The sequence below is a fragment of the Convolutriloba macropyga genome, chromosome 5, assembly GCF_964194025.1.
Source record: "Convolutriloba macropyga chromosome 5, txConMacr16.3, whole genome shotgun sequence".
NCBI classification, from domain to species: domain Eukaryota; kingdom Metazoa; phylum Xenacoelomorpha; order Acoela; family Convolutidae; genus Convolutriloba; species Convolutriloba macropyga.
This window is the reverse complement of record NC_134472.1, coordinates 21,271,610-21,332,923: the sequence shown is the minus strand read 5'-3', so window position 1 is coordinate 21,332,923 and position 61,314 is coordinate 21,271,610. Positions and strand designations below refer to the sequence as shown.

The following is a 61,314-nucleotide window of genomic DNA, read 5'->3' as shown; positions in this document are numbered from 1 at the left end:
CTATTGTTAAAATCCAATGTTCGAAAACAAAAGTCAACAATCAAAAACGGAGGTAAATGCTCGAACAGAAAGAAGTCAAAATTCAAGTCATGAACAAACTTGCTTTCTGCTAAAAAAACCTGTAGAATATCATTACTCCTCTTCGAGTCGTAAAAAGACACACACGTTTACAATAATTGCTATGAACTGCGTTCAAGAGCAATTAAAAAGATCAAACAAAAGTTAGGAAGTAGAAACTAAGTATTTACTTATAACCAATTGAAGTTCGTTCGTACCAATTTAATGATAAAAAGTTTCTCGAGGAAAACCGAATACTAAACCCAGTTTTTTAAGTTAGTAAAAAAATTTAATTTTGATTACATTTAAAAAACAGGTAACCCCTGGTGATTGGCTTCGGAAATGTCCCTCTCAATACCAATTGGGAACAAGAAGACAATTAAAGTTTTTGCAATTACCCGTATCACTATTCACAAAAACAAAAAAGTCTTTGAATTTTATCTTTAGTAATTACTGATGAAAATTGGGCAACAAACATTTTAGGCTAAGTGCAAACTCAAAATGGTTTTGTTTCCAGAAAACGCAAAATATATTAATATTTGTTTTATGGGCTTGGCCACGTAATGGCACAGAATATAGGTACAAGCCCATTTTTTGTTTGACTGATGTAAAAAAAACAGCTTCAAGTATAGTTGGCAAAATTTTCGGACTTAAAAAATGAAAATTACAGATTTTTCTTCTACGCTATAAAAGCTAGAAGAATTAAAAACATTTCATTTAAAAGTTTTAAAAATTATGAATGCAGTTTGTTAATCAAAATGTTTAAAGAAATGCGTTAAACACGCTATTATTCAAACATGGATGTTTAGATATAACAACACAAAACATTACAGTCTGAAAGTGGCTCATAATTCAAATAACTTCCGATGTCTTTCTGTTTATTTTTAAAGTGGAGATCTATAGCCAACAAATTGACTCAAAAACCTGAGTGAGACAATATTGAACAAAATTTCACGGTCGAGCACCTTCTTAAATTCTATGCCAAGTCTTTTCATTGAACCAGACACAATCTGTTGATGAATGTACATGGTAAGGCCTACTCTTTTCTTAGATGCCGTTTACGCCACCATATGTATTTTAGATGTCATATTAAAATTCATTATGATCGCGGTATTAAGTGTCATATATGGTTTCTTAGATCCCATGTCTGAATTCACATGTATGCTTAGTCAAAATTTAACTTTTTTTCTCAATTTATAATGAACATCATTAAAAACAAAATGGGAGTTACTATTGTAATTTCCAAAAAATGAACACTGAATTTCCCTAGTCGAAAATTAATGGAACGTTTAGAAAAACTTATAAAAAATTTATAAATATTTCCAAAAAAGATGCAATATTTTTAAAATTTTTTTACAAAAAAATTCCGAAACTTTTGCATTAATTTGTAGAAATTTGTAAACTTTTGCCTTAATTTGGAAACAGTTTTCAAACACTTCCATTAATTTACAACAAGTTTGGAAATTTATGCATTATTTTATAAACAAGATTTACAAATTACTGCAAATTGTTGCATTTTAAAAAAAACCGTTAAAAGAACATAATACACAATCAGGATCGGTCCTCCACCATGAATCAGTACTGAATCTTCCATGTACTATTGGAATATGATAATTCAGTACTGATTTACTATTGCACTATGGTCCATGAGTACAAAAAAGCAGTAATAAAATGTTCTCTTAATTTAATTTTCGATGTTGGATAAATTAAATCATTATTTGAATTGTTGTCAGTTTTTTGGACAATCGAATGAATTGGCAGTAATATTGCTCAGTTCAATTAATTTTTCCAAAATATCGGCACAAAATTTACGTCCAGTAAAAAATGCAATTGTCACCTCAGAACGAAATCATTACTGGATCAATGACTTTCATATCATTTAATATTTCGTCAAACTCGTGTCAAGTCAAATTCAAATACAAAATTTTGCGCGTTCGAGTTTTGAATCTGTATTCTCTTGCTGCTAAAAGTTCTGCTATGCCGTCCTCCTCACGGGGTTGTGTCTATTTTACTTTGAACTTTGAGCCGGTTATGCGTTTAACAAATAAGCTTTTCAAAGAGAAAAAATGAAGCAAACTATTCAGCATATAGGTCATGTATTTAAAATGGTCAAGTAGTGATTTGCAATTGGAGTTCCAGATGGTGTAGGTCTGTAAAATTAGATTAATTAATACTTCTATAAAAAGTTTCACGATACTGATAAAATCGTGACTCACCTGTTTTTGCCACGCGGCATTCAAACGCTCCGAACTTTCTGAACAACGTGACCTTCTTGGACAGGTGAGTATCTTCTAATGCCTCACTGTTGTAACCCATATCTCTATAAAGATCAGATTTGCAGAACTTTCTAATTGTTTGCAATCGCATCATCTGTCTCTCTTCAACAGAAATTAAATTCATTTCTTCTTCGAAAGGTTGCTTTTGGTTTTTTGGAAATAATTTGGCCAGCTTTAGATCCAAATTTAAGCTTTCTCCAATGAGCGTCATATTGATTTCTGTAAGAGTTTGAGTGGGCAAACGTTTTTGATTGTGTACTGCTGGTTTGTAGGGTTTAAGAATGCAATAAGACGTCAAGGTAAATGTGACCTCAGCGCCATATTGCGACATGAACAAAATAATGGTAACTACTGATAAGAAAACACTTATGTACGTGGATGCTTTCACATTTGAAGCAATGTTCATTTTTGTTAATTTTTGTTCAACGGAAATAAGGTGAAAAAAAAACGGGTAAAGGTGTCGCAATCAGTGAATTCAGAGCATTTTCATTAGTAACGTATATAACAGTTAAACTGATATGTGTTTTTTGTTAATTGTATGTTTTTGCTTGTCGGTTTACTCTCGTATCATTATTTAACTTAAGCATAAGACTTTACCAGTTTAAGACACGCCAATTGACACTCCAATTCGGTATGAAATAACTATTCATTTCATCCCGGGTCGAGGTTTGGTGGTGAATTTTCGTAAGAAATGCGGTGAAATGTGGTGAAAAAAAATAATTTTCACCGCGTATTTCTTACATCTTTTTGCGGTGAATGCGGTGAATCGCGGTGAATTATTTTTTTTCACCGCGTTCTCAGTATTCTTACAAAAAAGAATCGTCCCTACACGGGTTCGAACCTCTGACCTCCTGCATACCTTCCAATGCTTATTCCACTGCGCCAACTGTCACTTACTTGTTTGTTAATTCTTGTGAACTTAAATCAGATTGAGTAAACTTTGGAAACCATATGCGGTGAATTTTTGTAAGAAATGCGGTGAAATGTGGTGAATTATTTTTTTTCACCGCATTCACCGCATTCACCGCATTTCTTAGATTATTTTGCCATAATAGTCTATGCGGTGAATTTTTGTAAGAAATGCGGTGAATTTGGTGGTGAATTTTTGTAAGAAATGCGGTGAAAAGCGGTGAATTATTTTTTTTTCACCGCATTCACCGCAATCACCGCATTTCTTACGAAAATTCACCGCATTCACCGCATTTCTTACGAAAATTTACCCAAAAACCTCGACCCGGGATACTGGTGATCTTTATAACAGAACTGAAATTAAGTCATAATCCAGATGACAATATGACATATAACACAGCCTCATTTTTGACCGTTAATGAATTGCAGGAAAAAAATTGCTAAGTTCAAAAATTGGCGTCGTCAATATGTAGATGAAGAAATGAACTAAAACAATTTAATAAAATATCTGGCTGTTTTAGGAACACTTGTGGAAATTAGTTGGTATTGTTAATAGCAGCAGTACTAACGGTGATCAAAACTAGCCACCATTCAGCGTCAACTTCAATTGTAATGAAACGTGCAACAGATCCACTTATTATCAATTTGTAAGTATTTACAGACAAGAAAAGATTGTTAACAAATAATTATTCAGCTGGAGGGAGGGGAGAGGGGTGCGTGTTATCTAAACAGCTGAATATTATTATCACAGTTCTAAATTATCATCCATGCTAGATTTTTCATTAATCAGAAAGATATAGAAAATTAAGGGTAAAAACTAAAACAAAAAAAAACTATCAGGAAAATGAATTGCACAGCAAATGCTAGCCGGTCATACTGATAAAATTATCTATAAGAACATGAAAACAAAAAAACATGCATTTGGAAATGAGCTTTCTTCTTTTAGATCAAGTTCATCGGTAAATTAATAGTATCAATGCACGTCCACCGCTGCGCAGTGATATGCACGTCGTTTTTTGAACAAATTAGGACCGAAAAAAGAAAAAAACACGTAAGTTATGGTTATGTACAATTTCTTGTTGCCGTTAAATATTTTTCAAAACCGAAACTATCCATTAAACCAGCAGAGTTCGCAAAATCAATCATATAAAAATGACTCACTAATGTTTTTCCATGTAGGTAAATGGGGTCTATAAAACAAAGGGATTTAAAGAGTAGACTCGGGCATGTCTTACTTGCAACTTAGAGCGCTTAAGAATCCCTAGCCAAGTATAAGAAAAAAATAGGAAATTCTTGACAAGCTATGTTAAACCGTCTCAAGCGCAAATTACACTGTCTCGAGCGCTTTATGCTTCTCTTGCCATAGATTCCTCTTTTGCGATCAAATCTTAATAAGATCATATCTGTAATTTAATCAACCGTTAATCAAATAGTTAATTAGATCGTGGACAGTATTTCACAGCAATTCAGAAAAAAATTAACAATTTCTACATCAAAAAAAATTTTATAGCTCTAATATGGATTTGAAGTGAAAATATATTGAGGTCTTCTAAATTGCTATCATTAGTTATGCTAACTGAAAAAAAACCAATTTGAACAGTGAAAATATCAAACGAAAATACTTTTTTATTCGTGATTTCGTCAAAATGTCGCTTTTCCTGATGTTATGTTTTTGAATATCCCATAAAAAAGTAAATGTACTAATATATTATTTTGAAGAAAGAGAATAAAGCAGTAATAATGAGGATTAGTATCATTGTTCACGACCAAAGAGCAAAATTTTACTTTATTTGAGTTTAATCTTCTCTATTTAGGGCAAAAACATATAACCTCTTGACGTACTTTCTGTTTAAGGAAGTTTCATTTGCCGTTTAATTTTTTCAAAAACAAAGCTATCCATTAAATCAGCAGAATAGGCAAAACCAATCGCAAAAAAACATGTCACTAATAGTTTTCCATACAAGTAAATGTGGTCTATAAAACAAAGGGATTTATAGAGTAGACTCCAGCATGTCTTACTTGCAACTTAGAGCGCTTGAGAATCTCTAGCCAAGTATAAGAAAAAAATAGGAAATTCTTGACAAGATATGTTAAACTGTCTCAAGCGCAAATTACACTGTCTCAAGCGCTTTTTGCTTCTCTTGCCATAGATTCCAATTTTGCGATCAATTCTAAAAAAGATCATATGGGTAATTTAATTAACCAATAATCAACAGGTTAATTCGATTGCAGACAGTATTTCGAAGCAATTCAGAAAAAAAATAACAATTTTTACATCAAAAAAATCTTCACAGCTCTAATATGGTTTGCAGTGAAATTATAAAGAGGTCTTCTAAATTGCTATCAACAGTTATGCTAACTGAAAAAAAAACCATTTGAACACTGCAAATAACAAAGGAAAATACTTTTTTCTTTCGTGACTTTCTCAAAATGTCGTTATTCCTGATTATATGTTTTCGAATAGCCCTCAAAAAAGTAATTCTACTAATATAAAATTTTGAAGAAAGAGAATAAGACAGTAAAATTGAGGAATAGTAAAAATATACAAGACCAAAGTGCGAAATTTTACTTTATTTGAGTTTATTATTTTCTATTTAGAGCAAAAACATATCGGCAACCTCTTCGCGTATTTTCTGTTTAAGGAAGTTTAAAATGCCGTTTAAATATTTTCAAATCCAAAACTATCCATTAAATCAGAAAAAATTCGCAAAATTTATTGTATAAAAATGAGTCACTAATGTTTTTCCATGTAGCAAATTGGTGTCTATAAAACAAAGGGATTAATAGAGTAGACTTGGGCATGTCTTAATTGCAATTTAGAGCGCTTAAGAATCTCCCAAGAAGAAAAAAAAGAAATTGTTGACAAGCTAAGTTAAACTGTCTAAAGCGCAAATTACACTGTCTCAAGCGCTTTATGCTTCTCTTGCCATAGATTCCTCTTTTGCGATCAAAGCTTAATAAGATCATATGTGTAATTTAATCAACCATTAATCAAATAGTTAATTAGACTGTGGACAGTATTTCACAGCAATTCAGAAAAAATTTAACAATTTCTACATCAAAAAAAAATTTTTATAGCTCTAATATGGATTTGAAGTGAAAGTATATTGAGGTCTTCTAAATTGCTATCATTAGTTATGCTAACGGAAAAAAAACCAATTTGAACAGTGAAAATATCAAACGAAAATACTTTTTTATTCGTGATTTCGTCAAAATGTCGTTTTTCCTAATGTTATGTTTTTGAATATCCCATAAAAAAGTAAATCTACTAATATATTATTTTGAAGAAAGAGAATAAAGCAGTAATAATGAGGATTAGTAACATTGTTCACGACCAAAGAGCAAAATTTTACTTTATTTGAGTTTATTCTTCTCTATTTAGAGCAAAAACATATAACCTCTTGACGTACTTTCTGTTTAATGAAGTTTCATTTGCCGTTTAATTTTTTCAAAAACAAAACTATCCATTAAATCAGCAGAATAGGCAAAATCAATCGCAAAAAAAGTCACTAATAAATTTCCATACAGGTAAATGTGGTCTATAAAACAAAGGGATTTATTGAGTAGACTCCAGCATGTCTTACTTGAAACTTAGAGCGCTTAAGAATCTCTATCCAAGTATGATAAAAAATAGGAAGTTCATGACAAGCTATGTTTAACTGTCTCAATTGCAAATTACATTGGCTTGTTCCCGGTCAAACTCCTTACATTGATTAGCAACTTTCAACTTTGTAAATTACTTGTCTTCTCAGTGTTCCCTTCGAAAGCAAGTCCTTCTCCAAAGCGTCTACTACTCATTAGTCAGTCAAGAATAACGTAGGAATTTCGAAAAACTTTTATTAATTAATGGGCATGAAATTTGAGAAAGGAAAACGGAACAACTTGACTTCTCAGAACCGTCTTCAATTTGTTTTGCACCACAAGAAACTTACTCTGATCTGCATCACCTTTTTCAACGTATAATTTTGTAATGAACAGACGGCAGATGCTAAGCTGCGCGTAGAACATAATTTGTTGGAACTACATCTAAAAATTTTTGATCTGTGAGAAAAGATTTTCTTGATTATCATTTTTGTGAAACTCAAACTGACGCTTTTGTTAGAGTTAACTTGATTACAACTTTCTTTAATATAAAAGCTGCCAAAAACACAACCCTCAAAATGATATGTTTTGAATAGATATTAAACTGTTGCATTTTCAATCAATTTGTAAAATAGAGTAGCTCCTCAGAACGTTGAAGCTCAGCAAGAGCATTCAGTCGCAAAGGAAATTTTTCCCAAACGTAATTAAATCTTATATAAAAGAAGCGGTCGGTTTACAACCTTAATGCAGCAAAAGAATGCCCGATTTCTTTTCTTCATCTATTTTTTGTTCTTTGAAAAAATCCAGCTCACGAGATAATTAACAAGTAGTTACACTCACAATCAACATTTCAAGACCTCAAAAATTAGAAATGTTGATTGTGTCAAGTTTTCTACTTTTCAAAAGAAATCTGTTTCAAGTTGGTTTCAATTAATTTATCCTAAATTTGGACAATTTTCAATTTGAAGCAAGCTAAAGCAACAAACAAATCAACCAATAAAATTAATTTTTCTAAACTATATACACCTGATTGAATGGAAAGAAAAATTATGAAATTAAAGCTTCTACTTTGATGGCACTGAAATACTTATTTTTTGTATTTTAAATACCTCACGCTTGTGCGTTCTGTTGTTTGCTATTTTAATCAAAATTGAGTCAAACGGTGATAATAAGTTTAAAAGTCAATCAATCGTAAGTTTAGAAGACCACTGTACCGTTGGCAAAGATAGAAAAGATAAAATAGTCTTCAATTTTTTTCAAAAATGACTGCTTTTTGCTTCTCTTGCCATAGATTCTGCTTTTGCGATCAATTTTAATTAAGATCATATGGGTAATCTAATTAAACATTATTCAAATGTTTAATTGGATTTTGGACAGTATTTCGCAGCAATTCAGAAAAAAAATAAACAATTTATACATCAAAAAAACAATCTTCATAGCTCTTAAATGGATTTTAAGTGAAAGTATATCGAGGCTTTCTTAATTGCTATCAATAGTTATGCTAGCTGAAAAAAAAACATTTGAACCGTGCAGATATCCAAGGAAAATATTTTTTTTTGTGATTTCGTCAAAATGTCGTTATTCCTGATGTTGTCTTTTTGAATATCCCTTAAAGAAGCAATTTTACTAGTATATAATTTTGAAGAAAGAGAATAAGACAGTAATAGTGAGAAATAGTAACAATGTACAAGACCAAAGTGCCAAAATTTGCATTATTTGAGTTTATCATTTTCTATTTAGAGCAAAAAATATTGGCAACCTCTTCACGTATTTTCGTATTTTTTGTTTAATGAAATTTTAATTCAATCAGATGATAAGAAAGACACATAACTCTTGAAATCTTGAAGTCAATTCTTTTTTCCGTTGTTTTTCCTCAAATATTCTGTATCTGGTTAAATCGCTGAACTTTCAACCACATCAATTTTTCAGGCCGATTGTTCTAAGTCGCTTCACAGCTCAGCAAATTTGAACAAAATTTTAACAAAAAAAAGTAATTTTTTTGAAAAAAGTTTTGATCTCTCTCCTTCTTTACAAAAAATTGTCCCCTACATTTGCAGTTGATTCAAATGGCCTAATATTTTGCGGTTCTTAACAGCTTCGAAAAGTGTTTGTTCCAATGGTCAGAGAATCCACTCAAAAGAACTTCAGAAATATTTCTAAATTTGTACTTTTTGTTTCCTTTTTCTTGAGAAAAAAAAGTTTACTGTATTTTTTCACGTAAATAGATGGCCTTAACGTCCTATGTGAATAGACATTACTGACAAGCTTTTGCTTGAAGCGAAATGATACGATTTATAGAAGGGGCGTTCAAAACGTCTAGATTTTTGAAGCAAATAAGAACGAATAAAAACTCTTCGCCAAATGCTCTCAAAATTAAAAAACATTTAATTTAAATCGAAATTAAAGATCACAAAATAGTTGGTTGATTGATACAGGAAAACATCAATCAACTTAGACATTAAAAAAATACATTTTTGGTTAAGGAGTTAGCTTTGTTTGTCGGCAATTCGACGTTGTTTGTTTCGAAAGGTTAGACTTTCTCAATATCGTCTCCAAAAACTGCATCACTTCAGTTCAAGAAAAAGCAAATAAATGGGGTTTAGTTGTATAGAATGCCTAAGCCAACTGACACAACCTATCAGTCAAACTTTCTCTAAGTTCTTGAAGTTTTGTCTATTTCTGTAGCGTTTTCTTTCCATTATTGGAAGCCGTAAAAATAAGCATCATTTTTGAGCAAAAATCACATGAGTCAAACATAAAATCAGATGCCATATTTTTTATATGAAGAACATTTTTTGCCATCTGAGACCAGTCCAGTGTTCCAACATATTACATCACTAATTTATTGTTATCTAGCACTGCGAGAGCAAAAAAGATGATATTGGATAATTTGAAGTATCAGATTTCAATGTTTGGTTCCTGTGTCAAATTCTGGTCGTAGCGCAATATTCAGCTGAACTTGTTCGTAAATTATGCCAGTTAACTTAAAAGTCTTCGTGGATGAAGCTGATAAAATTTTTCTGATGGCAGGGACAGAGTTCGCTCGACTCTGCACTTTTGAGCTACCGGATCGGATTCTAATTTGGTTTCTTTTTCTGCTGAGCCTAGTATGTCTCTGAATGTGTTGACTGGAAGTAGGTATTGGTCATCATGATAAATAACGTCAATGTCTCCATGCTCATCACTACCATTGAACGAAAATTGTCTCAAAGGTTTTTCTGTTCTTTTTTGTCGCTGTTCTAGATTTTAAAGATGCTGGATATCAAGTTAATGGTTTCAATGTTTCATTGATGAAGAAAAAAGAACAGTATACAGAAATAAATTTTTCATAACCGTCTTGCCGTCAGTTACTACCTCCTCAGTTAAAGTGTATAAGTCAGTGGCCGAAGTGGTAACCAGACGCCAAGTCCTCTGATGAATCTGATGTTACACTCTAACTGAGGAACCAGTAAACGATGGCAACGTTGTCGAAAAAGGACGTCGAAGTAGTTTTGTGACAATGCAATATAGACATCAGCCGGGTGGGAAGGTTTATCATATTAAGAAGTGACATTACAAGCTTTAAACACATATCTGCTGTCAAATTGTATGTTAAGCTGCCAGATTTATCGCAAAATCTTATCGTAGCGTTATCAGCAGCCTTAAGTAAAGCAATATCAAATAGAAAAAAAAGACGCAAGCGTTAACGTATTACGCAACACACGCAATACACTTTAAAAAATGCCGTAATCAGGAGACAGAAAGTTAGGAGTAATTTGCTACACTAATATTCACGAAATTGAAACAATTAAAACAAACGATTGTTCGCCAATCTGAAATCTACGGACCCAAAAAACAATCAATCGTTGTTGGAGTGATTTTACATGTTGTTTCTGGTATCAATTTCTTTTTTCTAATCTTCACCATCAAAACATTAGAATAAGGATTTTTATAACCAACATATTGAAAATGAAAATAACAAAAAACAAAAAAGATCTTGAAACTATTCCTGTTCTTTTATAGTAACAAACATAAGAATTTTGACGTTAATGATGACGGTGGCAGTCTTATATTACCAATCAGTACTTTCAGAGACATTTTGGTCTTGGCAACAGTAACTAGAGATCAAAAAAAATCAAACTAATAGCTCAGCAAAGCACAAACGAGTGATCTCTGTATTTGACATCGGAGATAGGTCATTAGCATTATCCAGAAACAGAGTAAACCTATCAAACTTGAATAACACAAAAGCCAAGCTGGGTGAGCGAACACTCTAAACTAATAGAGAGAACACACATTGAAATCTGAAAAAAAAACACTTAAATGTGATCAGCACAGCAAGGAACCATTAGCAATGATTCAATGCTGGCTTGGGCGTCTGACTTAGCAATATCTGACATGTTCTGTAAGCTAAAACACTTGATTTATTTTGTCTTATGTACGGTTCTTAAACTCTAACCTTTTTGAGCGAGAAATCAATGCCTACAAAAAACAGCTTTAATCAAAAACCAGTATTTGTGTTGTTGTTTCCTAAAATAATGTAAATTCATTCAGCTGAATGAACTTTGATCTATCAATATAGATTAGCCGAAATGTTATTTTGTATTGATATATTTAAAAAAAAATAACAAAAATTCCACTTATGTGAACCATTCGGGAATTGAAACATTTAAAATGTTGTCAAAATCCTCCGCCGTATCTTGATGCTCCTCAAGTCTCCAAAATAAATTTATTAGAATTTATGCATTTATACATGGCATCCAGCGAAAAAAAACTGACGAACTAATAATAAATTAAAAAGTTCATCTGAGTTTTCAAAAGTTCAACTAGCATTGTAGGAAGAAAAGAAAATAAGAGTTGTTTCCTTTTTTTAAAAAAAAACACTATCGTCAGAAACATTTTTGGTTCTCATTTTCTTTGAACTTTTTTGTTCTGATTGAATCCAAATCTGTTGAACCAAAAAAAGTAAAACCAGGTACAGAGAAAATATAAAAAAAATTTGCAACAAAATAAAAAAACTTTCTTTTTTATTGTAATTAGTTGATTTTTATACGGAAATTTTGATTTTCTTTTGTTTTCAAGAAAAAATGAACGAAGGATTAGATTAAAACGATTAAATGACAATTATTTTGGCGATTATTATAATATTTTCAAAATTTAATATCCTCCTCAACACTCTCCCAAGTACTTTTTCCTGTTTTCCTTCCCAGGTTTCTTTTGAAAAACTCTCACTGTGCAGCCTGCAAGAATCCCCAGAATAGATGTAAAGAACTGATATCAGATTACTCGTTTCTATCATTTGAAGAAATAATTTATCAAAAGGATTTTATTCAAGCAACTATTTTTAAGGCGATTTCAAAGCAAACATTTTTTTTTGTTTTAACGCTATACTGTAATGTTTTTAAAGTTTTGGCCAGATGTTCTTGTATAAAGTTCGAATTGCAGAGAGGAAGAAGAATAAAGTTTGGCTTGAACATGAGGGCTTTGGTTTGACCTTGTTCAAACAGAAGAGTGAATATTCCTCATTAACTATCGGTTTTTTTCTTTTGATAAAATTTGGATAAAGTTTGATCTTCAATTGTGACTGCCCCGCAATTGTAGATCGAATTCAAATGTAGAAGTTTGTTTGAATACCTATGTACTACCAATCGACCACATTGAATTTCCAGCGGTCTGATCAAAATTTGTAGATTTTATTTTTATTACTACAAGATGCATTTTTGTAAAAAAAAAAACGCAAACCAATTTCAAAGAGCTGCAAAAGGGTGTTTATGTTTTTTTCCTGCAATACGTAAAGAGTTAATGAAACTCTGACTGCAAAAAACTCGGCCATGCCTAAATATGCCCTTTTTTGAAAAAAAATAGAACCATAAAACTTTTGAGCAAAATAGGGGAAAGAGAATTTCAGATTTTTTAATCTTTTGGATTTTGCCACACTATAAAATGTTTAGAATTTCCTTCCTCTTTTCTTTGCCAAAACTAGCTCCTGACTCATCTAAAAACGGCCAAAGAGCAATCAATGCTTAAGTCTAGAATCTCTTAACATTTAAACTCTATTATACTTTAAGATGTAAGTATATAAAGGTTAAATAGAAAAAAACTTGACCAAGAACCCTAAAATTAATCCAGAAAAAAATGATATCAAAGTACTCTTTACTAACATTTGAAGAAACAACATATCAACCAGGTTTCAATCAAGCTGATAGTTGTAAGACGCTTTCAAAGCATGAACATTTTTATTATGCTTTAACACTAAACTGCAATGTTTTAAAAGTTGTGACTTGATGTTCTAGTATAAAATAACATTTGACTCCATCATTACAAAAATGAAATTTTGCACAAAAAGAAAAGCTTTAGTTTGTAACTGTTCAACCAGAAGTCTGAATATGATTTATTAACTACCGATTGCTTTCTATTATTCAATTGGACTTAAGTTTGACCTTCAATTGTAATTGTCCCGCAATTGTAGATCGAATTAAACCTAAAAGTTTATTCGAGTAACTATATACTAGCAATCAATCACATGAAGTTTCCTACACTGTGATCAACGACTGTAACTCTTATATTCATTATTAAAAGCTGAGTTTAAGTTAATCAATCTTACAAACGGTTTTTCCCAGTTCTGTCTTGTTTTGAGGGAACCAAACTGGACAGCTCTAGACTAATCTTGACTTGCCATATAACTTACAATTATTATAAAACAAAGTTCTCAGTCGCCAAGTCGCTCAACCTAACTTCATTCGCATTTTTAATGCAGATGCAATTTTCCAACCTCACATCGTCAGTTACATTGTTTAGCATTCAACCTAAAAAATTATTAATAATTTTTTTAAAAAAGACCTCCAAGAGCTGCAAAAAGAGTGTTTCTGTGTGTTCCTACGAAAAGCATGTGCTAAGCATTTAGTGAAATTTTGACTTAAGAAAATGTCAGCCTTGCATGTATATTCGCCATTTTGAAAATAATTAAAGCAATGAAATTTTTGAGCAAAATTAGGGATTGCAGTGAGATCTTTTGATTTTTGCTATTACAAAATTTCTATATCTTCTTTCCCTTGTTTTTTCTTGGTCAACAAAAAGTTCCTATCTCAGATAAAAGAGAGCGAGCGATGCTGACTGCTAGCATCTTTTAACATCTAATATTTGTTATTCTAAGATGGAAATATCTAATGATTATTTAGACAATAAACAATAAAAAGAAGACACTAAAATGAAACCAGTAAAAAATAATATCAACTTTTGTCAAAAAATGATAACTCTTTCCGGAAATTTGAAGAAATAATTTATCAATTGGGCTTTATTCAAATAAGTAGTTGAAAGGCGCTTTCAAAAGCATAAACATTTTATTATGCTTTAACAATATACTGCAAATTTTCAGCTTTTATGCATCTCCTGCTTGAAACGAGAAAACGGCGTTTAGTCAACGCGATAGAATTGAGGATTCAACTAAAGAAAGTCAACAACCAAAACAAAACAAACGCTACATTTGTCAAAAGTAGACACAAAATTTTTCAAAAATTCACGTTTCCAACACTCTACCGCGAGCCCATCAAAACATCTTAGGCTATGAGAGAATACTTTCCCAGAATTGCGATCTGGGAGACAAAAAGGACCATTTTTTCTTTGCGAACAACTGAAAGCAACAATCGAAATAAAACCAACGATCGTTCAAAGCAAATCCGATTGACGTCCACTCACTTATCAAACAAAAGACATTCGCTGTATCACAGAAGCATTGATGCTTTCCGTAAATAAATTTGCCACGTTTTTGCAACCTCGATCGAGGTCAAATTAAAAAAGAATTCGGAACCGCAAAGAAGGTCAACAATTCGTCCTTACTGCGGAGTAGGCTGGCAAGATGGAAATTATGAAAGAATGCGCTGTTTAAAAAGACGTCACCACTTTGGAATGCCAACCTCTTTTCAAATGTCTGTAGAAAACAGAGAAATCAACAATCTAAAACCTCGAAGCACAAATGTAGAAACTGATTAAAAAAACAACAACAAATACAAAATCACGTGCATCAGGTCTTTTTCGCGCATGACCAGCACTACAACTCCAGTAAATGAGATATCAAAGATAATTGCTTGATTGTTGTCAGAGCAGAAAAAAACTTGTAAGAGCAATGAACATACCAATTCAATTTTCTATTACCGATGTTAAACTCCTGGTGTACTCCGCAGCGTCTGTAGTATCATCAATGAAAGATTGGCAAATCAAAACTCAACATTGACAAATCTGCATCCTGGCGTCACTCTTCTTTCAACAAGGATTAAAAACTTTTTATCTAATGAAGTAATCAAAACGATTTGGGGCGAAAGCTACGAACTCAGTTGTCAAACTGGGCCTCCTGATTTTCATGATCTAATCCTTAGAAAAAGTAAAAAAGAAAGTGTTCAAAAAAAGGTCTCTACCATCGACAAAGTACATCAATCTTAAATACGTCGGGTTCCAAAGAGCAACAATGCGCAATAGAAAAACAAATCCGCCAAGATTTTCCTCGAGTATCGCGAATTGGTAAGAATACAAGCTCATATTTTCAGTTCGCCTTTACAATTGAAGTGTTTGTCTCCCTGCCAAAGATAAACGTCTGTATTCATTAAAGAAACTATATTTATCCAACTACTTCTAGCACGAGCGCTTTAAATTGCAAAAGCGGCTTTACCATTCAAAACTAAAAAAAAACAACTTTCAAAAAGTCAATAATGACAATCCAAACTCTTCAATTAGAACAAAATATTCGAACAAATTCGCCTAGCAAAACAGTATTTTGCACAACACTCAATTTGAAGTGCTAGTACCGACAAAAATTTCATTCGAAAACGTACCGCCTTAGCAATGTCAAAATTATCTGTGGAATTTGATCTTAAAATCAACAGATTTAAAATGCGTTCTACTGGCGCACTGTCTCACTGAAAAAGCGACCGCCAACAATTTAGCCGGTTCGCGAAAATTCATTTTTATTGAAGATGTTAGTGAGGTTATTCGAGCAGAAATATCAGATCATTTGAAACATTTCTATTCATGCCTTCAGAAAATCGATGAAGAAAATCCTGGACGGGATCTATTGGAATGCCATCTTGTAAAAACAGAAACCGAATAGGCTCGGTTGTGATTTTTTAAATGCCGGAATTTTGCTCTCCTAGTATAAAAATGCAGCAGCATTAGCGGCCAAATCACCATTGTTATCAAAGTGAACTTACTTTTTTCCTAATTTCAGTTTTTCAAATTACTTATTTTATTCCAGATTAAGCTCAGTTATGCTATCTATTACATCCTCTTCATAAGAAAAACGAAGCATGCATCCGGAAAAAAATCAAAACGGTTTCGATTGTCTAATAACTAAATTAAACAATACAATTGCAAAAGCACCTGGAAACTAAAACCGAAAACTGGAATTTAAGTTCAAATAATCAAGAATAAATTTACTGGGGTAACTTTACCAGGGTAACTTTAATGGTTTGGATCACCTGCATCACGTTTCTTAAATAGGGGTTCAGCTCAAATCGAGAAAGTATAAAAAAATAAGCCTTTGGTTTGGATTATAGAGCTGTGGTTAGTCAGAGCAGATCAATTGAAACTTTTCGATTTGTGACCTCAGAAACTCGACAAGTACGCTCATATTTATTGAAAAGCAATTTAAAAAAAAAACAAACCATTAAACTGGATATAAACTTTAACATGATGCATTCAAGCTCTCCAAACCCATGACGCCAGCCTTACTAGTAACCATGTCACCATTTACTTCAGAGAAGTAACCATCAAATTTAGCTTCAGCAGACTCTTTCACTATATTTAATTGAAGCTTGCACTATTAAGCTATTTTTTGCGCCCTCTTAATCAGAAATAAAGTTAAAAAAACATTGTTTCCACATAAATGCAACAAAATCATTTTGAGTGTATTAAAGATTTGATTTCAACGGCAGCTGGAAAATACAATAAAGTCTGAACTTCGTGAAGTAAGTCAAATGCGACCCTAAGCCAAATGGATTAGTTGATCCATAACAACAAAAAATTCAACACGGTTGAACAACTTCAGCATTTGAAGACAGGATTTTGCGCCACCGCAATCAAAGGACACAAAAGAAAAACTAATAAACAGGAAATTATTTTGCCACAAATTTCAAACTTTCTAGTGCTAAAAAATGACAACATTTTTAATGTATTCTAATCGTATTTCACCTCAATTTCAGTAAACATGATTCGCACTTGTAGTAAACATGATACACGTACACAACAAACATTGTTTAGTTACTTAACGAAGACCTAGTTTAAAATATATTTTGGCCTTGAACTGTCGTTTAATTCAATTAATTTCCAAATTTAATGCAAACCTGGAATCTCGAACATCTCGATGAAGCCAACCCGAAATGTGTCGTACTAGCTACACCGAAAATACTAAGACGAATTTCCCAGTCTACCCAAATTTTCAATACATAGTCAATTTTAACAGAAAAAAACGGTCATCAGGAGAAGAAGCATCAATAAAAGTAGAGCAATGCCGAGAAAGAAATTTTCAGAATAATCTCAGTCACCTCTGTTCACAGAATTCTGTGACGCAGTTGCCGCATCAAAAGATGCCATACAGAAGAAAATTCGTTACTGCAAAAGAAAGGAAAAAGAAGCTGGATGTTTGGAAGTAATTCCCTCCATTTAAACTTTCCGGAAGATACTCTCCCGAAAATCTAGATTCGTGTGTGCGGAGAAGCAAGCGGCAGGCGGCAGGACTTAACGCAATCAAAGATGTGGTTTCTAGCTACCTACTAAGGCAAACCCAAGGTCAGGTCCTTTTACAGCCTTAAAGTATAAAGAGCTAGGGCTACTGATTTCTGCGCGCGAAGTAGACTTTCCTATATCTCTAAGACTAACCGACTCTGCAAAACACTGAGAGTAAACTTCTATTATTACGGTGATTAAGAAGTATAGCAACGGAGTCAATGGTATACACATGGTGTATCTAACTAAAAGACTGACTACAGTTGGTTCAGTTCTCTTCAGTATATAAAAGAGAATAGTGTCTTCTCAGTCTCTGATTCGATGGAGGTTTACATCCAGTATTTCTACTGCTACACTACATGTGACGCATCCTGGAAGTTGAAAAAGGTCTCCTTATCTCAAAATGCTCGGCGGACCTTGATGCATAGGGACATTCGAGACCCTTTCCTATATCAATTTAGGCTGGGCTGCTACAGATCACACGATACGGGATCTCTTTATGTATGCCAGTCTAACTTGACAAAAGATATAACAAATCGAAGCCAAAGATATATGCCTAAGACCTGTCTGTGCTATAAGTCTCAATTTAAAATTGTTGGGGTTGGGGCTGAAAGTGTTTAATTTATAAAAGAGTAAGTATAAAATTACAACTTACTAATTACCAGTTGCGTTGTTGTGATATCGAGATGAGCTGCGTAGCGATCGTTCAATTCTTCTTGACGAAAGAAAACTTTGGCTAAGTTGTTCAGTTTAGACGAAAGAAAACTTTGGCTAAGTTGTTTAAACCGTGTAGTTTGAGTATTTTACCGTGTAGTTTGAGTATTTTATAGAGAAAAACTAAATAAACAACACAATTGCAAAAGCACCTGGAATATCTAACCAAAACTGGAATTTAAATTCAAATGTCACTCATCTAAAGCTGGATTAGGTGCAATGTTACAACAATAACTTTACAAGGGTAACAAGAGTAAATTTACTAGGATAACTTTACCAGGGCAACTTTAAAACGTTCATTATTTGCATCTAGTATCTTAAATAGGGGTTCAAAACGATGTAGTATCAAAGAAATGGAGGCAGCGAATGCAGTCCGGCTAGCTGAAAAATGCTTATTTTGATTTTTGCAGAGCTATCTACAGCAATGACAGGTTATTTATCAGTACTATATTTATTATGAAAGAACATAGTTTTATTTAAAAATGCAAAAACAGAGCGATGCGTTGAATTGATAGATTGCTTTTTCTTATCATCATCCCGGTAGAGGAATTGCCCTGGTATAATATACTTCGACCCATCGAAATCTAAACGCAAAATTACAAATAAATACGTTAAAGAAAATGAGGTTGCAGCCATTTCCCAAATTTGGACGCAATTGCATTTGTTTATCGCATTACAATCATATTCAACATCAAATGAGTTGCACAAGTGGTAGACATGGTACAACCACCCAGAAACCAAAAGCACACAACTCATCCAATTTCATGTCTCATTCCTGTCGTTGCAACCAATTTTTAGCCACTCAAAAATTCCCAGTTAAAATAAGCCTTTGGTTTGGATTATAGAGCTGTGGTTATTCAGAGCAGATCAATTGAAACTTTTCAATTTGTGATCTCAGAAACTCAACAAGTATGCTCATATTTATTGAAAATAACAGCCTTAAAGTATAAAGAGCTAGGGCTACCTATTTCTGCGCGCGAAGTAGACTTTCCTATATCTCTAAGACTAACCGACTCTGCAAAACACTGAGAGTAAACTTCTATTATTACGGTGATTAAGAAGTATAGCAACGGAGTCAATGGTATACACATGGTGTATCTAACTAAAAGACTGACTACAGTTGGTTCAGTTCTCTTCAGTATATAAAAGAGAATAGTGTCTTCTCAGTCTCTGATTCGATGGAGGTTTACATCCAGTATTTCTACTGCTACACTACATGTGACGCATCCTGGAAGTTGAAAAAGGTCTCCTTATCTCAAAATGCTCGGCGGACCTTGATGCATAGGGACATTCGAGACCCTTTCCTATATCAATTTAGGCTGGGCTGCTACAGATCACACGATACGGGATCTCTTTATGTATGCCAGTCTAACTTGACAAAAGATATAACAAATCGAAGCCAAAGATATATGCCTAAGACCTGTCTGTGCTATAAGTCTCAATTTCAAATTGTTGGGGGTGGGGCTGAAAGTATTTAATTTATAAAAGAGTAAGTATAAATTTACAACTTACTAATTACCAGTTGCATTGTTGTGATATCGAGATGAGCTGCGTAGCGATCTTTCAATTCTTCTTGTTAGTCAGATAGTTGTTCAGTTTAGACGAAAGAAAACTTTGGCTAGGTTGTTTAAACCGTGTAGTTTGAGTATTTTACCGTGTAGTTTGAGTATTTTATACAGAAAAACTAAATAAACAAAACATTTGCAAAAGCACCTGGAAATTCTAACCAAAAACTGGAATTTAAATTCAAATGTCACTCATCTAAAGCTGGATTAGGTGCAATGTTACAACAATAACTTTACAAGGGTAACAAGAGTAAATTTACTAGGATAACTTTACCAGGGCAACTTTAAAACGTTCATCATTTGCATCTAGTATCATAAATAGGGGTTCAAAACGATGTAGTATCAAAAAAATGGAAGCAGCGAGTGCAGTCCGGCTAGCTGAAAAAAGCTAATTTTGCTTTTTGCAGAGCTATCTACAGCGATGACTGATTATTTATCAGTACTATATTTATTATGAAAGAACATAGTTTTATTTAAAAATGCAAAAACAGAGCGATGCGTTGAATTGATAGATTGCTTTTTCTTATGATCATCCCGGTAGAAGAATTGCCCTGGTATAATATACTTCAACCCATCAAAATCCAAACGCAAATTTACAAATAAATACGTTAAAGAAAATGAGGTTGCAACCATTTCCCAAATTGGACGCGATTGCATTTATTTATAGCATTTCAATCATACTCAGCATCACATGAGTTGCACAAATGGTAGACATGGTACAAAAACGCAAAAACCAAAAGCACACAACTCATCCAATTGCATTTCTCAGTCCTGTCGTTGCAATCAATTTTTAGCCACTCAAAAATTCCCAGTTAAAATAAGCCTTTGGTTTCGATAATAGAGCTGTGGTTAGTCAGAGCAGATCAATTGAAACTTTTCAATTTGTGATCTCAGAAACTCGACAAGTAAGCTCTTTTTTATTGAAAATAACAGCCTTAAAGTATAAAGAGCTAGGGCTACCTATTTCTGCGCGCGAAGTAGACTTACCTATATCTCTAAGACTAACCGACTCTGCAAAACACTGAGAGTAAACTTCTATTATTATGGTGATTAAGAAGTATAGCACCGGAGTCAATGGTATTGTGATACGTATTATGGATACCTAAATATATATCGAAACCTTTGTGTGTACTAAATTATTTACCCTCTATATCTATAATTATATCATGTGTTTTATAACTAAAAGTTATGACTTCTATTTATTCACCTATATTAATATTCCCGTTAGTCTACTAAATTATTTCATATTTTGTTCATAACAGTTTATTATTAGTAATCATAATTTCATTTAGTCAATCTGAATTCAAGTTACTCTGCAAACGCTCTTCATAATCCTAAGTTAAAATTAGCAGTGGATCCGCGTCGCGTTTCCAATAATCAGAATTCGTAATACACAATTAGTTGTGTATCCGCCCTGCACTTGCTACTACATTCTTAAGACAAAGCATTCGCAACGCGAATCCTAAATTATCCAATAAGATAAGATATAACATGGCGCAGTCAGCGACAAAGGACAGCGGCAAATCCCCACTTGGAATTCAACCCTTTTGGGAAAAGGCGACACTAGAACCTCAAATTCGCTGGGAGTTTTGGAGAATACAATTGAAACTCACAATCCTCGCTAGAGAGGGAATTGAAGTGGACCCTCTCTTGGTGGACCCTCTAGAACATGTTCTCTTACCTCCTGAACCAGCATATGAGGACGCAGTTGACAACCCGACGGCACAATCAGAGCGAGATCGACGTACCCGCAATGAGCAGGCAAAAACAGCGTGGAAAAATCAATGTCAACGTGTCATTACAGTCGGCGTACTTTGTGGTGACAAACCGTGGAAGCTATGTGATCGAAAAGCATCCTCTTTGATGTACTTGAGCTTAGGCATGGAAGAGCGGCGCGTATTCAACTCAAAAAATTCAACCATCAACCTCGAAACAATCTCAACGAAGGATCTTTGGGATGTTCTGAATACAACTTTCATTCGGATCCATAACATAACCTTCGATAGATACCTCTTCCTCACACGAAAACAGCAAAAGGGAGAACCTATTGAGAAGTTCTATGGACATCTCAAAGAACTTTCGGAAAACTGTGATCTAGGAGATAAAGGGGACACTATCATCCGGGACGTCTTTATCGCAAATATGCAAAATGAAGACATTCAGAAGGAACTTCTTAAAGAAACAGTAGACCCGGAAAAAGCATTGGCAATAGCAATTAATATTGAGATGGGTACACTCAACCAACTAAAAATGAACGAAAGCAAAACCGAGTCACAGTCAACGGTTAACCAAGTACAACGGACACGTATCGCGAATGCTACCCCATTTTCCAATATGAACACAACAGCACGGAAAAAGCCTACAACCTGTCATTTCTGTGGATCTAATTGGACCTCCGACCACCGTAATAAATGTCCCGCTCGGGGAAAAAGATGCAATAACTGTGGTATTGAAAACCACTTCGCAAAGGTTTGTCGCAAACCTAAAGATCCCAATTCGTAACCAAAACCTAAACTGCGGGTCAATAACGTAGAAAAAGACGATCAAACGGAAGACGTCAATCAAATTTCGGCCAAATTTGATCCCGATTAGGAGTCAAACTATTCTTCAGATGAAGATAACTGTGTAGCAGTAATATCTTCAACAGATTCCGCAACTTCGGTGGACGCAACCAATCTCCCTGTAAGTCTCGGCAATACATCAACAAATATTTTGGTGGATTCGGGCAGCGTATGCACAATAATAAATGAATCCTTGGCGAACTCAATCATTTCCCATGACCCAAAATCGAAGTGGATACGCGAAGCGAATCCTAAACAATTAAAAACATTTTCAAATGAACCTATTCATACGATGGGCATTCTCCAAACTTCAATTTAAAGCAGCAATTGGTACGCGAATCCAATCGAAATTCAAGTAGTGGCGGATGGACATCGTTCTCTATTGGGTAGAGATTTGTTTCCAGCTCTTGGACTTTCAATACATCAATCAAGTAATCATGTAACAATCAATCAGGTAGATCAAGAATATTGCCCAATCAAAAAACAGATTGCTATTGATTATCCCGACCTGATCTCCAGAATTGTTAAGTCCAAAGTACATACAGTTCGTTCAAAATTCCACAAACATTATACCCCATCACACCAAAAAGGCCGCCGTGTTCCTATAAATTTATTAGACAAAGTATCCGCTGAGCTAAAGAAACTTTCTGAACAAGGACACATTGAAAAATTACAAGAATGTTCGGATAAAAACTTCATTTCTCCTATTGTAATTCCGGTCAAAAAGGACAAATCTGTAAAATTAGCTCTTGATTCGAAAATATTAAACAAAGCGATCCACAAAAACAAATATCAAATGCCAAACATAGATAGTCTCATCGATTCAATTTCACAACATAATAATAACTCAAATCTGGGAGATAATGTCTATTTTTCAACAATCGATTTAAAATATGTCTATAGCCAACTAAAACTGCATCCAGATACCGCACGTCATTGTAATTTTAATATCATTTGCGGCGAAGCAACAGGTACGTATCGTTTTAAAACGGGATTTTATGGCCTTACGGATATGCCGGCCGAGTTTCAAAAGGCAATGGATTACACATTGGTTGGGCTGACTAACACATACTGTTTTCTGGATGACATAATCGTAGTTAGCAAAGGCACCCAGGAATCGCACCTCAAATACGTATACAAATGTCTCCAAAAACTTGAAGCGGATAATATTAGAATTAATTTAAGCAAATGCCACTTTAACATCAAATAAATTGGCTTGGTTTTACATTCTCACAAAGTGGTGTTAAACCTATCGAATCTAAAACAGCGGCAATTGCTGAAATCAAAGCCCCAAAAACATTGAAACAATTACGGTCATTTTTAGGTAGCGTTCACCATCTAAGCAAATTTATACCTAATCTTGCCAAAATATGCCACCCTCTTCGACCTTTATTAAAGAAAAACGAAAAGTTATTTGGAATGAGAATCATCAATTACATTTTGAACATATCAAAACTGTTATCGCAAAAGCTACAGAAAATACTCATTTTAATCCAACACTGGAAACGCGCATCAAATGCGATGCATCCCGCCAAGGCTTAGGCGCTGCGCTTGAACAATTAGATTGTGAAGGGTGGAAAACAATAGCGTTTGCATCTCCTTTTCTTAATAGCAATGAAGAACGCTATAGTGTAAATGAACTCGAATTACTTGGGGTGGTTTGGGCCATTGAATATTTTAAATATTATCTATTTGGAAAAACTTTCACAGTTTTAACAGATCACAAAGCACTTCTTTCAGTCTTAAAATCACACCGCTCTAATAAATCCTACAACGGTAGATTAACACGATGGATTGACCGTTTGTTACCATTTGATTTTAACATCGAACATATTCCTGGTACCAGAATGGGGTTGGTTGATTATATTTCGCGACAACCAAATCAGAACGCTAAAAGTGTCAATCAATACGATGAGGAATTTATGGTAGCAACAATTTCCCGTATTCGCGACGCGATTACATCTTTATTTAGTAACGTGAATAAAATTCTTTTCCAAAAGCGGCACATAACTAGTAATTATAAGCAACAAGTACACCCGACGCGCGTCCACTCTTGCAAACCTGCTAAAATTAGCGCGCATAATTCAAATGCCTCAATTAATCCATTCATTCCTCGAGCACAAGTAAAAAATTACAATTCTGAATTCATTTCTAACTTTAATTGCCGTGCAAATCAATTGCTTCAATCTGATACCACACTCGCATCGCGAATCCAGTCGCAAAATTCTAATTGCCATTTGATAGCTAGCTCCACACAGCAAGTACTTCATATCAACTTGTCAGCAAAAGAGGCACCACAAAACAATCCATCAACTTCACCACACACCCCAAGAGTGACATTTCGCACCCAATCCACCCCCATCTCATCTACCAGAGCCGGACCCAGAAACACCCAAGCATCATCATCACCCGAGGAATATGACATCGAACTCTCTCGGGAAGAGGTATTTGAAAACAACCTCAACCAGCTCTTCACTAAATCTTTCCTGGCGGTACTCACAAGCAAAGACGCGGTGTTGAAAGAGATCCGCGATTGTGTAATGCAGGATGACGAGGCCCGCTGTAAAGAAGTGAGCACATACATCCACTCCTTTTGGAAGGATCTACACGTGAAATCTGGGTGTCTGTGTGTTGACCAACGCGTGGCCATTCCGAATTCTATTAAGGAGGCGGTGCTCGAATTCATCCACATGACGCACCCGGGTAGTTGGGGGATGATATCTCTCTCCCAATATGCATGGTGGCCCTACATGCATAGGGAAATTTTAGCAAAAACATCCGATTGCGTCCCGTGTACGGATATTGGTAAGAATCTGAAACCTATCATACCAAAATTTAAATGGCACCCACACAAAGCTTCTCAAGAACCAAACGAAGAAATACAGATTGATTTTGGGGGTCCGATAATTAATGATAAAGATAAAGACATTTATTTCTTAACATGTATTGACCGTTACTCAAAATATCCAACTGTTAGAATATTCGACAATGCTAATGGGGTAAACGTAGTAAAATTTCTTCGTGATTATGCATATACTCATGGAATCCCACGAACAATACGCTTAGACCAAGCAACTTGTCTTGTAGGTAAACAAGTTACAAACTATTGTAATGAAAATAATATCGACATTCTCGACGCTCCGGTTGGTGATCATAGAGCTATTGGATTGGTGGAGCGAATGATCCAAACAATTAAAAGACGTTTATCTTGCAGGAAAGCCGAAAATAAAGATACATTTTCCACAGCTAAAGCAATAAAACAAATAGTCTCTGATTTACGATTAACTAAACAGAAAACAACAAAGATAACACCTTTTGAAGCTCATTTCGGTCGTCCTGCAAATACTCCTTTAAGGAATATTAGCACACTTCCATTAAGTCAAAATCTAACTTATGAAAAAATTGTTAATCACTATTTAGATGCTGAAACAGTTTCTGCGGAGGATTTGCTGGACGAAAATGGATGGATCAGTGCCAACAGAAGTGACATTGAAATAGAGCAAAAGATGTGCCAGGCCTCCTTAGATGCAGGTCAACGCTATTGGGAATCCAACAATAAAGAGTCCCGTTTTATTACTCATCCGCAGATCACAGACCCTATACCCAAGACAGAACAGTCCCTTAATGTCAAACTGGCTCGAAAATTACCACAAAAGAAACGAGCAAAAAGACAACTTGCGGGTCTGTACGAAGTACTAAAGCCTGGATCCTTCGTCACCAAATCGTCACCAACAACGACGATAATCAATGAGCCTGGCAGAACCCCAGTGAAAGTCCGAGATAGTGATCTCGCAAAATTTGGAACTAAAGCCGAAAGATCCACCAAATTGTGGGTATATGCCCAGCGACGCCCTGCTCCCTACGAAAAGACCACAGAATTTAAGATCGCGAAGCATAGTAACGATCTTAAGAAGCAGAAGAGGGGCGAAATCAAAATTAGACATCGACAACGTGACACTACATCGGTAGTATCATCTGTAAACTCGAATGTATCGCGTGCGCTAACGGCACGCAAGCCGACCAAACCACAGTTCAAAAGACGCCTTAATGTCCTCACAGCAGATATTCAAGAAGATGTGCCAGCTCAAAACCAGCCCCTCATTTCGATTGTACCGGCTCCACCTACACCTGCATCACAAGTACCCCCCGCACAGACACAAGACGACCAAACAAAAGGCCGCAAGCGCAATCGACCCCAATTCTATGGCTTCACAGATGCCGACATTTCCCCTACAAGTTCTCTGGCTTCATCAAGTTCTGCTCAACCAAAGAAGCGCAAGAATAAAAAAGAGAAAAAACGATCAAAACAGACGGATTCGGTGGTAGCTCTCATCCAAACGGCCGAACAATCTAGAATCCCGTCACCACCCCGACCCGACTTACAATTGGGACAAGTTTCACCACCGGACCCCAGAGTTAGATATTTTGAATATGAGCAAGAACGGGAAATGTCGGTTTGGGATGCAGAGAACGAAATTTAAGTCCAAAAACTCAGCAACTGTCTTAAACTACATTCATTTATTTAGTCTTGTTCCCGCTCCTCTGATCCAAATTTCATGTTAATTTTACTTTTAATTGATTACAGTTCATCTTCAATTGTTAGCCTTTAATTTATTTCAGTATTCGCCCTGCGAATCCATTTATTTCTGTGTGTGCATTTAAATTATTCAGTATAATGTATTCGTTTTACATGTTGAAAATTTGACGCGTATTCGCTTTACACTTACACAATTATTTAACAATAGTAGTACCCCTACATTTTGAGTTAAGTTATGTTCATCTCATTCAATTTCATGCTTTGTGTTGATACTAAAAAATTGTAAATACATTAAAATTTTTTTTTGTCACGAGGGAAATGTGATACGTATTATGGATACCTAAAAATATATTGAAACCTTTATGTGTACTAAATTATTTACCCTCTATATCTATAATTATATCATGTGTTTTATAACTAAAAGTTGTGACTTCTATTTATTCACCTATATTGATATTCCCGTTAGTCTACTAAATTATTTCATATTTTGTTCATACCAGTTCATTATTAGTAATCATAATTTCATTTAGTCAATCTGAATTCAAGTTACTCTGCAAACGCTCTTCATAATCCTAAGTTAAACTTAGCAGTGGATCCGCGTCGCGTTTCCAATAATGAGAATTCGTAATACACAATTAGTTGTGTAGCCGCCCTGCACTTGCTACTACATTCTTAAGACAAAGCATTCGCAACGCGAATCCTAAATTATCCAATAAGATAAGATATAACAGGTATACACATGGTGTATCTATCTAAAAGACTGACTACAGTTGGTTCAGTTCTCTTCAGTATATAAAAAAGAATAGTGTCTTCTCAGTCTCTGATTCGATGGAGGTTTACATCCAGTATTTCTACTGCTACACTACATGTGACGCATCCTGGAAGTTGAAAAAGATCTCCTTATCTCAAAATGCTCGGTGGACCTTGATGCATAGGGACATTCGAGACCCTTTACTATATCAAATTAGGGTGGGCTGCTACAGATCACACGATACGGGATCTCTTTATGTATGCCAGTCTAACTTGAGAAAAGATATAACAAATCGAAGGCAAAGATATATGCCTAAGACCTGTCTGCGCTAGAAGTCTCAATTTAAAGTTGTTGGGGGGCTGAAAGTGTTTAATTTATAAAAGAGTAAGTACAAAATTACAACTTACTAATTACCAGTTGCGTTGTTGTGATATCGAGATGAGCTGCGTAGCGATCGTTCAATTCTTCTTGTTAGTCAGATAGTTGTTCAGTTTAGACGAAAGAAAACTTTGGTTAAGCTGTTTAAACCGTGTAGTTTGAGTATTTTCAGATTGAAATATATAAGCAATCTCTGTTTTGAATATAGATCTATATATCGAAAAGGGAAAGCAGTTGTCTACTGCTGATTTCTGGCTCTTGTTTCTGTCTCTCTAATTTTTATCCGTCCCACTTCGCTGAGAGAAACAATGAATTCCTCTCAGCTCAGTTTGGACCGATAGTGAGCGAATCACAAACTCACGTTCTTAGGGAGGTGCTTCTTAATTTTCCTATTGGCCGAGAAGGCAAGAGAATTAACTCTTTTTTATCTCACGGAAAAAATATTGAAACTCCAAAAAATAATAAAAATCTAAAAAGCTGAGAGCATCAATTATTGATCAAGGAGGCGCCTGTTTTCTGCTTTTCCCCTCTTCTAAAACCGCAACAATTATGGTTTTTTTGGGGGCTTTTTATGAGACTCTATTGTCTTTTCCCCTGGCGCAATCTGCTTCATCTTTATTGAACTTGGGGGAAGAGATCTGCATTGCAACTGTCAAAAGCAGAAGTAAATTAAATCAAACGAAAGTGTTGTTATACAGGCCGCCTACGCTCAACAACGTACATTTTCTATCCATATTTAAAGTTGTGTTAATTTAAAAAAGTCGAAATAAGTTGTTGAAATAATTGTGTACTGGTAGTCTTAACGAGCGTTAATATGTTTAGTGCGCAGTGAAAGAATGGTTAATTAACGCCTAAATACGTTCGCTTTATTGCGGGATTTTTTATCCGTTCAATTTGTAACGGCTCTCGTAATACTGCAGCTCACCCTGATTTTAAAATAGAAAAGAAAATGATTACAAGAAAAGAAATATACTGCATCGAATATACTTTTAGTTAACACAAGAGTTTAAAATACGTTTTTTAACTTCTACAACTGTTTGGTGTGCAGCATTAATATAGGACATATGAGGATTGTTGTGTAGGAGTTTGAAGAAGTTGCGGGCACTGCCAACTTTGTGAAGAAGTAGATTGTACAAAAGGGTGATTGCAAAGGGCGCTAAGATCGTCTGTATTATAAATTTAATCGCAAAAGGCACTAAAGGGTTTTTATGAAGAAGTAGATTGAACAAAAGGTTGATTGCAAAAAGCGCTAAAATCGTCTGTATTATAAATTTAATCGCAAAAGGCAATAAAAGGTTTGTATGAGAAGTAGATTGTACAAAAGGTTGATTGCAGAAGGCGACAAAAAGTTTGTATTAGAAAAGTAATCGCAAATGGCAATGAATTGACTGTTAAAACGCAGTCACAAATGGCTGAGAGGAAACTTCCTATTTGTCGTTCTTTAACACTCATCGTCTCCGATTAAAATAACTTCTTGTATATCGTCTTCAGTAGGTTCGTCTTTATCCATTGACTGTCGTTTTCTGTGCCTTTTCGCCTTTCTTTTGAGTTTGGAAATTTTGGCTTTTTGTTTTACATTTTCCTTCATTAATTGCGTTATTCACTTTCCTAGCTCCAGATTGTTTTCTCCAAGTTTTTTGTTGGCATTTGTTATCTCTAAATGTTTCAAAGAAAACGTTTTTAACATGGTTTGCGCGTTCGACTTGCAGGTTTTTTGAAGTTGGTGGGCAGCGACATATTGGCATTGCCAATAGTCGCTAGGTTGTTGTTTCTCCTCTGGTAGTTTCTGTGACTCCATTTTTAGTTGTTCGAATTTCAGTTGCAATTCCTGCAACTCTGTTTCCTTTGGAATAGTTTCTGCCTAAATGTGGTGTTTTCCTCTATTAGCTTAATGGTATTGATATTCGTCAGTTGTGGAATCTCGACAGGAAAAGCAGAATTTGCATCATAGGGGACTTCAATGTATACGTCGAGCAAGTTATTTCTAAGGATTTAGGTGCCCTTCTTAGGGTCGCGATTTTTAATCCTCCATTTGTTGTTATCTGCGGGAAGCGAGAAAGTTTTCAGAACTGGAAGTTTTTTGCTGTTAGCTATTAGCTGTTGATGTCCAAATAACTGGATGACGTTTATTTTATCAGCAACCTCGAATTTGTTGTAATTTGGTTTTAGAAAATAGAGAAGGGTGTTAACGTACCTTGGGTTCTCTTTGTTCATGTTCTCCTCTCGCGGTTTCTGCAATTTCAAGCATTCTGAAGGTATTTTTGTGATAGCGTCGCGAACGAGATCTTCGATGTTGTTAATTTCAATAATTTAGTTTTCGTGACTACTAATTTGTTGGGTTGTGATTGCTCTTTTTCTGCTAACTTGCCAGTTGTATTGTGCTTGATATTCCGAGCTGTTTTTGGCCGTTGGGGATTCTGTGATTCGAGGTTTGAATGGTCGGCTTGAGACCATTCAAATTGTGTTCCTTCATTAATTGCGTTATTTACTTTCCTAGCTCCAGATCTTTTCTCCAAGATTTTGTTGGCATTTGTTATCTCTAAACGTTTCAAAAAAAACGTTTTCAACATTGTTTGCGCGTTCGACTCGCAGGTTTTTTGAAGTTGGTGGGCAACGACATATTGGCGCCGCCAATAGTCGTTAGGTTGTTGTTTCTCCTCTGGTAGTTTCTGTGACTCCATTTTTAGTTGTTCGAATTTCAGTTGCAACTCTTGCAACACTGTTTGCTTTTGGAATAGTTCCTGCCTAATTGTGGTGTTTTCCTCTATTAGCTTACTGGTATTGATATTCGTCAGTTCTGGAATCTCGACAGGAAAAGCAGAATTTGCATCATAGGGGACTTCAATGTATACGTCGAGCAAGTTATTTCTAAGGATTTAGGTGCCCTTCTTAGGGTCGCGATTTTTAATCCTCCATTTGTTGTTATCTGCGGGAAGCGAGAAAGTTTTCAGAACTGGAAGTTTTTTGCTGTTAGCTAATAGCTGTTGATGTCCAAATAACTGGATGACGTTTATTTTATCAGCAACCTCGAATTTGTTGTAATTTGGTTTTAGAAAATAGAGAAGGGTGTTAACGTACCTTGGGTTCTCTTTGTTCATGTTCTCCTCTCGCGGTTTCTGCAATTTCAAGCATTCTGAAGGTATTTTTGTGATAGCGTCGGGAACGAGATCTTCGATGTTGTTAATTTCAATAATTTAGTTTTCGTGACTACTAATTTGTTGGGTTGTGATTGCTCTTTTTCTGCTAACTTGCCAGTTGTATTGTGCTTGATATTCCGAGCTGTTTTTGGCCGTTGGGGATTCTGTGATTCGAGGTTTGAATGGTCGGCTTAAGACCATTTAAATTGTGTTCCTTCATTAATTGCGTTATTTACTTTCCTAGCTCCAGATTCTTTTCTCCAAGATTTTGTTGGCATTTGTTATCTCTAAACGTTTCAAAGAAAACGTTTTCAACATTGTTTGCGCGTTCGACTCGCAGGTTTTTTGAAGTTGGTGGGCAACGACATATTGGCGCCGCCAATAGTCGTTAGGTTGTTGTTTCTCGTCTGGTAGTTTCTGTGACTCCATTTTTAGTTGTTCGAATTTCAGTTGCAACTCTTGCAACTCTGTTTGCTTTTGGAATAATTCCTGCCTAATTGTGGTGTTTTCCTCTATTAGCTTACTGGTATTGATATTCGTCAGTTCCGGAATCTCGACAGGAAAAGCAGAAATTGCATCATAGGGGACTTCAATGTATACGTCGAGCAAGTTATTTCTAAGGATTTAGGTGCCCTTCATAGGGTCGCGATTTTAAATCCTCCATTTGTTGTTATCTGCGGGAAACGAGAAAGTTTTCAGAACTGGAAATTTTTCGCTGTTGGCTAATATATATTGATGTCCATATAACAGGATGATGTTTATTTTATCAGCAACCTCGAATTTGTTGTAATTTGGTTTTAGAAAATAGAGAAGGGTGTTAACGTACCTTGGGTTCTCTTTGTTCATGTTCTCCTCTCGCGGTTTCTGCAATTTCAAGCATTCTGAAGGTATTTTTGTGATAGCGTCGGGAACGAGATCTTCGATGTTGTTAATTTCAATAATTTAGTTTTCGTGACTACTAATTTGTTGGGTTGTGATTGCTCTTTTTCTGCTAACTTGCCAGTTGTATTGTGCTTGATATTCCGAGCTGTTTTTGGCCGTTGGGGATTCTGTGATTCGAGGTTTGAATGGTCGGCTTAAGACCATTTAAATTGTGTTCCTTCATTAATTGCGTTATTTACTTTCCTAGCTCCAGATTCTTTTCTCCAAGATTTTGTTGGCATTTGTTATCTCTAAACGTTTCAAAGAAAACGTTTTCAACATTGTTTGCGCGTTCGACTCGCAGGTTTTTTGAAGTTGGTGGGCAACGACATATTGGCGCCGCCAATAGTCGTTAGGTTGTTGTTTCTCGTCTGGTAGTTTCTGTGACTCCATTTTTAGTTGTTCGAATTTCAGTTGCAACTCTTGCAACTCTGTTTGCTTTTGGAATAATTCCTGCCTAATTGTGGTGTTTTCCTCTATTAGCTTACTGGTATTGATATTCGTCAGTTCCGGAATCTCGACAGGAAAAGCAGAAATTGCATCATAGGGGACTTCAATGTATACGTCGAGCAAGTTATTTCTAAGGATTTAGGTGCCCTTCATAGGGTCGCGATTTTAAATCCTCCATTTGTTGTTATCTGCGGGAAACGAGAAAGTTTTCAGAACTGGAAATTTTTCGCTGTTGGCTAATATATATTGATGTCCATATAACAGGATGATGTTTATTTTATCAGCAACCTCGAATTTGTTGTAATTTGGTTTTAGAAAATAGAGAAGGGTGTTAACGTACCTTGGGTTCTCTTTGTTCATGTTCTCCTCTCGCGGTTTCTGCAATTTCAAGCATTCTGAAGGTATTTTTCTGATAGCGTCGGGAACGAGATCTTCGATGTTGTTAATTTCAATAATTTAGTTTTTGTGACTATTAATTTGCTGGGTTGTGATTGGTCTGTTTCTGCTAACTTGCCAGTTGTATTGTGGGGGATATTCCAAGCTGTTTTGGTGACTGAGGATTCTTTGATTCAAGGTTTGAATGGTCGGCTTGAGAAAGCGGGAATTGCTGGTTGATGGATCTGTGCTTGTTGCTGATTGTTAGATGGTGTCGACGTTTGACTTTGAACGGGAATAATGACGCTTGGGATCGTCTTGGCTGCCATTTCTGGTTGTTTCCGCTTTTTGTTGATAATCTAAAACTTTTTCTTTTGGTTAGCCTGTGTCCACACTTTATGGCTTCTATTTCATGCTTGCAAATGTATTGCTAATAAAAAATGTATTCTATAGTAAAAATGTTTTTGTAAGGTTTTGTTGCTAACTGCTTTATTTAAAAATTATAATGCTAATTCTATCACACTGTTATGATATCTTAGAGCAATTAAAAGTCCATTAAAATTTGGGTAGTCCACTTATAAGTTATATAGATTTCAGTCTGTGTTTCGTTAGGAAAATGATGGTAAATGCATAAAAAGTTTCTGTTCTGATCAGTTAAATAGTATGGAACTTTGCCTATTTTGTTATGTTTAATAGTTAAATTATGAACGTTTACTTTAATATATGACATAAAAATAACATAGAACAATTGTTTTTGTTGATTTATTAATTTATTTTTGTATGAACTTGCACAGAAAACAGCATAAAAACGTTTAATACGGGATGTTTAGTACATCAGGAGTAGTATTTCAGTAGTTATTATTGTGTAAAAGTATGTATATATAATGTTTCTAACGTGCTTGAGTCTGTTAATGACTGTATTTTAGCATGAAACAACACCTTTTTTTGGTAAATTTGTGTATCAATTTGGTTAAAAAGGCTAATTATTGGTTAAATTTTCTGCAGGAATCTCGATCACACGGTTTTCAGTTTTCAATAAATTTAGTAACTTCTGAAAATTAGGGTTTTCAGGTGCATAAGTTATATAGAAATTAGCAGGAGAATTGTGTTCAAACATGTAGAAAATAGCTAAGAAGTTAATTCCGTCAGTGATGAATCGTGTTATTTTACCTCTTCTAGTGTTTTCTATTGCTGTCAGATTAAGCTGTTCTACAATAACTATTCCAGTTTGGTCCATGCACTGTTTAAAACCTCTATTGGTGAAAATATATTTGTGAATCTGGCTAAAATGGGGAAATTCTCATCAATTTATGCTATTTTCAGGCAAAGAATCTATGTTGGGGGGATAAAATTTAGTTTAAAATCGGTTATTCTTTGTTAAATTAGGGCCAAACTGAGGTTTATATGGTCGAAATTTGGTTAGCATTTACTAATATAATGTAAAAATGACGCTAAATTGGCTAAATTTTGTGTGAAATTGTTTAAAATTGGATTAAAATGATGTCTTTATGGCTTAAATCTGATTAGTTCCCGTTAAATTATGATAAACGTGACGTTAATTTTGTTAAAATCTGTTAAACATTTGAGAAATTAGGACAAAATGATGTTTATTTGGTTGTAATTTGATTAGTTTTACCCCACCCGGGTCAAGAAATGAAAAAAAGAGTGAATCATCAACTGCGGAAGTCTTATATTTAACCAAAATTGGATAATAATTTTGAAAATGCAAAAATATCAGCTTAAATTTGTAGAAACTTACATATAAATTACATTAAACACGCATTGGGTGGATGATTTCTGGTTAAATCCAAGTTAAATTGGTTAAAAAATGCTAGATTTTGGACAAAAAAATCAGTGAAAACTAGATATATATTACTCTAAATATGATTTGGCTGTAATATATGGTTGAATCATCAACTGCGGAGTGAATCATCACCTGCGGAGGTCTTATATTTAAGCAAAATTGGATAATAATTTTGAAAATGCAAAAATGTCAGCTTAAATTTGTAGAAACTTACATATAAATTACATTAAACACGCATTGGGTGGATGAATTCTGGTTAAATCCAAGTTAAATTGGTTAAAAAAGGCTAGATTTTGGACAAAAAAATCAGTGAAAACTAGATATATATTACTCTAAATATGATTTGGGGGGATGAATTTTGGTTAAAATTCGGCTATTTAGTTTACAAATACTAAAATTCAACAGTGAATTTGGTGAAAATCGGTTAAAATTAAGGCTAACTAGGTGTTGGGGGCAACATTTCAATAATTTGTGGTTATCTGGGGTGTAAATACTAATATTTAACTATAAATTTGGTTAAAATCGGGTCAGAAATGGGCTAAACAGGTTTTGGGGGAATGAATTCTGTATAAATTTTGATTATTCAAAGTGAAAATACTAAAATTCAACCATGAATTTGGTGAAAATCAGGTAAAAATTAGATTAAACCGGTTTTGGGGGATGAAATTTGGCTGAATTTCAAAAAATCGGGTGAAAATTAGGATAAATAGGTTTGAGGGGGGTGATTTTTAGTTAAATTTTGACTCTAAAATGTGAAAGTACTTCAATTGTTATATAAATAAACCAAAAATCGGACATAGATTACCCCCACCCGTCTCAGAACAATTTTACAAGAGCAAAGAATCAGTTGCCTGTTACTACTTTAGTGTAAACTTAATGCATTTCGGCTGTAAATTTGATATAAATTACTCTATTTGTTTGTCTACTAGAGTGCTTTCACTTCTGTGGTATTGATTATTTTACTATTTTAATCCGATTGGATAGAAAAACAAAAACTCAGGCGTGATTCGTTCCTCTCGTCGCACCAGTTATCAAATTCAGCTGGGCTGCTACAGATCACACGATACGGGATCTCTTTATGTATGCCAGTTTAACTTGACAAAAGATATGACCAATCAAAGTCAAAGATATATGCCTAAGACCTGTCTGTGCTATAAGTCTCAATTTAAAATTTTTGGGGGCTGAAAGTGTTCAATTTATAAAAGAATAAGTATAAAATTACAACTTACCAATTACCAGTTGCGTTGTTGTGATATCGAGATGAGCTGCGTAGCGATCTTTCAATTCTTCTTGTTAGTCAGATAGTTGTTCAGCTTAGACGAAAGAAAATTTTGGTTAAGTTGTTTAAACCGTGTAGTTTGAGCAATTTAAAATTGAAGGTTATAAGCAATCTCTGTTTTGAATATAGATCTATTTATCGAAAAGGAAAAGCAGTTATCTGCTGCTGATTTTTGGCTCTTGTTTCCGTCTCTCTAATTTTTAACCGTCCCACTTCGCTGAGAGAAACAATAAATTCCTCTCAGCTCAGTTTGGGACAATTGGGAGCGAATCACAAACTCACGTTCTTAGGGAGGTGCTTCCTAATTTTCCTATTGGCCGAGAACGCAAGAGAATAAACTCTTTTTTATCTCACGGAAAAATTATTGAAACTCCGAAAAATAATAAAAATCTAAAAAGCTGAGAGCATCAATTATTGATCAAGGAGGCGCCTGTTTTCTGCTTTTCCCCTCTTCTAAAACCGCAACAATTATGGTTTTTTTGGGGGCTTTTTATGAGACTCTATTGTCTTTTCCCCTGACGCAATCTGCTTCATCTTTATTGATTTTGGGGGAAGAGATCTGCATTGCAACTGTCAAAAGCAGAAGTAATTTAAATCAAAAGAAAGTGTGGTTATACAGGCCGCCTACGCTCAACAACGTACATTTTCTATCCTGGATATAAGCGAGGAGATCCAGGCCTAAAGTTGTGTTAATTTAAATAAGTCGAACTAAGTAGTTTAAATACTTGTGTACTGGTAGTCTTAACGAGCGTTAATTTGTTTAGTGCGCAGTGAAAGAATGGTTAATTAACACCTAAATACGTTCGCTTTATTGCGGGATTAATGATCCGTTCATTTGTAACGGCTCTCGTAATACTACACCTAGAATCAACACAATAAACAATGATCGGATCGGTAATATTTTGAAACTTGCCAAAAAATGAAACTTTCCGCTGCGAAAAGGAAACCAGCCATTCAATTTGTCGCTTTTAATTCAATTAATTTATCGGTTCGCATGAGGGCATTTGCATCCATCTGTAATTGCAGATTTTTAAGAAATATTTTGTAGATGAACTAAAGTGATCGTCGAATAAAAAATTTCCAGAGAAAGAACGCAAAACCCATTTTGACAAAAATCTAAAATCGTTTTCTGCAAATTTCGTGAAAATTTCTGCTAATAGTCTAAAACTTCCATTTTGAATGATTCAAAACTTTGCGCCAGAAAGAGAAAAGAAAAAAGCTTCCAATATATTACTTGTTCGTACTCTCTTGACGAACTTTTTTTTCTGCATTTGTCTCCAACTAGCACTCAAGGTTGATACCACCCTTCTTGTAAACCATGCCTCTCACGAGAGAGTCGTACGTGTATAACAAACTCAAATTTAAGTGAGAACATGAAACGACCAATTACAATATGTCATTGGTAGTGTTTTGGGAGATTTTCCATTTGTGCCCCCCCCAGCTTAGTGGGTGCATATTATTTACGCTCGTGCCATGTTTATATATAATGATTTACTACGTAATGACACGTGCTCCGTAACCGGGAGGTGCATAACGTACTGAGGTCATAAACGAAAAAGTAGTAGTTTCATGAAAAGTGAGACTAGCCATTATACAAGCTCACAACACGCACGTTCATGTTCTAATTTAACTGGAGTCTGCACTTTCAGCAGAATTTGAAACGCAAGAACCCCCAAATAAAGCAGCCAGAAGATAGCTTCCATGACCTTTGGCATTCTTGAACTTGAAAGTTGACTGTAGGCAAGGTAACGTAGCTCTGTTTCAATCATTTTCAATTTGGGACAATAGCTCCCGAACCATTTCACGTTTCATTAAACGCCATATTTTTATTATTTAATATGTAATGACGCGTGCTCTGTGAACCATCATAAGATACCGACTTATCAATTTTAATGAAAACAGGCATGAAAAGAGCGCTCAAGTCATCTAAAGCAATGGAATATTTAGTGTCAACATATTTCTAACTGCTATTTTTTATAGAAACTCACGTGATGAAACATCCTTTATTTACTCAGGCTCAATTGTGCTATAAACTTTATGACAAAAGCTTGCACAAAATTTTTTATATAAACTTTAACTTGAAAATCTATTCCTGTTATCAAATGCAAGCACCACAAGTCATCAATTAATCGCACTCATTGCTGAATCTTGAATCTACAATTCTCTAGAAACACAGAAGTTTGTCTTTATGAACAGAGTTGAACAAAAAGTAAATGTATGGATATGAGCTGTATCAAAATAAAATAATAGTTAAAAAAAGAAGGTCTGTTCATTAAGCTCTTGGATCACACATGAGTTTTAATAATGCAAATCAAGAACGTGCCCTGTTCACAACGAATACAAATTTGTGGCTTCAACTTTCAGACTATTTTGTTGCAAAATTCGTAAGTTTTGTGACAACGTACTTGGTTATAAAACTCAGCATCAGTTCAACAAGCGATACGATTAAATTGTTTAGGCCGTGGACATAGCTGCAGATGCGCCCACGCAATGGCGTCTTCAGTTTATGTGTGGCAATGTGGCAAGCCACCCTCTGATTGAAGGTCATTGTACCCACTTTATTGGGAGGGAGGGGGGGGGGGGAACTATACACTCAAATGGGTTTTTTGTTCAATTAAATTTGGCTGATCGATATATTCGTTTAAGTGTGTTATGAGTGGTATAATTTGAAAGCTCGTTGACTGATTTTGGTAATATTTGTTCACATTTTCCGTGATTCTACGCAGTTTTTTTGCCAATTTTGCTAAAAGTATGTCAACAAATTGTAAACGAAAGTGTTGTTGGTCTCTAAAGATAGAAAGGTGTCGTCGAAATGCTTCATCAATTTTTTTGATTAAAATTTTTTGCAAAATTTTTCAAAGTTCAGTCTTTTTTCATCCAAAAAGGCACAAATTAAGCTTTTTTGGACCCCTTTGTTTGAAGTTGCCGGATTAACAATCCTTAAAACTGCTGACACAACATTAGTAAACTCCATTTAGGGCTATTTTTACTTGCGCTCCTTTTGAGAGTGTTCTTGAAATGAAATTCTGTCTGTGTTTTGATAATTTAACTTTCCAAAATGATGAGAACTTTCCAAAATGCATCATTTAGTTTTCAAAAAAATGACTTTTTTGTCAAATTAAATACTTCAAGAAAATTAGGAAAAGCTGATTTTAGTTCAACACAATAGCAGTGCTAGATTTGGTCGAATATTTTTCAACACAGCCCAAAAATACTTCGGATTGTAATCACTCGCTTTTTCAAAGATTTTTTTTGCAATTTTGCTTTTTTTAATGCTAGATACAGAACAGCACAATTCAAATTGAGTTCTGTAAGTGACTGTTCCAATTGGCTTTCCAAGGGAGTTTCAAGGAAACCTATCTAGTTTATTTAGTCGAAAGCTTATGGTCATTTTGATTTTTCAAATTATTTGCTTTCAAAATAAACAATGGATTATTGATAAATGCAATATTTTTCTCTTTTTTATCAACCTGCAGCTTAAAGTGAGCAATGACAGGTCGCATTGAATCTCTAATAAATTAAATTTTTTTGTTTATTGGTGTTTTCGTGTTTTAAGTTTTGGAGTTTTCAATTTTCGGCTTTAACATTACGAGTTTTCATTAAAAATTTTGAGCTTTTTGAGTTACGTTGTTTGTCCTGTTACACTTTTGTGAGGTAAGATACCGCAAATTTGGCACCTAAAAGGAGGGCACTTTTGAACATATTGTGTAATTCAGTGAATGGATTACGGTTTTAACGGCTTCGACATCATCTACTGGCAGAATTAAATTGATTTTTTTTGTGTTATTTTGTTCGTCGTACTTTTGTATTCCTCTGAAAATTTCTGGTTAAATACAGATCTAAGCATCTTCCCATGCAAAAGTAGGAAAACCTTTTAACTGATTTCAGACAACCCCTAAAGTTTTCCATGCTTTTGAAATCAAAGGTTTTAAAAAAAGACGTATTTTGTTAAACTTCGATCTTTGCTATTCTTTTTTGTCTGCTTTTTAGCTAGTATATAGGATTAGAAGTTTCATCAGATAGTTGATATAGAAGAATATCAGAGTTGACCACAAGTAATGTTTAAGTTCATTGCTTTTTGATTTAACGGCTTCGACACTCGCAAATTTTTTTTCAATTTTCAATTCAGGGCTGTTTTTGTCCTTCTTATGTAGACCTATGATATATTCTGAATAAAAATGCACCCACGCAATGGGGTCCTCAGTTTATGTGTGGCAATTTGGAATGTCATTGTTCCGACCAACTTTATTGGGGGGACCATACACTCAAGTTGGTTTTTGTTCAGTTAAATTTGGCTGATCGATACATTCGTTTAAGTGTGTTATGAGTGGTATAATTTGACAGCTCGTCCGGCGTAGAATATAGAATTAAAAAAGAATTTTTGACATATGTTTTTAGACGGAGTTACCAAAGTTTCAATTTCAGTTAACATTTGACTGATTTTGGTAATATTTGTTCACATTTTCCGTGATTCTACGCAGTTTTTTTTGCCAGTTTTGCTAAAAGTATATCAACAAATTGTAAACGATAGTGTTGTTTGTCTCTAAAGATAAAAAGGTGTCGTCGAAATGTTTCATCAAATATTTTGGCTAAAATTTTTTGCAAAATTTTTCAAAGTTCAGTCTTTTTTCATCCAAAAAGGCACAAATTAAGCTTTTTTGGACCACTTTGTTTGAAGTTGCCGGATTAACAATCCTTAAAACTGCTGAAGCAACATTAGTAAACTCCATTTAGGGCTATTTTTACTTTCGCTACTTTTGAGAGTGTTCTTGAAATGAAATTCTGTCTGTGTTTTGATAATTTAACTCGACAACTTTAAAAAATGCATCATTTACTTTTCAAAAAAATGACTTTTTTGTCAAATTAAATACTTCAAGAAAATTAGGAAAAGCTGGTTTTAGTTCAACACAATAGCAGTGCTAGACTTGGTCGAATATTTTTCAACACAGCCCAAAAATAATTCGGATTGTAATCACTCGCTTTTTCAAAGATTTTTTTTTGCAATTTTGCTTTTTTTAATGCTAGATACAGAACAGAACAATTCAAATTGAGTTCTGTAAGTGACTGTTCCAATTGGCTTCCCAAGGGAGTTTCAAGGAAATTCATCTAGTTTATATAGTCGAAAGCTTATGGTCATTTTGATTTTTTAAATTAATTGCTTTCAAAATAAACAATGGATTATTGATAAATGCAATATTTTTCTCTTTTTTATCAACCTGCAGCTTAAAGTGAGCAATGACAGGTCGCATTGAATCTCTAATAAATTAAAATTTTTTGTTTATTGGTGTTTTCGCGTTTTAAGTTTTGGAGTTTTCAATTTTCGGCTTGAACATTACGAGTTTTCATTAAAAATTTTGAGATTTTGAGTTGCGTTGTTTGTCCTGTTACACTTTTGTGAGGTAAGATACCGCAAATTTGGCACCTAAAAGGAGGGCACTTTTGAACATATTGTATAATTCAGTGAATGGATTACGGTTTTAACGGCTTCGACATCATCTACTGGCAGAATTAAATTGACTTTTTTTGTGTTATTTTGTTCGTCGTACTTTTGTATTCCTCTGAAAATTTCTGGTTAACTACAGATCTAAGCATCTTCCTATGCAAAAGTAGAAAAACCTTTTAACTGATTTCAGACAACCCCTAAAGTTTTCCATGCTTTTAAAATCAAAGGTTTTAAAAAAAAGGCGTATTTTTTTAAACTTTGATCTTTGCTATTCTTTTTTGTCTGCTTATTAGCTAGTATAAAGGATTACAAACTTCATCAGATAGTTGATATAGAAGAATATCAGAGTTGACCACAAGTAATGTTTAAGTTCATTGCTTTTTGATTTAACGGCTGCCACACTCGCAAATTTTTTTTCAATTTTCAATTCAGGGCTGTATTTGTCCTTCTTATGTAGACCTATGATATATTATGAATAAAAATGCACACACGCAATGGGGTCCTCAGTTTATGTGTGACAATGTGTAAAGCCACCCTCCGATTGAATGTCATTGTTCCGACCAACTTTATTGGAGGGGACCATACACTCAAGTGGGTTTTTGTTCAGTTAAATTTGGCTGATCGACATATTCGTTTAAGTGTGTTATGAGTGGTATAATTTGACAGCTCGTCCGGCGTAGAATATAGAAAAAAAAAGAATTTTTGAAATATGTTTTTAGACGGAGTTACCGAGGTTTCAATTTCAGTTAACATTTGACTGATTTTGGTAATATTTGTTCACATTTTCCGTGATTCTACGCAGTTTTTTTTGCCAATTTTGCTAAAAGTATGTCAACAAATTGTAAACGATAGTGTTGTTGGTCTCTAAAGATAGAAAAGTGTCGTTGAAATGTTTCATCAAATTTCTTGGCTAATGTTTTTTTGCTAAATTTTTCAAAGTTCCCTTAGTAAACTTCATATAGGGCTATTTTTACTTGCGCTCCTTTTGAGAGTGTTCATGAACTGAAATTTTGTCTGTGTTTTGATAATTTAACCCGAGATCATTTACTTTTCAAAAACGTGACCTTTTTACCAAATTAGATACTTCAAGAAAATTAGGTAAAGCTGGTTTTAGTTCAGCACAATAGCAGTGCTAGTTTGGGTCGAATATTTTTTTTACGAAGCCCAAAAATCCTTCGAATTGTAGTCAGTCGCTTTTTCAAAGTTTTTTTTTGTAATTTTGCTCTTTTTAATGCTAGATACAGAACAAAACAATTCAAACTGAGGCATGTAATGGACTGTTCCAACAGGCTTCCCAAGGAATTTCAAGGGAACCTATCTAGCTAATTTAGTCGAAAGCTTATGGTCTTTTTGATTTTTAAAAATAATTGCTTTTAAAATAAAAAATGGATTTTTGATAATTGCATTTTTTGTCTTTTTTATCAACCTGCAGCTTAAAGTGAGCAATGACAGGTCGCATTGACTTTCTAATAGATTAAAAGTTACTGTTTTTTGGTGTTTTCGCGTTTTAAGATTTGGAGTTTTCAATTTTCGGCTTTAATACTACGAGTTTTCATTAAAAATTTTGAACTTTTTGAGTTGCGTTCTTTGTCCTGTTACACTTTTGTGAGGTACGATACCGCAAATTTGGCATTATAAAAGGAAGGTACTTTTGAACATATTGTGTATTTCAGTGAATCGATTACGGTTCTAACGGCTTCGACATCGTTTACTGGCAGAACTAAATTGATTTTTTTGCGTTATTTTTTTTGTCGTACTTTTGTATTCCTCTGAAAATTTCTGGATAACTAGAGGTCTAAGCAGCTTCCTATACAAAAGCAGAGAAACCTTTTAATTGATTTCAGACAACCACTAAAGTTTTCCATGCTTTTGAAATCAAATGTTTTAAAAAAGACGTATTTTTTAAAGTTTAACCTTGCTACTCTTTTGTGTCTGCTTATTAGCTAGTCTAACTGATTACAGGTTTCATCAGATGGTTGATATAGAAGAATATCAGAGTTGACCACAAGAAATGTTTTAGTGCATCGCTTTTTGATTTAACGGCTTCGACACTCGCGAATTATTTTTCAATTTTCATTTAAGTTCTGTATTTATCGTTCTTTTGTAGGCCTATGACATATTCTGAATAAAAAGTGTTCTCAATGACTTTCTTCGGAGCAATACATTATTATATTTAGAGATTTCATTTGACAGCTAATTTTCATGACTTGGAAATTAACGGTTTTCCATTTTTTTTTAATTTTGCCCTTTTTGTTCCTTTTGCTGTCTAGTTGTTAGCTAGTCTAATAATTCAGAATTTACATATTATATTTTTGGCGTTCAGAAACTGAGCAAATGATCATTTTATTTTTTACGGAATAGGTGATGACTTTAACGGGTTCCTCGCCGTTTTCTCACAAATATTAATTGAATTTTTGTCTTCCGTCTGTATTTGTTGATTGTTTTTGTAGACGTAAATCAACCTCTGGATAATGACTGGTCTCAATGATTTCATATGCTGGTGGGATTTAGCATGGTCCTATTTAAATATTTCAGTTGATATCTAATGGATTTCATTATTTGAATTTATTTGTTTTCAAAAAAATGTACTCTTTAGCTTTGTCTTCTTTGTTCGTTTTTGTCTATTTGAAAGTGAGACTCATGATACTTTTTGATGAAGTCTAGATTAGTGTTTAGATTTAATTTGACTCTTTTTTGACTTTAATACTAAATTGATTTTTTTCAAAAAGAATCACTTTGAGTTTTGGATGTAAAAAATGCTTCTTGTTGTTAATTTGTTTCGTTTTCTCTGTTTGTTTGTCTTGTCTCTTAATAGTGGCAGGTCTCATTGGCCCTATAATGAGAATTTAATTACTAAACAACATGTTTTCAGTTGGCAGCAATTTTGTTATCAATACTCCAATTATCTTTTAATAACAATTTATCTCTCTTCCTCATTTGTAGACAATTAAGACAAAAATGTGGATGAACGGGATAAGAACATAATGTGCGAACGCATATTACCCAGCCTCCTTGTTGTTCCAACCCCACTTATTTGGGGAAGAACTATATACTAAAAAAAATCTTTCTTTTTTTGTTCTGTCAGTGTTGGCAGATCGAAATATTCATCGTAGAGAATCCTGAGTAGTATCACTATAAAGCTCATCAACTTGATATTGAGAATTGTTTTTGAATTGTCCTTTCTTCGAGCAGTTATCAAGGTTTAAAGTTTTATGAATATTTGATAATTGGGTGTAATTGTTTTTACGTTAAGCGTCATTGCTCTTAAATTCTGTAATTGATTTTACACCTTAATTCTGTTTTTTTTTTACATTCAAGCAAGGAATAATTTTTTTTCCCCAAAAACCGTGTTTCAAAATTTTTTCGGGAAATTTTTTCTTTTGCCTGAATTTTTTGAATGGTTCTAGTCAGATATCTTAGCCTTTGGACTCATTCCTGTGAACTTGCACTTTTTTACCATTATTCTAATATGCTTAATATTGAATTTTAAAAATATATGATTGGTGGATTTGTTTTCTATTTATTGGTTTTATCACTTTGATGCCATGAGCCGTCATAAAATTTTGTGATTTTGGGCTTTTCTTTTATCTTTATGGTTCTTTTTAGAAATCTTGTCACCTTATAACAATTTTGACAGTTCCCATTGGTTTTCAAAAGACTAATTGCTCAACAAAATGAACGTTAACAGCAAAAGATTATGGTTCTGATGGCTTCGACACCTCTTTCTGTCACTTTTCTAACGAGTGTCATTTTTCCTTTGCTAGTATTTGTTGTGATTTTATGGTTATAAGACCAATAGTGATTAATGAAAGATCTCATCGGCTTCCACTCTAGGTATAAATTAACGTGCTTATTGCTTTCTGCTAAAACTATTGTTTGTATTTATTCTGATACTTTGTGTTGATACTTCGCAAATTTAGTAATTATTGTGTGTCAGTTCGCAACGTATGATTTTTGAAGTCATTATCACAGGTCGTTGTCAGTACATTATCACAAGTCATTCTCAGTACATTATCACAATGCTGAGAGGTCCCATTGTAGTTGAAAAGTGAATGAATTCTACATATCCATTTTTTTTTCACTGAACACCATAATTTTTAATGGCTTCTACTTTTCTCTAGCCATTTTTAATTTCCTGTTTTGACCTGTAGTTGTAAATTTTTTTACGTAGTCGTAATATTTTTTTGAGTATTGAGAGAATGAGAGATCTCAAAAGCTTCTTTTTAAGAGATGGGTTAAAAACCCTATTAAATTTGGTCATGGTTTCGGTTATTTTGAGTTAAGTTGCTTTCACAATGTTTATAATTTTATGTTTTTTTCTTTATTTGTTCCTCTTCTTGTCAATTTGAAATTCAGTGTCATCAAGGAAAAGTCCCATCCGCTTTATTGTTATTTAAACTTTAAACTCTTTTTTGTCTTATGTTAAAGCAGATGTTTTATATCTTGGTCACTATGCGTTTTCCTAAAATTTTTGCAAGCGGAAAATTTTTGAGTTTCTTTTCCAGTCCCATTGATTTTCAAATGAGACCCAATAGACCATATAACTTTTCAATAACATCTTAACTGAATTATCATAAAAAGAAACTAGTCTTATTATTGGTAGGTATCATGAGATCTCTGATGCGGCATGGGATTATATATTTCATTTAGAAGTTTGGGTTTGCAACAATTTTTTTACACAAACAGCTATGTCGGTATATCTATAACCTCTCTTCATATTAGACAATTAAGTCCTAAACTTGGATGCGCGGGATCGGAATAATATGTGTGATCGCATATTACTGAGCCTCCTTGTTTGTATTTAGCAGCGAATAATTTTGTCTATTATTGAGCGGTGGCTCCTTAAGGTTTTTTAAGGTATTGATTTGGGTAAACAGAAAAGTAGTTACAGCACCCAACAAAACCTGAAACTCAAAAAATTCATCAATTTTTTGTTGTTGTTAAAGTCTCTAATTTTTACAAAGTTAACATATTTTTCAGCTCAGAGAGATCAGTCATACAAAAGGAGATCAGTTTTTTCGCCACATTCGATAGTTGCTTTTGATCTGTTCAAATTTCTGCAGAGCAGAGAAAGGGTTATATCCAAACGCAATATAGTCATGTCTATAAGCCCACAGGAATCTTTTCACAACTTGAATACTCACATTGGAAAACAACTCCGAGTCATAAACCGTTTTCTTCAGTTTTCTGTGACCTGATTTCTGATTGTTGTGATGAAAATTGACAACGTGATGCATTTCGGTTGCGTTGTTGATTATGTAATCTAAATCTTCGTTCATCGTCTCTTTTCTGCCCAGAAATTTGATTTTAAGCAAACACGGATCACATACAGATAATTGTGGTCTGAAATGTACGTTTAAATCTTTCCCTGTAGATAAAATGGAAAGGAAATTGTTCAAGGATTTGTAATATTTCAAATGTTTAGGGTTTGGTAAAACCCGGTTGAAATAAGCAGAAACAGCCCTGTCGAAAGGATCACGGGTGAACATGAAGCCAAAGTTTGGAATGCTTTTCCGGTTCAAAAAGCGATGAATTGATAGTTTTGGAACGGCACTGTCATTACTGGGATGATAATTGGGAAAGATGCTTGATTTGTTGGCATGGAATATTGGGAAAAATATTTGACCGCGTGTTGATGTACCTGAAATATGTTAAGATCAATTACTTGATTCCTTTTTTCTAAGTTTTTAGTGGCGGAAAACGTTCAAATACCATAAAAGGTGGAAAGAAAACAGAAGAATACTAGCCTATTGTATTTAAACTACTCATGTGTGAATGGATTAGTCGACCTATCAACTAAAATTTGTACAGTTTGAGGCGTAATGCTGAACAACCTTTCCAACCTTTCACATGATCCCCAATGTATGCAATTAAATAAAATAATTTTACCTTCGGCCGCGATACTAAACTCAGTTAATTATAAACAATAGAAGTCTATTTCATTGGCTTGTTGCAGAGTAGCTAAACACTAATTTGACAGTTTGGGTGTATCCAGGATGATTGTAGTGGCCTTTTTCAAACAAAACCGACAGAATCTTTCAAACAAACTGCAACCTATCTCAAATTGTGTTGCTAATTAAGTTTTTCTCTCTTCACTAAACGAAAGAAAAAATAAAGATAAAATAGATAAATATAACGATTAATCATGAAAGAACAAGGAAACTAAATTTTGCGAAGACTGTTTCAGCTTCAATTTCTCCAGAAATAAATTTTGAAATTGTTTTGCGACCAACTTTTCAATTTGATCAATGAACTTAGACATTACTGCATAGGAAACTGTTCTTATCAAATAAAATTTTAGCGTGAAACAATTGTAAACACATGTAAGAACTTGCAAAAACTGCTAAAAATTCCATCTGGCGCAATTGGTACTAATGAGTCAAAATTTTCAACAAATCTATTTCATGTCTGTTTATTTCAGTGTACCAGACAATTTATATGATTTGTGGATAGAAAAAATATTGCCAACTAAATTGTTTACCTAATTGAACGTGTCCTTCCTTTTCCCAACCCTAAGTACTAGCAATAGACGACAAGATTTCAGTTGAAACCTGTTTGATTTTCTGTTGTGACCTCTTGACGAAAAGAGAATCTTGTTGTGCTTTGTTGTGTACTTCAATTATGTTTATTTCAGCTTTTTTAAAAGGAACTGGGAACTGCTAGACCCTTTTTCTGAGCAAATCTTCACATAACAATTGTAATGAGGCAACATTAATAAGCATAAGATAGCTGGCAGGTTGTCAAAAAGTAGCTACGATAGCTTCAACGACTTGTAGTCAAAATAAAGATAACAAAAAGGCATAAAAAAAAGAAAGATTTTAACAGTTTTGCAAAACTAATGATTTCCAGGAGATTATAAAAAGACAAAAAAAATAAAAAGCTAAGACGAGACCGAAAAAATTAACAACTAAAAATAGACCTGTTCTGAAAAAAAATGGCCTCTCAGCAAATAAAATAAATGGCTAAAAGACGAAACTAAGATAAACCTTCTTTAATATTAGAATAGTCTGTTATATCTATCACCGCTGAGACTCAGCGACAGGGCAATCAGAGAGCTGAGCAGACCATCAGTGAGAATAAGAAAAAAAAAATTATTTTTCCATCTCATACATATTAACAATACACTGGCAAAATCAACAAAATTTACCGATGGAAGGGACAAACAACAAGTCACTGTGAAATTGACAAGTCTAGAATTGATGAAGCAAATTTTACACAGCGTATATAGTACAGATAGAAAATTATTAATTAACAACAACAAATATTACTAACTTAGCAGAAACCTGATATAATGCTAGAATCATTGAATCAAGCTCAGCAGCTTTTTTAACACCTTACATTCTTAGTAACAAAATGGTAAATGAGGAAAAGATAAGCTTAATAATTGGATTAAATTGCATTCCTTAAACTTTTTAAAAAACCACTTGAACCATAAATTAAAATGCGCAACATGACGCCAAGCATAGCGACATCATCAGCATTCCTACAATGTCCAGCAAATGCAGCATTCCTACAACGTCAGCATTCTTAAACCTTTACATGCTTAGTATTCAAAAGGTAAATGAGGAAAGGATAAACTGAATTATTGGTGTAATTTACCTTACTCAATCTATTATAAAAAAATCTTGGACCAATATGTAAAACGGGCAGAGCACAACGCCCAAATAAAAGCTCTTGAAACCACGTTACAGTAAGGGAACTAGTTTTATGCGCCAGTAAAAACAAAACAATTGGCGCTTCAGGTGAATTTTGGACCAGAAGCAAAAAAACACTGTGCCGGGAAGACATCTCTATGAGCTGCTTTGGGCCCCATGCAGTGATCAACTACTTCGGGTCCCAACTGTAAAACGATCATTACTTTAGTAATTAACTGGTGCGATGCATGTTGATCTCTGAAAAGAGCTACTGAGAAATCATGCTACAAACTAAATACGAATTTATATAGTTCATTGTTACAGACGAGGTACAAATTATTGAGGTGATGACAGAAGTCTGTTACTTTTTGGACTGAGCTTAAATCAATATCAGACGGAATTAAATCTTTTGCTTGTAACTTTTTGTACAATTTACAGGCCAGTAATTTTGCTCAAAAACCCTCAAATTTGTTTTTTTACCCTGGTTGAGCTATCAGATTTGATTCTGACAATCTCCTTCTCACTTCTGAATAGTGAGAAGAAAACATGTCATTACAAACAGATTCAATGTGGAGTCCGTTAAAAGCTCTTAAAACAAATTTTAGTAACTCATAGATGTGCAATTCGTAAACTGAAAGAATTGAGTGATTGGTGAAAATAACTTCACATGTATCGCTTTTCTTTCTGAAGTAGATGAACTTCAAGATCTTTTTTTTGCAGAGTAAAGACCGGTAGCAGTGGTGTATAACTACAACATGCATAAACAAGGACACCGTATTCAATAATGGGATTGATGCTTTTTTGTAGTAATCAATTAGTTGAGCCCCATGAACAAAATGTCTCAGTTTTGACACAACACCGGACTGTTTCGACACAAATTTTCTCTTACGATTGTATATGACTCAGGAAGGATATTATAGAGTCAATGGTAACACCTAGATATTTACATACCGGTTTATTTTCAATGAAAGCAGAGTTTAGAGAGAAAATTTGCGCTGAATCGCTTGTCTTATTATTAGTTCATACATTCATCTGAATTGTTTTTGATACTTTCACTACTAATTTATTGGAATTTAGCCACTCGTTAACTTTTTTAATATCTTCCTTGATATGAGCGCACTGTAGTTCAATTGCAGAAAGTTTTGGATCATCTGCAAAAGTATAGCTTCTAAATGTCTGCAAACTAGAGGCATCTCGTTTACATATATAATAAACAGAAGATGACTTAATATTGAGCCTTGTGGAACACCGCTAACAATTTCTTCCCAATCAGATGACATATTATTTAAGTTTACTTGCTGTATTCGGCTTTTTAAATACGATTTGAACCAATTAAGAGAGTTGCCTCTTATTCCATAGTTTATAATTTTCCAAATTATGGATCAGTAGATTATGATCAATACTGTCAAAACCCTTATTAAGATCAAGAAAAAAAGTTTTTACTTCGTTTGTGCTGTTGAATTTCACCTTCTCAGTGAACTCAACTAAGGCAACAACCACGCTTTGCTTAGTGCCAACCTCAAATTGTTTACAGTATAGTAACAAAATTTTTCTAGGTAGGAATAAACGCGCTTGTAAACAACTTTTTCAAATACTTTGATCCACACATTTAGTAATCATATTGGTCGGTAGTTATTTTCGTCAAGATTAGACCCAATTTTATGCATGGGTACAACTTTTTCTTTTTCAGTTCTTTCAAAAACTCACATTTGTTCATTGACAAATTTACTAGAAAAGTCAGATACCTAACAGTCACAGGTGCCGAGTTTTTGACTAGGACAGTTCTTACATCGTTATCAGAGCTTGAAAACTTATTTTTCAGATTATTGATTATTTTAGCAGTTTCACGATCTTTTGCTTGAAAGAGGATAATAAATTGTTGCCTTTTGGGGACCAGACATACAAATTCTGCATTGAGATTTTCACTAATCTCAGAACCAATATTTGCAAAGAATTTATTGAAGACCGCAGCATTATCCGGCAAAGAAGGATTTTCATATTTATTCCTGCATGACTCGAGTATTGGTATTTTTTGTTCTCATTTATTTTTACCAGTGAGCTCATTTAACATATTGTATATTTGCCGTTTATCGCTTTCAAAGGATGTGAATTTATTCCTGTAGAACATGACTTTTGTTAATCTAAAATTCTTTTCAAAGCGCAATCTGGCGTCTTTGAACTTTTCTTTAGCTCTAAAATTATAGTGTTAGTAAAGCTTTAACAGAATAAGTGATATTAAAGCAAAAAGAATTACAGGAAATAAGCAAAACTGAAAAATGGCTGATCTGATTTTTTCTGAAAGCAAGTACTATCAGATTTGGTGCAAATTTTAGATCCAATCTTAAACCTTTAAAGCGCTCATTAGAGCCAAATAAAGCAAGTATTTATGAGAATCCTCTTTAGAATAAAGTTTTTTCGCTGTAGTTTTTCTATATAGCTTTTTTTTTAGCTTTTCGAGATTTCTGAGGAACTAATTTTTTGTATTATTATTGAAATATGCTGTATCATACAACTTCCATATACGGATTTGTTTTCAACAGTTGAAATGGTATGCACAACATCACAACACATGCAAGTCTTTTGAAAAACACAATCTTTGCTACAAAAATGGATGAAATTTTGCCGCTCCAACAATTAACTAAAACTTTTGAGAATAAAATAAAATTAAATGAAACAAATTCTAATATGGTTTTCTTGAAAAACACTATTAGCAGAGTCTTTTAGAGGTTACTTTTCAAGCATAGAATTTTCGGCAAAAAACACTTAAAGCAAAAGAGGAAGGCAATTATGTGATCCAATCGAATAAAAACAATCGGAACAAGAAACGATCTCACTGCGCAAAATGGCAGGAAAACTGTAATATTTGAGTCTCAATCTTTCTTCGAGAACTGGGTAATTTTTCATTAATCAGTGCTGTTTCTGAAAAGTTTTTTTTTCAACTATAATTTTCACATGAAAAGATAAAGGTCTGCAACATTGGCTCAAAAAATTGAGCTCGTATATGCTTTCCTATTTCATTGCAATTAGCACTGTGAAATGAGTTTCTGAAATTCTCAAAGGATTGCGTAGGATATTAAGTGGAAACTCGATTAGGTGAACGGAAATTTTGCCTGCCCTAGATGAAATTTATTTGAAGTTGTGCAAATTAGCTGAAAGCTTATTAAAGCACTCAAAACCAATCCTTGTCGTGTCCCTCTAGCAATTCTTGTATATACGAGAGATTACATGTAAAAGGTAATAGTTTTGATTTTTACCTCTTTAATAAACCCATTGGTTCTACTACAACAAAGCATTTCCGGTGAAGTAACGGGGTAAAGAACTGAGAACGTGCTGCTACCGTTTTCATTAATTTAACCTTAAAATTTTAGACCCATTGGGCGCTGAAACGTTTGAGGAATATTAGAGAATTTTTCCAAACGACCACTAAATATATGCAAGATGCTCAAAAATTATGAAAAAGGAGCAACCTTGAGTGGATTTTTGTTTAAAAACTTGTAAAGACAAATATTAGGAAATTCGACTACAGTGTAGTGCCAAGTGGTTGTTGAAGTACCGCTGCTGAGTCTTTCAATTAGCCTTCACCTAATTTCCGCAAACTGTTAAGGAAAATTGTTTCATACAAAGATTGCTTTCGCCTAATCTTAGTTAGTTTTTGCTTAAAATCTAATCCCCACTGATGTAGTATTTTTTAATATTTATGGCGAAACTGAGAGCAGCAAAAAAATCTACATTTGAATCACTTCTCTATTAACCATCAAAACATGTTTAAAATTTTTGTAGGTTTATTTTCTTGAAACAAACCAGCAAATAAGATTATAATCAAAAGTTCAAAGATACTTGAAACAAAAACATGTTAGCTACAAATCATCCCAGCATTCATTGCTGATTTTAATTATAAATCAAAAAATTTAGTTTAGCAAAACAAATGATCCCATTTTCTATTTAAAGGGATACACAGTCGTTTTTTTTTATTTGACCGTTGGAACTGTCAACTCATGTAAATCAACAATTGATGTTAATTGATCTGACACCTACCTGTTTTTGCCATTCGACATTCAAAAGCTCCAAACTTTCTGAATAAAGTCACCTGCTTGACCAAATTTGGATCTCTCTCGAATTTATAGTTCAGCTCTTTATAGAGCGCAGAATTACAAAACTTGTCAATCGTGTCTAGTCGTATGTTCTGCCTTTGTTCCACCGAAATCAGATTTGCTTCATCTTCGAATGGTTGTTTATTTTGGCCAAACCAACTTTCTAATAAAAAATCAACATTTCTGTCCTCATTTGTTTCTGTTGAATTACCGATCGAGTCATTTGAGTGAATATTCGAGAAAGAGTTTCCACTTAATGTTATTACGAGCCTGTTTCTCCTGAGTAATACCATCAAGCTATACAAAGTGGTAAATATGGAAATCAAATTGAAACTCTTCAGGTACCATTTCTGCCTGCGCATTATTGCCTGGCGTAGTAACTTCAATTGATCGAAAACGCTTCCCACATCGAACTTTGTACAAAGTAGAATTTCAGAACAAAATCAGTATCCGGATTTTCCATGGAAGGCTTAATAAATTTAGCGGCCGGTAGTTGATTGCTAAAAAAATAATCACAAAATTTTAGCATTAGGCAGATCTGATTATTTCGAAAACCTTCGAATTAGCTTTTTCGTATTGGGCCTACTTAATATTGATATTTATTATAAATAAATAAATGTTGCCATAGAGTAATGTTAAATAATCCCTAAAACCTTTGGTAATAAAACAGGAAAATTGGCACAAAGCATCATATGTTCTATTGTTTTTCTAAAGTCATTGTTTATCACAGCAGCAACTCATTTGCGCTTTACAGTAAACAAGGACAAAATGAGTCAGAGTCTTTGAAGTAATAGTTGAAAGGTTATATTACAAAATTTATCGAACTAATTCAGTTATTTGAGGCATCACGTACAGGATATTAAAATGGTGGCAAAATGCTGTCAGGTAGATCATTTAAATGCAGAGTTCAGTAAAAAAAAATATATCACTTTGTTTCCCTCCTTTTACTACATACAAACCTATTGTTTGGTCTTTCTAGTGCTAAACTGTAGAGCCAAGTTTTGATTCCCGAAATTGAAAAAAAAAGACAATTTTCAAGCTAATAATAAAAACCGAATAACGTCGGGTGAATTTCTCTCGAACGACAAGCGGGGTAATTTATTTCAGGGGTGTAGCTTAAAAATTCTTTTATGGCTGCAAAAACTCTGGCCTCATAGAGGTTCGAACTCACGCCCCCTAGGATACCAGTCTGACATCTTAACCAATAAGCTACAACGGCTTTGCTCCTGAACAGCTCAAAATCGCTTTTATATCAGCAACAATGAGAGAGAGAGAGCAATTTAGACGAATCAACAACGAAGAGGTGAAGCGCGAAAAAGTCATTTGAGAAGTCGAAGAATGTTCTAGAACAAAAGCGCAAAATAAGTCAAGAAAATTTTGCATAAAGACCAACACGTTTACAATATTTGCTTCAAACTTCGTTCGAGAGAAATTAAAAAGAAGGGAGTCCTAGCCTTTTTTAAAGAAACCTAATGGTAGAAAGCTTAGTACCACAAGCTAGAGAAAGTTTTCCTACATTCTGCAGTTATTCAAAAGCCTAAAAGTGCACGCTTCAAGCAAGGTTACGTCATTCTTCGAAGTCAGTTCAAAATTCTGGCTGAAAAACTCTACAGGAACACTACAGGAGGGGACATAAGTGTCTTCCCGGGCAAACTACAGGGGGGGACATAAGTGTCTTCCCGTGAACACTACAGGGGGGGACATAAGTGTCTTCCCGGGCAAACTACAGGGGGGACACTTAAATTTTTTTTTGAGTTTTTTCGACTTTTATGCATGAAATCAACACTGGCAAAGACAGTCTAATAATTCTTGCTGCCTGTCTAAAGGCTGTGTCTGTTTTGCCTTTGAATAACGTAACAGATACGCTATTTTCGCTTAGAAACATAATTCCTAAATGTCTCTTCAGGCGGGTATTAACCAAAACTTGAATATGAGAACTTGAATATGCGGGTTATCCCAGAGAGTAAGGGACTAACACTTTGCTTTGCTTTGCTTTGCGTCAACACCGAGCGGGGAATTTTTCAGTTTAATTATTGCAAATAAACTAACATTTAAACTTTGTCAGAATAGTCACTAAAGAAATTTAAAATCCTTACTTTAATTTGTTTGCTTTGATCGGAAATCTTCCACTGTTTCTTTTTTCGGGCGGCAGAATTTATAAAGGGACTATTAGCAATCATTACAATCTTTCCAACAATGGCGTCAAAGTCATCCAGATGGACATTTATAGTATGCATTTTCTTAATTTTTTTTCCTGCGCTGTAGCAAAACTCATATCCAGTGGCTGCAAATTACTCATATGGGCGCCATTAAACAATGTCGTGTTAGAGCAAGAAAATGTTTGAGGTGCTGGTAGAACCACGCAAGGAGAGAATAAGCGATCCAGAAGGTCAACTGAGACGAGTGGCGGGAGAATTGAATGGTGAACAAATACGAGTGGTCAAAAACAGTTGATAATTTGCTATATAAGTATTATATTAAAAAAACTCACAACTGTCTGTGAAAAGAAAATTTTTACTCTTCTACAGAACTTTTATATATGAGTAATGACTTTCTACCAAATACTAACCTTTTTTACTATAAGACTATCAAGACAAAAATTAATCATAACTGATTGATAAGGGAGAATTTCACACTTCTATTGATTTCTGCAAATAAAACTTGACATATCACGAATTGAAAACCTTTTTCGCCATTAGGCCATCATACCAAAACTTATCCACAACTAATTGAAAAATGAAAATTTTTACACTGCTACTGCAGTTCTTCACAAGAAAATAGACTTTTTACCAATTAAAAACCTTTTTTTTAATATATGGTTAAAAAAATAAAAGTTTTTTATAACTACTTAAGTGGTGAGAATTTTGCACTTATACTGAATTCCTACATATAAAAATTGACTTTTTACCAAATAAAAACCTTTTTTTACTATATGGTCAATAAAACAAAAGACTTTTATAACTACTTGAGTAGTAAGATTTTACACTTTTACTGAACTCCTACATATGAAAATTGAATTTCTACTATTTAACAACCTTTTTATAATATATGGTGCAAAAAAAGTTTTCTTAACTACTTAAGTAGTGAGATTTTTACACTTTTACTGAAATCCTACATATGAAACTTGACTTTCTACCATTGAAAAACCTTTTTTTACTATATAGTGAATAAAATAAAATTTTGTTTTAACTACTTAAGTAGTGAGAATTTTGCACTTTTACAGAAATCCTACATATGAAAATTGACTTTTTACCAATTAAAAACCTTTTTTTTTACTATATGGTGAATAAAACAAATTTTTAATAACTACCTAAGTAGTGAGAGTTTTGCACTTTTACAGAATTCCTGCATATGAAAATAGACTTTTTGCCAATTAAAAACCATTTTTTACTATATGGTCAATGAAATAAAAGCTTTTATAACTATTAAATTAGTGCGAACTTTCCACTTTTAAAGAATTCCTACATATGGAAATTGACTTTTCACTAATTAAAAACCCTTCTCTACTATATGAATATCAAAACAAAAAAACTGTTCTACTGCATTTCTGCATATAGACATTGGCTTTTTACCAATTGAAAAACTATTTTCTACTATAAGACCATTGAAACAGAAGTTAATGACAATTGATTGAAGAGCGAGGACTCTGCACTTCTACTTAACTTTTGCGAATTAAATAATCAATTAAGAACCTTTTTCTACTATAGAACCATCAGGGCTAAGGTAAAACATAACTGATGTAGAAGTGAAAATGTATTAATTCTACTGAAATTCTGCAAAACAATTGGAACTTTCACTGATAGGAAAATTTTTCCGCCTGATGACCATCAAAAAAAAATTTACATATAATGGATTAAAATGAGATTTTTTACACTTACTCTGAACTTCTTAATTTAAATATAGGTTTTTTAGCAATTAAGAACTTATTTCTACCCTGCAACAATTAAAACAAAGAGTTGTTTTTTAACTCAGCGAGAGAAGAAAGTTTAGCACTTTTCTGAACTTCAACAAAAATTGACTTTCAAACAATTAAATATTTTTTTCTACTATATGACTATTAGAACAAAGGTTAATCGTAACTGATTGGGAATTGTAAGTTTTACACTTATTCTGAATTTGTGCTTATAAAACAAGGTTTTCACTAAATAAACGACTTTTTCATCTATACGACCATTAGAACAAAAAACTGATTACCAAAACTGAATTATTCACTGTTATCGTTTTTCAACAAAAAGCAACTTTCTACCGATTACACACTTATTTTGTTGAGGCCTTTAACACAAATTTTTTCAAAACTAATTGCACATTGACAATTTTTACCAATACTGACTTTTTGCATTTGAAAACGGATTTCTTTTTTGGTGAAAACATTTTTCCTTAGTTAAAAAATAAAAAAAAGTTGAACTGTTTGTCTCAATACAAAAAGTTCTAACTTGGCAGTTTTGTTTATTTAAAACATAAAAAAATGACTTCTTACTGTTCAGAAACCTTTTGGTGCTATATCTCCAATTAAACTTAAAGTTTGTCTATTCAACTAAGTTGCTAAAGGTAACTAAGTTAAGTTTAGAGATCCGTTTGGTGATATTTTCGTTAAAGCAAAAAGCTGATTACGGAAAAAGAGATAATTTAGCAGTTTTTTCTTTTTTTGCTTTGTCTTAGACAAAAACGGTTTTCTACTCTATGAACATTCAAACCAAAGTTTTTCTAAATGATTCCGAAATAAAAAAAATTTACACTTCAATTGAACTTCTACTTCATAGGTAACTCTTTATCGTGTTTATAACTTTTGTTTATTAGATGACATTTGCTAATTTCTCACATTGGAAAGTGATTAGTTTCGCCGTTCAGAAAAACGTTTTTCTGTTTTATGTCCCTTCCAACGAAGACTTATTTTGACAAGAAAAAGGGGAATTTTGTACTTGTACTTAATTACTGAATTCCTGTATAAAATTTCGACATTTAACCGTTTTAAAACCCTTTACTACAACATAATTAATATTACTTAAAAGTTCTTCAATTGATTAAAAAATGGGACCACTACACTTGTGCCGATTTGCTACATACTAACCCGGACTTTTAATTGTCGAAAGGTATTTCTGTACAACACAATCATTGAAACAAAAGCTTTTTAACTAATTATGGGAGCAAAGCGCATTTCAATATATTGTCTGCATATGAAATTTGACTGTTAACCCTTTGAAGAAGTTTTTCTACTATATGATTAAAAAACTGCTAGTTCTTAATCACTGATTACGCAGTAATTATTTTGTACTTCAATTGAGTTTTGTCATATGATATATCACTTTTAGCGTTAAAACACATATTTTTACTAAGTGGTCAGTATTCCAGAATTTTTGTCTAACTGATTGCGAATGAGAATTTTGCATTTCCACACTATATTTTCCTTGCAAATGTGACTCTTTAAGGGTTGAATAATGTTTTTATTAAATGAGTGACAGAAGAAGTACTTCGTATATCTGATTAAGAAGTGAAGAAAATGCCTTTCTGTTGAGTTTCCATTTTTGGAGATAAAACTGTCGCAGTCAAAAAACCTTTAACCAATACTTGATCATTTTTAGCAAAGTTTACTTCCTAATTTATTGAAAATATGGAAAATTGCAGTTCTTAATTTACTCTATAAATGAATCTTAAATACTAAAGTCTGAAAAGCTCTTTGTATTGCATATTTGTTGGACTAAAGGCTCTCATAACTGATAAATTGAGATTTTCTCATTTCTTATTATATAAAGTTGGGTCTTTACTACTGAAAATACTTTTTTCATCTACATGGTAATAAAATGACTGGTTGGTGAATACAAATTATTATTTTCAGTGATATTCTCCCTATTGGAAGAGACATTTAACCCTCATTAATTTTTTTTTCATATTAATGACGATTCGAACAAATTTTCCTATTCTGACTACCTGAAAAGTAAGATATCACTGGTTAACTGATATCTTCTTAGAGGTTTGACTTTTTACTTTCATATATACTTTTTTGTTTTGGTTACTTGTCTAATTCAACAAAACGTTCTTCAAACTCAACAATAAATGAGAATTTCATAGTTGTATTAAGTCTCTCCATATGGAAAACGAATTTTAAGCGTTCAAACAACAATTTATATCAACCTAATTTTCATACATCAAAGACTTGAGTTTTCAAACGCTTTTTTAAATAATTTACTTACATAATCTTTAGAACAGAAGTATTTTCGAATTGCTTGAGAAGTTAGATTTTTGCACCTCCACTTGAAAACTACAAAAACGAAGATGATTTTTAACGTTTAAGTACACTTTTACCTACAATTGGTTAACCAATCGAAATTCGAATTGCTGAAGCTTAGTTTTTGAAATTGACGACAAAAGTCTTCAAGTGTATTTATCGAAACCACAATTTTCGATATCAGATAATTCTCATTAAGAAATAAATGATTGAATAAAAAGTAAATGGTTTTTATATTGAAATTAATTTTAATTGGGGCTAAGTTCAAAACTTACATTTTCACGTTGCAGCTTGGTCTACTTATTGCAGATGATTCAGTTGGCGAATTGATAAGGATAAAGATGAACGCTAAAACCCACAACGATGCGCAAATTTAATTATAAACTGGAAGTAACAGAGTAACCTCGCAAGAATAAGTGCACGGCAGTCGCAATTGTCATTTTACAAAGTTTTTTGTGTCAAAAGAGGGTGTCATTGTCACATGGACAAAACATAAGTATCTCTCTTGTAAAGATTTACCATACAATTCTTCCACATTTTTGTGGCGCATATATGAATTCAGTTGCATCCTCATCCTCGGGTGCTGTCACATTGTTTGACGATTTTATTTTTTTCATTTGCAATTTTGAATTGTTCTATAACGATAGGTAAGATTTGTTGCTGTGTATATTGTAAGACAATCTAGCGGTTTTTGTTTTGAAAGTGATCAACAAAATTACACTGTCAGAATATGGGGGTTAAGACTGTTCACATTTTCTTACTTCAGTACACTAATAAATATCTGGACAATTTTTCAAACCTATCCAAAGTAGAACTCGTTGCTACAGACATAATTTTTTTTTGTACAAACAAAACCAAATTAATAGCTATTATTTCAATTACGTACACTTTTTTGTACGTGTCGAATGTTTTAGATAATTTTACGTACTTCAGACCAGAGGGAAAGTATTTATGACTGTATAATCAATTCTGTCTCAAATACAAAAAAGTTATTTTCGACTGTATTGCAATGTAATGATGCCAAGAAAAAATACAATTTATTTCAAATTATTACGTGATATGCAGTTTGCCATATTTTGGTCTTTAGACACAAAGAGTGATTACAATTAATTTTCCAAAAATTGTCAAAGAAAATGATCTAGGTTTCAGCGCTATGACTGTTGTTTAAAAAAATAACACTAATTATTTTGCCATGAAACTGCGTGAAAAACGGAATTATAGTGTTCGATGGTATAAAGAAACAAAAGCTCTCCTCGTTCAGGTATGAACTCATCAACCGAATTTCAACATGAACAAGAGGTGTATACTTTTCAAAACAACTTTCAACTTTCTTTTCTTTCAACTTTCAACTTTTCTTTATACCATCGAACACTATAATTCCGTTTTTCACGCAGTTTCATGGCAAAATAATTAGTGTTATTTTTTAAACAACAGTCATAGCGCTGAAACCTAGATCATTTTCTTTGACAATTTTTGGAGAATTAATTGTAATCACTCTTTGTGTCTAAAGACCAAAATATGGCAAACTGCATATCACGTAAAAATTTGAAATAAATTGTATTTTTTCTTGGCATCATTACATTGCAATACAGTCGAAAATAACTTTTTCGTATTTGAGACAGAATTGATTATACAGTCATAAATACTTTCCTTCTGGTCTGTAGTACGTAAAATTATCTAAAACATTCAACACGTACAAAAAAGTGTACGTAATTGAAATAATAGCTTTTAATTTGGTTTTGTTTGTACAAAAAAAAATTATGTCTGTAGCAACGAGTTCTACTTTGGATAGGTTTGAAATATTGTCCAGATATTTATTAGTGTACTGAAGTAAGAAAATGTGAACAGTCTTAACCCCAATATTCTGACAGTGTAATTTTGTTGATCACTTTCAAAACAAAAACCGCTAGATTGTCTTACAATATACACAGCAAC

The 61,314-nt window shown here is 33.7% G+C and overlaps 2 protein-coding genes across 2 annotated transcripts in view; both read right to left on the bottom strand.

Annotated features, from left to right (window-relative positions):
- LOC142340309 (uncharacterized) overlaps window positions 1-2,457 on the bottom strand; it is a 20,783-nt gene extending 18,326 nt beyond the window's left edge. The window contains exon 1 of the mRNA XM_075390884.1: window positions 2,274-2,457. Coding sequence (XP_075246999.1) covers window positions 2,274-2,457 — 184 coding nt within the window. The remainder of the gene's footprint in view (window positions 1-2,273) is intronic.
- A 43,960-nt stretch (window positions 2,458-46,417) lies between these two features.
- Window positions 46,418-53,492, bottom strand: LOC142339869 (carbohydrate sulfotransferase 11-like). Its single transcript, XM_075390188.1, has 2 exons — window positions 53,101-53,492; window positions 46,418-47,072 (listed from the first exon to the last, which is right to left on the bottom strand). Exons 1-2 carry the CDS (start codon window positions 53,447-53,449, stop codon window positions 46,441-46,443), a joined length of 981 nt encoding a protein of 326 aa, XP_075246303.1. The 5' UTR covers window positions 53,450-53,492; the 3' UTR covers window positions 46,418-46,440.
- Window positions 53,493-61,314: the final 7,822 nt, after the last annotated feature.

Bases quoted from the DNA above. Each gene is read 5' to 3' on its own strand.
- LOC142339869 (XM_075390188.1), bottom strand. From the start codon at position 53,449: ATGGTATTACTCAGGAGAAACAGGCTCGTAATAACATTAAGTGGAAAC. The intron at 47,073-53,100 runs GTAGGTGTCAGA...AACATATTTCAG, and splicing joins ATGTCGAATGGCAAAAACAG to GTACATCAACACGCGGTCAA.